The sequence below is a fragment of the Citrus sinensis genome, chromosome 5 (genome assembly GCF_022201045.2).
Source record: "Citrus sinensis cultivar Valencia sweet orange chromosome 5, DVS_A1.0, whole genome shotgun sequence".
Classification (NCBI taxonomy): Eukaryota; Viridiplantae; Streptophyta; class Magnoliopsida; order Sapindales; family Rutaceae; genus Citrus; species Citrus sinensis.
This window is the reverse complement of record NC_068560.1, coordinates 20,704,383-20,776,471: the sequence shown is the minus strand read 5'-3', so window position 1 is coordinate 20,776,471 and position 72,089 is coordinate 20,704,383. Positions and strand designations below refer to the sequence as shown.

The 72,089-nt window shown below is 35.7% G+C and overlaps 3 protein-coding genes, 2 non-coding genes and 1 pseudogene across 6 annotated transcripts; 3 read left to right on the top strand and 3 right to left on the bottom strand.

Moving 5' to 3' along the window:
- Window positions 1-37,085: 37,085 nt before the first annotated feature.
- Window positions 37,086-44,853, top strand: LOC102614752 (uncharacterized). 2 transcript variants are annotated; one of them, XM_052442414.1, is made up of 2 exons: window positions 37,086-37,827; window positions 39,223-44,853. In XM_052442414.1, the coding sequence occupies exon 2, from the start codon at window positions 39,257-39,259 to the stop codon at window positions 43,463-43,465; it is 4,209 nt and encodes a 1,402-aa protein (XP_052298374.1). In that variant the 5' UTR covers window positions 37,086-37,827; window positions 39,223-39,256; the 3' UTR covers window positions 43,466-44,853. The 2 variants fall into 2 exon arrangements, with proteins under 2 accessions (XP_052298374.1, XP_052298373.1); XM_052442413.1 differs by having other exon boundaries at window positions 39,217-44,853.
- LOC112499054 (small nucleolar RNA R71) lies at window positions 39,708-39,816 on the bottom strand. Its single transcript, XR_003066581.2, has one exon. It is a non-coding gene; the product is annotated as a small nucleolar RNA R71 (small nucleolar RNA).
- Window positions 43,648-44,853, top strand: LOC127902676 (uncharacterized). The gene is made up of 2 exons (XM_052442416.1): window positions 43,648-44,216; window positions 44,346-44,853. Exons 1-2 carry the CDS (start codon window positions 44,054-44,056, stop codon window positions 44,606-44,608), a joined length of 426 nt encoding a protein of 141 aa, XP_052298376.1. The 5' UTR covers window positions 43,648-44,053; the 3' UTR covers window positions 44,609-44,853.
- Window positions 44,312-47,955, top strand: LOC127902675 (probable cytokinin riboside 5'-monophosphate phosphoribohydrolase LOGL10). Its single transcript, XM_052442415.1, has one exon. The coding sequence runs from the start codon at window positions 44,976-44,978 to the stop codon at window positions 45,648-45,650; it is 675 nt and encodes a 224-aa protein (XP_052298375.1). The 5' UTR covers window positions 44,312-44,975; the 3' UTR covers window positions 45,651-47,955.
- A 3,883-nt stretch (window positions 47,956-51,838) lies between these two features.
- LOC127902674 (uncharacterized) lies at window positions 51,839-53,198 on the bottom strand (annotated as a pseudogene).
- Window positions 53,199-57,810: 4,612 nt separating this feature from the next.
- LOC112498481 (small nucleolar RNA R71) lies at window positions 57,811-57,917 on the bottom strand. The gene has a single exon (XR_003065792.2). It is a non-coding gene; the product is annotated as a small nucleolar RNA R71 (small nucleolar RNA).
- Between the last annotated feature and the right edge of the window lie 14,172 nt (window positions 57,918-72,089).

Sequence of the window (72,089 nt, the reverse complement as noted above, 5' to 3'; positions counted from 1 at the left end):
AATGTTGCTGTTGAGTGTTAGAAAATGCATATTTATAAAGGAGAAAACCGTCATTTTACATTTCAAATCTTACTAACAACCCTTACTTTTATGTATTTAACCTTCTTGTGATTTAATTACATGTGTTTTATTTTAATTAAGTATTTTATGTATTTTAGGGGCATCATAGTCATTTCACAATAAACGAGAAATCAGATGGCAAAACGGACATCACTTTTGAACTCAGGACAGTTGAAAACCTTAGGAGGAGCATAAAAGGAAAAATGACACTGTTCACATGTACGGTACTATTCACGTTTACGGTACTATATATGTTACTGTTCACGACACTGTTCACATAGACGGACCGATGACGTGGCATTGACTGATGAGGTGTCACGATCCTGTTGGACTAAAATTCTTATATACTCTTGATGGTGACGTGGCAGCATATCAGTGGACGAAAAATCTCGCATACGGTGCATGCATCACACAGGATTATTTTCAACCAAACCGCGTTACTGTTTATCCGGGTCAAACCGCATTACTGTTCAAAGTCGGGTCAAACCATATTACTGTTCATCCACGTGGTCAAACCGTGGACTGTTGACTGATGACGTGGCGCAATCCTGAGCGTCCAAACTGTTTTTAATCCGATGGCCATGATTTACTCCATGTATCTATAAAAAGGGGGCCTCTCCCCCCTAATTTGATATCTCTGAATTCATTTTTGGGATCCATTTTCTGTAATTCCCTCTCCATCTTGTATTTTCTTTGTATTTTAATAAATTCCCATTTTGCCCCTAGTTCAATTATGAGTGGCTAATTTTCTTTCAAGCTTGGGTTGAAGGTGAAGTCTCAACATGTGTCATGGGCTTTATTTGGTAAATTTATTTTCTCTTCCCCTCTAGTTTTTGTGGATGTTTTGACTTCTCGTCGACAAATAATACTAATCTTGTCTAGTACCGCCTTGGTTTCACCGGCCCTCTAGTATAAGGTTATTATTATTTGGCACGATAAGCCCTTAGCACCATATTGATTAAAGCGTGGTTCATGAGGTATGGATTCCCCCCTCATGATTTAATTGACATTAATACGGATTATTTAGCCCATGATGCATGTTGATACGGATCCAGATACCCAAGTACGTTAATTTAATAGAATTTCTCTTCAATTTATTATCGCCATTTCAATTCCAATTTTAGGATAATTTAAATCACTTCCACCACAATTCCAACCATCCATTTACAAAATTAATTCTATATATAATTAAAATCCACCTCCTCGTGGGATCGACACTCGTCACCATTAGTCTATAGTACAATAGATTCGTGCGCTTGCGAGTACATTAAAATTTGCACAACAAGTTTTTGGCGCCGTTGCCGGGGAGGTAAGTAATTTTAATTCATAGAATTAATTTTTGTGAATAATTCCATTTAAATTGTTTTCTTGTATTTTTTTTTATTAAAAAAAAAGTGAATCTACATATAAAGGTTAGTATTTCTTTCCTTTTTCTCTTCTTTAAAATTCTGTAATTTAATTTTCAATTTATTTTTCTTTGTAATTTTTTTGTTTATTTTATTAATTTAATTTTTAGTTAATTTATTTCACGTATTTATTTTTGTGTATTTTTATAAAAAGGTTGTAATAGCGCAATAAGGTTAGTATCATAATTTCTCTCTCTTATTTATTTTTACTTGTTTTGTTCCTATCTTTATTTTTATTTTATTTGTTTTACATGCATGGTCGTAGGTCATTATGTCTTAATCTTGAACTTATAGATCTTGAATTAGAAAAAACACTTCGCACACAAAAGCACATTAAAAATAAATTTGGAATGGATTTACAAGCACCACAGGAGAGGCCATTTAAGGACTATTTTAGTCCCTTAGCTAATTTGAGTACATCATGCATAAGATACCCAAATGTAGCTGCTAGGAGTTTTGAACTAAAACCTAGTGTGCTAAATTGTCTCCCCACATTCTATGGCTTAGAAAATGAGGACGCATATAATCATCTGAATGATTTTCATGCCATATGTCAAACTTTTAAATACGAAAATTTTTCAGACAATGATGTTAAACTTAGATTATTCCCATTTTCTTTAAAGGATAGAGCTCGTTCATGGTTAAATACTTTGCTTGCTAATAGCATCACATCATGGGAACAAATGTTAACTAAATTTTTGAATAAATATTTCCCAGTGCATAAAACTAATGCTATTCGCAGGGAAATCTCGGAGTTTACCCAGAGAGAGGACGAGCAATTTTTCAAAACATGGGAGCGATTCAATGGGCTACTCTTGAAGTGTCCACATCATGGGTACGAGAAATGGCACCAATGCCAATACTTTTTGGAGGGATTATTGCCGAATGTGCAAGAATGGCTAATGGCAACAAGTGGAGGAGAGCTAATGTCAAAAAGTGCATCAGAAATTTGGGAATTCTTCCAGCGACAAGCGGATAATTCCCAACAACGGAGTCGATCACTCAGGAATACTAGAAGAATTAAAGGAGTGAATGAGGTTCAAATTGGCGAATCAACTTCGGGAATCAAAGAAGTCAAGGAGATGGTTGAAGGTCTTGCTCGACAAATAGCATCGTTATCAACTGCTAAATCAACAGAACCACATGACCATGACTCATACTCAGATCAAGCCAATGCCATAGGTGTAATGAGAAAGCCATCAAATTACAACCCATACTCCAACACATATAACCCTGGATGGAGAGATCACCCCAATTTTTCATGGTCTTAAGGACTCCAACAGAATGGACCAGTAGCTCCAGCTCCACCAATGCAACCAATTCCTCAAATTTCTCAAGCCTCTCAGCCCCCATTTAGACCATACAATCAGAACCAGAACTACTCTCAACCCAGACCATGGGAGGATGCATTCCAAAATTTCAAGAATGTTACTCACTCCACGATTGAGCAACAGAATCGCACCATTGATGGACTACGAAATGAGTTGAGAGCAGGCTTTAATTCACAAGCTCAATCAGTTTCAAGCCTTGAGAAGATGGTGGGACAACTTGCTTCTTCAGTTCAGACCTTGGCAATGACCGTTGAGAAATGTAAATTTCCAAGTCAACTAGTGCCTAACCCTAAAAAAGTGCATGAAGCAAGTACCAGTTCACCACAGCAGCATGGAGAGGTCAAAGCCATCATGACCTTGCGAAAAGGAAAAGAAGTCGACAACAAAGTGGAGATGCCGGTGACAAAAGAAAATCAAATTGTACCTGTGAATGTTGAGGAATCATCACCGGAGGAGAAAGACGAAAACAACTCACGAGAATACGTTCCCAAAGCTCCATTTCCTCAGAGGTTAGCGAAAGGAAAGAAGGGAAAATCCACAGGTGAGATTCTCGAAATCTTCAAACAGGTAAGTGTTAATATCCCTTTGCTTGATGCTATTAAGCAAGTTCCATCTTATGCCAAGTTTCTTAAAGACCTTTGTACTAAAAAAGGAAATATGCATGTTCAAAAGAAGGCATTTTTAACAGAAAACGTTAGTTCTATACTCCAACATAAAATTCCTTTAAAATGCAAAGACCCAAGCTCCCCCACTATCTCATGTAGTATAGGGAACCACACAATTGAGAATGCTTTGTTGGATTTAGGAGCTAGTGTAAATCTTTTGCCTTACTCTGTATTCGTGAAACTTGGACTTGGAGAATTACACTCAACTCCAATGGTGTTACAACTCGCAAATCGGTCCACGAAAATACCTCGTGGTATTGTGGAGGACGTGCTTATCCAGGTAGACAAGTTTTATTTTCCTGTTGATTTCATTGTAATTGACACTCAACCAATACAGGATTCAAGGAAGCACATCCCCATTATTCTAGGCCGACCTTTCTTGGCAACTGCGGATGCTCACATTCAATGCAGGGCTGGAAATATGCAGTTGTCCTTCGGCAACATGACTATGGAGCTGAATATTTTCAACATTGCCAAACAACCTCATAATGCATATGATGAAATTGTTGATGTGGATTTAATTGAAGCATTAGTTGATGATACTTTTGTTTCAAACCTTAGTGCTGATCCTTTACAAACATGTTTAACTCACTTTGGTTTGAATTTTGATATTGATAGATCGGTCGATGAGGTCAACGCCCTGCTTGACTCAGCACCATCTATGGACACTAATAAATGGAAATCAAGAGTTGAACAACTAGCACCATCAGAGAAGAAACTCATCCCATCATCAGAATCACCACCGAAACTCGAGCTCAAACCATTGCCCAACACTTTGGAATATGCATTTTTGGGAGAAGAAAGTACTTTGCCGGTAATCATCTCATCATCCCTCAATGATGAACAAAACGGTAAATTGTTGGATGTTTTAAAAGAGCACAAAGGAGCATTAGGATGGACCATAGCAGACATAAAAGGTATAAACCCAGTAGACTACATGCATTACATTCACCTTGATGAAAATGCTAAATCTACTAGGGAAATGCAACGTCGGTTAAATCCTAACATGAAAGAAGTTGTTAGAACTGAAGTCCTTAAGCTATTAGATGCAGGTATCATTAACCCCATTTCTGATAGTTCATGGGTCAGTCCTGTGCAAGTTGTCCCCAAAAAGTCAGGAGTCACTGTAGTTACCAATGCCGATAATGAATTGATACCCACTAGAGTAACTACAGGATGGCGTGTTTGCATTGATTATAGAAAGTTGAATTCTGTCACACGTAAAGACCATTTTCCTTTACCATTTATTGATCAAATGCTTGATAGATTAGCAGGCCATGAATTTTATTGCTTCCTAGATGGCTACTCAGGATATAATCAGATTCCCATAGCACCAAAAGATCAAGAGAAAACTACTTTCACTTGCCCTTTTGGCACATTTGCATATAGGAGAATGCCATTTGGATTATGCAATGCACCTGCTACATTTCAACGATGCATGTTGAGCATTTTTTCTGATATGGTTGAACGATTCCTTGAAGTCTTTATGGATGATTTTTCTGTCTTTGGTGACTCATTTGATCAATGTTTACATCATCTAACACTAGTTCTGCAGAGATGTGTCAAGAAGAACTTGGTCTTAAATTGGGAGAAATGTCATTTTATGGTAAAACAAGGTATTGTTCTCGGTCACATCATTTCGAGCAAAGGTATTGAGGTTGACAAAGCCAAGGTGGATCTCATTTCTAATCTTCCTCCACCCAAAACAGTCAGAGAAGTAAGATCTTTCCTTGGCCATGCTGGTTTCTATAGACGTTTCATTAAAGATTTTAGCAAAGTTTCTAGACCCTTATGCAATTTACTTGCTAAGGATGTACCTTTTATCTTTAATGATTCATGTCTTATGGCATTTGAAAAATTAAAACAGTTGTTGACATCATCACCCATCATTTAGGCCCCAAACTGGAGCTTACCATTTGAGCTAATGTGTGATGCATCTGATTATGCAGTAGGAGCAGTATTAGGACAAAGAGTTGATCGAATTCCCCACGTTATTTACTATGCTAGTATGACATTGAATGATGCACAGTTGAACTATTCAACTACTGAAAAAGAAATGCTAGCAGTAGTGTTTGCATTAGAGAAATTTCGATCATATCTCATTGGTTGTAAAATAATTATATTCACGGATCATGCTGCTCTTAAATATCTTCTCACAAAGAAAGATGCAAAAGCCAGACTAATTCGTTGGGTGTTACTTTTGCAGGAGTTTGACTTGGAATTCAAAGATAAGAAAGGCACAGAGAATGTTGTGGCGGACCACCTCTCTCGTCTCCATTTTGACACAATTACAGAATCATTACCATTGAATGAGTCATTTCTAGATGAACAATTAATTAATGTGGAAGTATTACCTTGGTATGCTGATATAGTTAATTATCTTGTTACAGGTAAACTTCCAGAGCATTGGACCAAGCAAGACAAGGCTAAATTCTTTGCAGAGATAAAGAATTTCTTTTAGGATGACCCTTATTTGTTCAAGTATTGTGCAGACTAAATTGTTAGACGATGTGTCTCAGAAAATGAAATTCAGAATATTCTTTCATTCTGCCATGAACAAGCTTGTAGAGGCCATTTCAGTGCTAAGAAAACAGCGACTAAAGTTTTACAATGTGGTTTCTATTGGCCATCTATATTTCAAGATGCTTACCCTTTCTGTTCTTCATGTGATAGGTGTCAACGAATGAGGAGCATTACGCGAAGGAATATGATACCACTAAATCCAATTTTAGTGGTTGAGATTTTTTACGTATGGGGTATCGACTTCATGAGACCATTTCCCCCTTCTTTTGGCCATTAATACATATTGGTTGGTGTTGACTACGTATCGAAATGGGTAGAAGCAATTCCATGTAGAACCAATGATCACAAAGTGGTGATAGGATTTTTGTAAAGCAACATTGTTTCACGCTTTGGATTCCCTCGAGCGATAATCAGTGATGGTGGTGCCCACTTTTGTAACAAAGCATTCAAGGCTCTTTGACAAAGTATTCAATCACACACAAAGTGGCGACCCCGTATCATCCGCAAACTAGTGGCCAAGTTGAGATTTCCAATCGAGAAATAAAGCACATATTAGAAAAAACGGTGAGGCCAGACAGAAAAGATTGGTCATTAAGACTTGATGATGCATTATGGGCATATAGAACGGCTTTCAAGACCCCGATTGGGATGTCACCCTACAGGCTAGTGTATGGAAAAGCTTGCCACCTACCTGTGGAACTCGAGCATCGTGCATATTAGGCCATCAAGAAATTCAATTTTGACATGCAGCAAGCCAGCTCAGAAAGAAGATTACAGCTGGCAGAACTTGAAGAAATTCGCAATGATGCATACGAAAATGCCAAGATTTACAAGCAACGAATGAAAGTCTTCCATGATAAGCAAATTATGAGAAAATCATTCACTCCAGGTCAGAAAGTGCTTTTATTCAATTCTCGCTTGCACCTATTCCAAGGTAAGTTACGCTCTCGTTGGTCTGGCCCATTTATTGTTCATACTATTTTTCCACATGGGGCAATTGAAATTAAGGATCCAAAGAACGGTGTCACGTTTAAAGTTAATGGTCAAAGATTAAAGCCATATCTAGAGTACCAACCACATGACGAAGACACCGAAATAAATTTGAGTGACCCACCAGATTTGAATTGATTTTTTTTTCTTTTCGTTGATTTGATTCTTTTTTTCTTTCTTTATATTATTCTTCTGCTAATTGAAATTATTTTTGCATAAGTGTGTTTGTTTAACTATTAAGTTTTCTTTTATTGTTTTTAATCATGAGTACCTTACTTAGACCGTTCCTCCTGAACATTCTTAAACCACTTCAACGTGTCAAAACTCATCTCAAAAGGCAGATTCAATTTTGTAAAACACAACGCATTTGGGCTCTACAACCACCAGAGTTAGTAGCCTATGTTGAGGGTTTAGAATGCCAACTCCGAGACATTGAGAGAAGTGTTTACGACATCCAGTTGGAGCTTGAGGTAAATTCAATAAGAGGACGATTTTAATTTTCTTTGTGTGTTTTAATTTGTTTTTCTGTTTGTGTGCTTTAGTTTGTTACCCCGGTGAAGTGGCAGATAACGGTACTCCGTGACAATCAAGTCGGTACTTCAGTTTCCCATAATAACTGATATTCTAAGGCGAAAGTATGGACAGAAACGAGATTCTAGCAAAGCTTCACAAGCGATTCCCTTCACTTCCTCAGAATGCCCTCCTTACGATCTATAAAGCTCGGTCCGAACGCATGCGATTACTCATGAGGACTAACATACCTGCTGACATCCGTTGGTTAATCGAAGCTAAAGTACGATCGGCAGGTGAGTTACCTTCAAAATTTATTGCATACATGCCTGGTTGTGGTAAAGGAAATTATGCAAGAAAACGACGAGCTCGAAGAATTTCTGTTGCTTGTCATAAGTGTGCCAGAATGAGTTGCAATAAAACCCATGTTCTTTAGGAATAGTGTCTGATAACAGGGAAGATAAGATTCAATTTATTAGGGATGGCTTGAATAAGGAGTCATTGGATGATATCCTTTTGTCTCTTGAAACGCATCCCAGTGGATATGTGCAAGGAGCGATTCTCCAGTTATGGCCATTATTCCAGAAAGAGCATGCACGATATAGTCTCGAGAATCTGACTATAAACGACCCTGTTTGCCAGTTTATAAGAAAACTGGATAGGAAGCCTATCATCGACCCATAGAGGGCGTTCAAGCCGTTTCTGGACGTAAAACCAGAGGAAGATGTGAGCCACAGTCGCAACTACCTGTAAATATCCTTTTACTTTACTGTTATTTTTGTTTTATTGTGTGCATTATTGTCTTTAATAATTTTATTACTGTTTGCTTTTTTTTCTTATTACTGTTTACTTTTTCCTTTTTACTGTTTCCTTTCTGACTCGCGAGCCACGTGCTTTACGCGTTATTTGACACTAACATGTTACCTCATACACAACTGTGACCCACTGGCACCAAGACTCTTAAATGTGATTTTTTTTGTCAAGCACTCACAAATTATTTTTTGAGAAGTATCACAATGGCAACTACTCCAAATAGACAATTCAAGAACATTTGTGTGCTTTCTGGATTTACCTATGGCAAACATAAAGAGTTCGTTGAGGCAGCCATCGATCTTGGTCGAAGTATAGCAGCGAGAAAATTACACTTGGTGTATGGAGGAGGTAACCGAGGGTTATCAAAAATGGTCTCAGAAGCAGCTTTTATCAGAGGAAGTCAAGTGTTAGGCATCATCCCAAGAGTCCTAAAACCATTGGGCAGTTCGTCTGACTCATCAACTGGAGAAGAGTTAGTCGTCTCAGGTATGCAAGAAAGAATAACTGAAATGCTTAATCATGCTGATGCTTTTATTTTCCTTCCAGGAGATCTTGCAACACTAGAGGCACTTATCACACTAGCATCTTGGGCCCATCTGCACATCCACCAGAAACCCATCGGTTTGTTAAATGTCAATAACTTTTATGATGGCTTTATCGCATTTCTTAACCATGCAATAAAAAACTATTTCATTCCCGCTAATGTGAAAAAACTCTTTATTTGTGCTCACACTGCTAATGAGCTACTTGATCTGTTACAAGCTTATAAACCGGAGCCAGACCCCTGGACCTTTGTGTTGGAGCATCCACATAATGATGGTAACAGTAGCCGCAGTAAGAAGTACAAATTAGATTTAACTCTCCGCTTGTAAATATTGGTTTCTGTGTTGCACCACCCAGATGATGTCTTCTAAACTCTACTTCTTTCATTTCAAACATTGAGGACAATGTTTCGTTCTGGTTGGGGGGAGGGAATACTCGACAATTGTGGAATTTTGGTTAAGTTTTTACTAATTTTTTGTTGTAGAAACTAACTGTTGCTAACTTTTTGTGTTGAAGATGGCTGAATATAGAGTGTAGTGACTCTAGAAACGCATCTTCATCGTTTTAAAAAAAATTAAAAAAAAAACTTAAAAAAAAATTCAGATATTTTCTTTTTCTTTATTATGTGTATATGTTTATTTTTCTTCTTTTTTAATTTCTCCTCTATAAATATATATTTTCCAACTTTTGAGTCGAAGATGGCTGAATATGGAGTGTAGTTCCTCTAGAAACGCATTTTCTTAAAAAAAAAAATCATTTTTGTTTTCTATCATTTTACGTGTAACTTTTCTAATTAGTTTTTATGCATCATTTTCACATTTCTGCATGTATATTTTCCTTTCATGTTTAGAATAGGTTGGGGGGTAGAATGATGTTTAAAAAAAAAATTGTGTGATTTGTTTTAACATTGGATGACATGATTAATTTCAAATTTTAGTATTTGTATTATCTTTGGTCTTAAGTGATGTTACGCTATGTTTGCTACTTTACATGTTGATGTCGGAGACAAATGTGAGTTGCTTGAAGGAATGAACATGTCATAATAAGTACCAAGTGAGTTTTTGAGCCTATTATTTTTCTTGGAGAATAACCCTTTTGCCCACTCTTTATACAGCTTAGCAGTTTATTATTTTACACACGATCTCTAAATTGCTTTTGAGTTAACCCTTAAAAAAAATTGTAAAATAAAAAAAAAAGAAAAAAGAGTGTGTTGCTACATTTGGAGGCCCATGTAACTAGTAGATATGGAAGATTATTTAGAGCCCTAAAAGACGATGGAAAGGCCATCTTTGATCCGTTTGAGCCTTTCTAGCCATCCCTTTTATCAAATATCCATAGTTAACCCTTTTGAGCCTTTAAAAAAAAAAAACCTTTTTCTTTGTCAGCTTATCATCTTGACCCACTCCAATTTGGAGTATTACCCAATGTCTTATAAGTTCCATCACCTATTTATGTTTGAGAAAATGTAAATAATTATGTTGTTCAGTAAAGTTATGCCAAAAACAAAAAAACAAAACAAAAGTTGTTGTTTCAAAAAAAAATAAAAATAAAAATAATAGGTGAAATCCACCTTGCAACTTCCAAAAAAAAAAAAAAATTCTCTGCATTTTTCTCAAACATACACTTTGTTTTCTTTATTTTCCTTCTTTGTTAGCCATGTCCCTAGCCTACGTTACGTCCTAATAAAAGTCCTTCTTGATTTTAGGGAACTATAGTTTGAAGTAGAAGCTAGTTATATGGGTTAAAAAGATGTAGTGATGCATAATAATAATAAAAAAAAAGAAGATAAATAAAGTGGGTTGACTAACATTTTTGTTTGACTTGAGTTCGTATTATTTATAAGCTGATGGCATATTTATTTCATCTTGGTGAGAGCATGTGATATCACTTCTTTATTATTTTCTCTCTCAATTACCATTTATTGGAGTGACTATTTTTATTGGTTTTAATTTCTTTGTGAGAGTGTCACTACTTCCAGTGAGATTTTGGGGTTTGACATGTCATTCTTGAAAGTAGCTATGACAAAGTCTACTGGGCCTATTCATGTGGATGGTTGATGTAGGTGTGATGTTGCTTTAGACTGGAGATAATGCTTATACTTTTATTTGATTGCTATCATTAATCTGACGGAATAAATACGAGTGTTTCTATTAAAAAGAAAATTTTGAATTTGAATTTGTTTTCGCTTTATTTGCTAGGGACTAGCAATAAGCTGGTTGGGGGGTGTGTTGAGTGTTAGAAAATGCATATTTATAAAGGAGAAAACCGTCATTTTACATTTCAAATCTTACTAACAACCCTTACTTTTATGTATTTAACCTTCTTGTGATTTAATTACATGTGTTTTATTTTAATTAAGTATTTTATGTATTTTAGGGGCATCATAGTCATTTCACAATAAATGAGAAATCAGATGGCAAAACGAACATCACTTTTGAACTCAGGACGGTTGAAAACCTTAGGAGGAGCATAAAAGGAAAAATGACACTGTTCACATGTATGGTACTATTCACGTGTACGGTACTGTATATGTTACTGTTCACGACACTGTTCACATAGACGGACCGATGATGTGGCATTGACTGATGAGGTGTCACGATCCTGTTGGACTAAAATTCTTATATACTGTTGATGGTGACGTGGCAGCATATCAGTGGACGAAAAATCTCGCATACGGTGCATGCATCACACAGGATTATTTTCAACCAAACTGCATTACTGTTCATCCGGGTCAAACCGCATTACTGTTCAAAGTCGGGTCAAACCGTGTTACTGTTCATCCGCGTGGTCAAACCGTGGACTGTTGACTGATGACGTGGCGCAATCCTGAGCGTCCAAACTGTTTTTAATCCGATGGCCATGATTTACTCCATGTATCTATAAAAAGGGGGCCTCTCCCCCCTAATTTGATATCTCTGAATCCATTTTTAGGATCCATTTTCTGTAATTCCCTCTCAATCTTGTATTTTCTTTGTATTTTAATAAATTCCCATTTTGCCCCTAGTTCAATTATGAGTGGCTAATTTTCTTTCAAGCTTGGGTTGAAGGTGAAGTCTTAACATGTGTCATGGGCTTTATTTGGTAAATTTATTTTCTCTTCCCCTCTAGTTTTTATGGATGTTTTGACTTCTCGTCGATAAATAATACTAATCTTGTCTAGTACCGCCTTGGTTTCACCGGCCCTCTAGTACAAGGTTATTATTATTTGGCACGATAAGCCCTTAGCACCATATTGATTAGAGCGTGGTTCATGAGGTGTGGATTCCCCCCTCATGATTTAATTGACATTAATACGGATTATTTAGCCCATGATGCATGTTGATACGGATCCAGATACCCAAGTACGTTAATTTAATAGAATTTCTCTTCAATTTATTATCGCCATTTCAATTCCAATTTTAGGATAATTTAAATCACTTCCACCTCAATTCCAACCACCCATTTACAAAATTAATTCTATATATAATTAAAATCCACCTCCTCGTGGGATCGACACTCGTCACCATTAGTCTATAGTACAATAGATTCGTGCGCTTGCGAGTACATTAAAATTTGCACAACAGTTGCCCCCTAACATCAATATCCTTGTGCGTTGTCAAAAATGTTTCTAGCTGAACCTTACATTGCTCTTCCCAGATACGGGGATCACATTGAAGTTGACAGGCATTGATAAAAAGCTGTGTGCTGGCAAGGATATAGTAACTACGAGTGGGCATTGGTTCAGGTCTGTTCGATGTCGGGAGAAAACTAAAATTTTCGGTTTGGTTCGAGTAACAAAATAAAAGAACCGATAAGTATTGAAGCAAAGTAAAAATGTACCGGAATCGATGACTTTGGTTAGGTAACTATTCAGCAACGGTTCCTAGCTTATTTTATTTGGCCCACTCAAGCAGGTAAAGTAGGGATTCTATTGATGCTGGATTGACATATGAGCCCCCAGAAAAACCATGTGTTTTGTAACTGATGAAACAACTTCAATGGCTTCAAAATGGCCTGTGTATAGTGCGTTTTGGGTTCTTACTATTTCAGTAAAAATGACAATTGCTGCGGCGTTTTGATGCATACATTTAATACTCATTGAAACGACTTCATACATTGCCGTTTCTGGTTTAATGAAGCACATGAGATGCACGTGGAGAAGGAAGCTTGTATTCAGGTCGTTAGAAGCCGTTATCACACGTGCCTCACATGTGAGTTTATGGAAATTGCATCTACGTTGTTATAGGCTGCTGAATGCAGCTGGTTCTGGTGCAAATAACTGAAGTTACACTGAGGAGTATAAAAGGGAATAGAGACTCTGTGATTAAAGGGTTAATATTCAATTATATGTACTCTGGAAAACTCACTTTACTTTGATGATCAATCAATGAAAGGCCTGTCACTTTGTTCCTCCGTGGATGTAAGCTAATGAGAATTAGCTCAACCACATTATCTTCCCCTGTTCTTTGATTCTTAGTTTTTTCTTTATTCGTTTTGATTCTAATCCGTTCTCTGTTTCTTTTATATGTTATTCCCCTGTTCTTTAATCTTAGTTTTTTCTTTATTCGTTTTGATTCTGATATGTTCTCTGTTTCTTTTAATTCATCACCATCTTGGTTCTTAATCAAGATTTCAACAAATCATCTCTATAGCATCTGGCTGATCTGAATTAAAGGTCTTGGGCACCAGTTGAAGGTGTCAAGGCGCCAGAGCCCTTCAGCTACTACACCATGCTTTCCCATCATGGGAGGATGTCTTGTAACTTGTATGTAAGGAGTTGCATCTCAAGCTTTTCATCCATCATTCTTTTCCAACTTCAAAAAAGAAAAATCCACAAAAAAATGAAATTCAATTTAACACAGAAAGTCAAAAATAAAAAACAGAGATAAAAGAACAAACTGTCAGTGCTTAGCATGCCATGCTAATTGAAAAAAAAAAAAAGTAAAATCGACCCCGTAATATTTTTAGCATTTTAACAAATGGGTGGTCCTTAAGACTCGAATATAAAGCACTCCGTAAAAAGTTTGTGTAATTGTATAAAAACTATACCTCATCTGTTTTTTCTTCTTATGCTTTTATGCTACATTCTTCCTTGGCCGCCGGAGACGGCAATTCATCGTCAAAGATGACCAAAACCCTCTCTATCCAAATGGAAGGCGATTTTCTTTGCGAAGTGTTTGATGGTAAGAGAATATCGAGTGTGAGAGCTTTTTCCCCGTAGACCCGAAGCAAGTGGTAGTTATTGAGTTTGGGAGTCGCCTATGAAGAGCACCTGATACAATAGTACCAATCTCTTTGGAGTGGGCTGAACCACACCAGGAGGAAGATACAACTAGGCCCAACACAGAACCAGTTGCAGGCCCAACGTGATTGAGAAAACCACCCAGTTGGCTGAAGGATTATGTTGTTTGAGAGCAAGGAAGTTGTGGATCTCTTTCTAGAATCTTTTCGTTTGATATTTACTTTTGTCTTGACCATTGCTATTTTGTAACAACCTTCTGTTAGAGGGTGCTGGAGGAAAACAACATATAAGTATTGTAATGTTTAAAAGGCACGACAATGAAATATTTTTGTTCTCTTTCTTCTTTGGAATTTCCTTTCCTCTTAACCTTTGTTCTGCTTTTAATTCTTTTGTTTTTGGAGCTGGCACTCGCTCGAAGAGTGTTTTGTTGAGTTGATTTGCTTGTGTCGCAGGACAAGCGTATCATTGGTGCTTTCATCGACTTTTCCATGGCTGATTTAGAGGTGTTGGCAGTAGTGAAGGCACTCCAAACGCAATTTGAAGGCCAAACCATTGCGATTCATCAAACCTTGCAGCAGTACATGTCCACAGTGGATTCTTGTCTTAAGGATCTACGTTCTCAGATCCAAGGGTCTTCAAGTGTTTTGGCTGCATCATCAGGTTCTGCACATCGCTCTTCTCTAGTTGCGGAGGGGCATTCCGAACACACCGATCTCTTGCCGGTATTACGATCCATGAAAATAGAGGTTCCCAAGTTTGATGGCTCTGACCCGAATGGGTGGGTGTTTCGTATTGAAGAGTTTTTTTATTTCCATGAAACTCCAGAGCACTTGCGCCTTTGCATCGTCGCGTTTCACATGGAGGGGAGAGCGGCAGCCTGGTACCAATGGATGAAGGCGAACAAACTGATAACAACATGGAAAGATTTTCTAATTAGTTTGAAGCATCGGTTTGGCGCTTCCATGTATGACGATCCTCAAGGTACACTTTCCAAACTTACACAAACCACCACAGTCGCAGAGTTTCAGTCCGCCTTTGAAGATTTGATGAATAAGGTCACTGGGATTTCTGAACCTTTGTTGATCAGTTACTTTATCACTGGTTTAAGAACGGATATCCGCAGGGAGTTGATGTTTTTCCGCCCCACATCTCTTATTGAAGCCTTTGCCCTCGTAAAAGCTTATGAAGCTCGTTCAGAGGAGGCCAAAATGAGTAGCCGCCCTTGGACTAAATGGCCCCCACCATCGGCCACAACTATGACCATTCCATCCATCAACAAAATTCCTCCACCCTCACATGTGCCTGTTCCCAACAACATCACAAACAGTTTCCCTGTAGCCTCTGCCCCACAACAACATCCTAAACAAACAAACCTTCCAGCCCTCTTACGTAACCAAATCTACCAGTCCGCCACCTCACTCCAGCTGAATTACGAGACAAACGAGAAAAAGGATTGTGTTATAATTGTGATCAAAAGTACGGCGCAAACCATCGCTGCCGTAGTACGTTTTTTATTCTTATGGGGACTGATGATGATGAAAAAGAGGATACTACGGAGTTGGCTGTTGTGCAAATTTTAATGTACTCGCAAGCGCATGAATCTATTGTAGTATAGATCAATGGTGACGAGTGTCGATCCCACAAGGAGGTGGATTTTAATTGTGTAGAATTAATTTTGTGAATGGGTAATTGGATTTGTGGTGGAAATGATTTGGAATATGCTAAAACTTAAATTAAAATGGTGAGAATAAATTCTAAAATTGGTATTGAAATGGTGAGAATAAATTGAAGAGAATTCTATTGAAATGACGTACTTTGGTATCTGGATCCGTATCAACATGCATCATGGGCTAAATAATCCTTATTAATGCCAATTAAATCATGAGGGGGGAATCCACACCTCATGAACCACACTCTAATCAATATGGTGCTAAGGGCTTATCGTGCCAAATAATAATAACCTTGTACTAGAGGGCCGGTGAAACCAAGGCGGTACTAGACAAGATTAGTATTATTTGTCGACGAGAAGTCAAAATATCCACAAAAATTAGAGGGGAAGAGAAAATAAATTTACCAAATAAAGCCCATGACACATGTTGAGACTTCAACTTCAACCCAAGCTTGAAAAAAAATTAGCCACTCATAATTGAACTAGGGGCAAAATGGGAATTTATTAAAATATGAAGAAAATACAAGATGGAGAAGGAATTACAGAAAATGGATCCCAAAAATGGATTCAGAGCTATCAAATTAGGGGGGGAGGCCCCCTTTTTATAGATACATTGAGTAAATTGTGGCCATCGGATTAAAAACAGTTTGGACGCTCAGGATTTCGCCACGTCATCAGTCAACAGTATGCGTGAACAGTACGCGGTTTGACCACGCGGTTGAACAGTAACACGGTTTGACTCGGGTGAATAGTGACGCGGTTTGGTTGAAAATAATCCTGTGTGATGCATGTACCGTACGCGAGATTTTTGGTCCACTGATATGCTGCCAAGTCACCATCAACAGTACATAAGAATTTTAGTCCAACAGGATCGTGATACCTCATCAATCAATGCCACATCATCGGTCAATGCCACGTCATCGATCTGTCTATGTGAACAGTGCCGTGAACAGTAACGTATACCATACCGTACATGTGAATAATATCGTACATGTGAACAGTGCCATTTTTCCTTTTATGCTCCTCCTAAGGTTTTCGACCGTCCTGAGTTGAAAAGTGATGTCCGTTTTGCCATCTGATCTCTCGTTTATTGTGAAATGACTACGATGCCCCTAAAATACATAAAATACTTAATTAAAATAAAACACACAGAATTAAATCAAAAGAATGTTAAATTCATAAAAGTAAAGATGTTAGTAAAACTTGTAGTGTAAAATGACGATTTTCTCCTTTATAAATATATATTTTCTAGCACTCAACACACCCCCCAACCAGTTTATTGCTAGTCCCTAGCAAATAAAGCGAAAACAAAATTCAAAACCAAAATGATTTTTATTTTATTTTATTTAGAAACACTCGTGTTTATTCAATCAGATTAATGATAGCAATTAAATAAAAGTATATGCATTATCTCTAGTCTAAAGCAACATCACACCCACATCAACCATCCACATGAATCAGCCCAGTAGACTTTGTTATAGCTACTTTCAAGAATGACATGTCAAACCCCAAAATCTCATTGGAAGTAGTGACACTCTCACAAAGAAATTAAACCCAATAAAAATAGTCACTCCAATGAATGGTAATTGAGAGAAAATAATAAAGAAGTGATATCACATACTCTCACCAAGATGAAATAAATATGCCCTCAGCTTAGAAATAATACAATCTCAAGTCAAACAAAAATGCTAGTCAACCCAATTTATTTATCTTTTTTTTCTTTTATTTATTTATTTATTTTTTCTTATGCACCACTACATCTTTTTAGCCCATATAACTAGCTTCTACTTTAGAATATAGTTCCCTAAAATAAAGAAGGACTTTTATTAGGACGTAACGTAGGCTAGGGACATGGTTAACAAAGAAGGGAAATAAGGAAAATAAAGTGTATGTTTGAGAAAAATGCAGAGAAATTTTTTTTTTTGGAAGGTGTAAGGTGGATTTCACCTATTATTGTTTTTATTATTTTTTTCTTTTTTTTTTGAAATTTTTTTTTTTGCTTTTACTTGGCACATCGTCACTAAATAAAATAATTATTTACATTTTTCTCAAACATAAATAGGTGATGGAACTTATAAGACATTGGGTAATACTCCAAATCGGAGTGGGTCAAGATGATAAGTTGACAAAGAAAATGTTTTTTTTTTTTAAGGCTCAAAAGGGTTAACTATGGATATTTAATAAAAGGGATGGCTAGAAAGGCTCAAACGGATCAAAGATAGCCTTTCTATCATCTTTTAAGGCTCTAAATAATCATCCATATCTACTAGTTAGATGGGTCTCCCAATGTAGCAACACACATTTTTTTTTCTTTTTTTTTCTTTTTTCTTTTACATTTTTTTTAAGGGTTAACTCAAAAGAAATCTAGAGATCATGTATACAATAATAAATTGCTAAGCTGTATAAAGAATGGGCAAAAGGGTTACTCTCCAAGAAAAATGATAGGCTCAAAAACTCACTTGGTACTTATTATGACATGTTCATTCCTTCACGCAACTCATATTTGTCTCCGACATCAACATGTAGAGTAGCCAACATAATGTAAATCACTTAAAATCAAAGATAATACAAATACTAAAATTTGAAATTAATCATGTCATCCAATGTTAAAACAAATAACACAATATTTTTTTAAACAACATTCTACCCCCCAACCTATTCTAAACATGAAAAGAAAATATGCATGCAGAAATATGAAAATGATGTAGAAAAATTAATTAAAAAAAGAAATGTTTTTTTTTTAACTAAGAAGATGTGTTTCTAGAGGCACTACACTCCATATTCGGCCATCTTCGACTCAAATATTTGAATATATTTATAAAGGAGAAATTAAAAAGAAGAAGAAAAATGAATATCAAAACTTAATAAAGAAAAAAATGTCTAAATTTGTTTTTGAATATATATATATATATATATATATATATATATATATATATATATATATATATATATATTAACTAAGAAGATGCGTTTCTAGAGGCACTACACTCCATATTCAGCCATCTTCAATACAAAAAGTTAGTAACAGTTAGTTTCTACAACAAAAAAATCAGTAAAAACTTAACCAAGATTCCACAATTATCGACTATTCCCTCCCCCCAACCAGAATGAAACATTGTCCTCAATGTTTGAAAGGAAAGAAGTAGAGTTTAGAAGACATCACCTGGGTGGTGTAACACAAAAGAAAATATTTACAAGCGGAGAGTTAAATCTAATTTGTACTTCTTACTGTGGCTACTGTTATCGTCATTATTTGGACGCTCCAACACAAATGTCCAAGGGTCTGGCTCTGGTTTATAAGCTTGTAACAGATCAAGTAGCTCATTAGTAGTGTGAGCACAAATAAAGAGTTTTTTCACATTAGAGGGAATGAAATAATTTTTTATTGCATGGTTAAGAAATGTGATAAAGCCATCATAAAAGTTATTGACATTTAACAAACCGATGGGTTTCTGGTGGATGTGCAGATGGGCCCAAGATGCTAGTGTGATAAGTGCCTCAAGTGTTGCAAGATCTCCTGGAAGGAAAATAAAAGCATCAGCATGATTAAGCATTTCAGTTATTCTTTCTTGCATACCTGAGACGACTAACTCTTCTCCAGTTGATGAGTCAGACGAACTGCCCAATAGTTTTAAGACTCTGGGGATGATGCCTAATACTTGACTTCCTCTGATAAAAGCTGCTTCTGAGACCATTTTTGATAACCCTCGGTTACCTCCTCCATACACCAAGTGTAATTTTCTCTCTGCTATACTTCGACCAAGATCGATGGCTGCCTCAACGAACTCTTTATGTTTGCCATAGGTAAATCCAGAAAGCACACAAATGTTCTTGAATTGTCTATTTGGAGTAGCTGCCATTGTGATACTTCTCAAAAAACAACTTGTGAGTGCTTGACAAAAAAAATCACATTTAAGAGTCTTAGTGACAGTGGGTCACAATTGTGTATAAGGTAACATGTCAGTGTCAAATAACACGTAAAGCACGTGGCTCGCGAGTCAAAAAGGAAAAAGCAAACAGTAATAAGGAAAAAGTAAACAGTAATAAAATTATTAAAGACAATAATACACACAATAAAATAATAGTGAAATAAAATAACAGTAAAGTGAAAGGATATTTACAGGTAGTTGCGGCTGTGGCTCACATCTTCCTCTAGGTTTACGTCCAGAAACGGCTTGAACGCCCTCTATGGGTCGAGAATAGGCTTCCCATTCAGTTTTCTTATAAACTGGCAAACAAGGTCGTTTATAGTCAGATTCCCGAGACTATATCGTGCATGCTCTTTCTGGAATAATGGCCATAACTAGAGAATCGCTCCTTACACATATCCACTGAGATGCGTTTCAAGAGACAAAAGGATATCATCTAATGACTCCTTATTCAAGCCATCCCTAATGAATTGAATCTTATCTTCCTTGTTATTAGACACCATTCCTAAAGAACATGGGTTTTTATTACAACTCATTCTGGCACACTTATGACAAGCAACAGAAATTCTTCGAGCTCGTCGTTTTCTTGCATAATTTCCTTTACCACAACCAGGCATGTATGCAATAAATTTTGGAGGTAACTCACCTGCCAATCGTACTTTCGCCTCAATTAACCAACAGATATCAGCAGGTATGTTATTCCTCATGAGCAATCGCATGCGTTCGGACCGAGCTTTATAGATCGTAAGGAGGGCATTCTGAGGAACTGAAGGGAATCGCTTGTGAAGCTTCGCTAGAATCTCGTTTCTGTCCATACTTTCGCCTCAGAATATCAGTTATTATGGGAAACTGAAGTAACCGACTTGATTGTCACGGAGTACCGTTATCCGCCACTTCACCGGGGTAACAAACTAAAGCACACAAACAGAAAAACAAATTAAAACACACAAAGAAAATTAAAATCGTCCTCTTATTGAATTTACCTCAAGCTCCAACTGGATGTCGTAAACACTTCTCTCAATGTCTCTGAGTTAGCTTTCTAAACCCTCAACATAGGCTACTAACTCTGGTGGTTGTAGAGCCCAAATGCGATGTGTTTTACAAAATTGAATCTGCCTTTTGAGATGAGTTTTGACACGTTGAAGTGGTTTAAGAATGTTAAGGAGGAACGGTCTAAGTAAGGTACTCATGATTAAAAATGATAAGAGAAAACTTAATAGTTAAACAAACACACTTATGCAAAAATAATTTCAATTACCAAAAGAATAATATAAAGAAAGAAAGAAAAAAAATCAAATCACCGAAAAGAAAAAAAATCAATTCAAATTTGATGGGTCACTCAAATTTATTTCGATGTCTTCTTCATGTGGTTGGTATTCTAGATATGGCTTTAATCTTTGACCATTAACTTTAAACGTGACACCGTTCTTTGGGTCCTTAATTTCAATTGCCCCATGTGGAAAAACAGTATGAACAATAAATGGGCCAGACCAACGAGAATGTAACTTACCTGGGAATAGGTGCAAGCGAGAATTGAATAAAAGCACTTTCTGACCTGGAGTGAATGATTTTCTCATAATTTGCTTATCATGGAAGACTTTCATTCGTTGCTTGTCAATCTTGGCATTTTCGTATGCATCATTGCGAATTTCTTCATGTTCTGCCAGCTGTAATCTTCTTTGTGAGCTGGCTTGCTGCATGTCAAAATTGAATTTCTTGATGGCCCAATATGCACGATGCTCGAGTTCCACAGGTAGGTGGCAAGCTTTTCCATACACTAGCCTGTAGGGTGACATCCCAATCGGGGTCTTGAAAGCCGTTCTATATGCCCATAATGCATCATCAAGTCTTAATGACCAATCTTTCCTGTCTGGCCTCACCGTTTTTTCTAATATATGCTTTATTTCTCGATTGGATACCTCAACTTGGCCACTGGTTTGTAAATGATATGGGGTTGCCACTTTGTGTGTGATTGAATACTTTGTCAAAAAAGCTTTGAATGCTTTGTTACAAAAGTGGGCGCCACCATCACTGATTATCGCTCGAGGGAATCCAAAGCGTGAAACAATGTTGCTTTTCAAAAATGCTATCACCACCTTGTGATCATTGGTCCTATATGGAATTGCTTCTACCCATTTCGATACGTAGTCAACAGCAACCAATATGTATTGATGGCCAAAAGACGGGGGAAAGGGTCCCATGAAGTCGATACCCCATACATAAAAAATCTCAACCACTAAAATTGGATTTAGTGGCATCATACTCCTTCGCGTAATGCTCCCCATTCGTTGACGCCTATCACATGAAGAACAGAAAGTGTAAGCGTCTCGAAATATAGTTGGCCAATAGAAACCACATTGTAAAACTTTAGTTGCTGTTTTCTTAGCACTGAAATGGCCTCCACAAGCTTGTTCGTGGCAGAATGAAAAAATATTCTGAATTTCATTTTCTGGGACACATCGTCTAACAATTTGATCAGCACAATACTTGAATAAATACGGGTCATCCCAAAAGAAATTCTTTATCTCTGCAAGAACTTAGCCTTGTCTTGCTTCGTCCAATGCTCTGGAAGTTTACCTGTAACAAGATAATTAACTATATCAGAATACTAAGGCAATACTTCCGCACTCATTAATTGTTCATCTGGAAATAACTCATTCAATATTAATGGCTCTGTAATTGTGTCAAAATGGAGACGAGAGAGGTGGTCCGCCACAACATTTTCTGTCCCTTTCTTATCTTTGAATTCCAAATCAAATTCCTGCAAAAGTAACACCCAACGAATTAGTCCAGCTTTTGCATCTTTCTTTGTGAGAAGATATTTAAGAGCAGCATGATCTGTGAATATAATTATTTTACAACCAATGAGATAAGATCGAAATTTCTCTAATGTAAACACTACTGCTAGCATTTCTTTTTCAGTAGTTGAATAGTTCAACTGTGCATCATTCAATGTCATACTAGCATAGTAAATAACGTGGGGAATTCAATCAACTCTTTGTCCTAATACTGCTCCTACTGCATGATCAGATGCATCACACATGAGCTCAAATGGTAAGCTCCAGTTTGGGGGCTGAATGATGGGTGATGATGTCAACAACTGCTTTAGTTTTTTAAATGCCAGAAGACATGAATCATCAAAGATAAAAGGTACATCCTTAGCAAGTAAATTGCATAAGGGTCTAGAAACTTTGCTAAAATCTTTAATGAAACGTCTATAAAAACCAGTATGCCCAAGGAAAGATCTTACTTCTCTGACTGTTTTGGGTGGAGGAAGATTAGAAATGAGATCCACCTTGGCTTTGTCAACCTCAATACCTTTGCTCGAAATGATGTGACCGAGAACAATACCTTATTTTACCATAAAATGGCATTTCTCCCAATTTAAGACCAAGTTCTTCTCGATACATCTCTGTAGAACTAGTGTTAGATGATGTAAACATTGATCAAACGAATCACCAAAGACAGAAAAGTCATCCATAAAGACTTCAAGGAATCGTTCAACCATATCAGAAAAAATGCTTAACATGCATCGTTGAAATGTAGCAGGTGCATTACATAATCCAAATGGCATTCTCCTATATGCAAATGTGCCAAAAGGGCAAGTGAAAGTAGTTTTCTCCTGATCTTTTGGTGCTATGGGAATCTGATTATATCCTGAGTAGCCATCTAGAAAGCAATAAAATTCATGGCCTGCTAATCTATCAAGCATTTAATCAATAAATGGTAAAGGAAAATGGTCTTTACGTGTGACAGAATTCAACTTTCTATAATCAATGCATACACGCCATCCTGTAGTAACTCTAGTTGGTATCAATTCATTATCAGTATTCGTAACTACTGTGACTCCTGACTTTTTGAGGACAACTTGGACAAGACTGACCCATGAGCTATCAGAAATTGGGTAAATGATACCTTCATCTAATAGCTTAAGGACTTCAGTTCTAACAACTTCTTTCATGTTAGGATTTAACCGATGTTGTATCTCCCTAGTAGTTTTAGCATTTTCATCAAGGTGAATATAATGCATGCAGTCTACTGGGTTTATACCTTTAATGTCTGCTATGGTCCATCCTAATGCTTCTTTGTGCTCTTTTGAAACATCCAACAACTTACCTTTTTGTTCGTCATTTAGGGATGATGAGATGATTACCGGCAGAGTACTTTCTTCTCCCAAAAATGCATATTCTAGAGTGTTGGGTAAAGGTTTGAGCTCGAGTTTTGGTGGTGATTCTGATGATGGGATGAGTTTCTTTTCTGATGGTGCTAGTTGTTCAACTCTTGACTTCCATTTATTAGTGTCCATGGATGGTGCTAAGTCAAGCAGGGCGTTGACCTCATCAACCGATCTGTCAATATCAAAATCAAAACCAAAGTGAGTTAAACATGTTTGTAAAGGATCATCACTAAGGTTTGAAAGAAAAGTGTTATCAACTATTATTTCTATTAAATCCACATCAACAATTCCATCATCTGCATTGTGAGGTTGTTTGGCAATGTTGAAGATGTTCAGCTCCATAGTCATGTTGCCGAAGGACAACTGCATATTTCCAGTCCTGCATTGAATGTGAGCATCCACAGTTACCAAGAAAGGTCGGCCTAGAATAATGGGGATGTGCTTCCTTGAATCCTGTATTGGTTGAGTGTCAATTACAATGAAATCAATAGGAAAATAAAACTTGTCTACCTGGATAAGTACGTCCTCCACAATACCACGAGGTATTTTCGTGGACCGATCTGCAAGCTATAACACCACTGGAGTTGGGTGTAATTCTCCCAGTCCAAGTTTAACGAATACTGAATAAGGCAACAAATTTACACTAGCTCCTAAATCCAACAAAGCATTCTCAATTGTGTTGTTCCCTATACTACATGAGATAGTGCGGGAGCCTGGGTCTTTGCATTTTAAAGGAATTTTATGTTGGAGTATAAAACTAACGTTTTCTGTTAAAAATGCCTTCTTTTGAACATCCATGTTTCTCTTTTTAGTACACAGGTCTTTAAGAAACTTGGCATAAGATGGAACTTGCTTTATAGCATCAAGTAAAGGGATGTTAACACTTACCTGTTTGAAGATTTTAAGAATCTCACCTTTGGATTTTCCCTTTTTTCATTTCGCTAACCTCTGAGGAAATGGAGCTTTCGGAACTTATTCTCGTGGGTTGGTTTCTTCTTTCTCCTCCGGCGATGAGTCGTCAACATTTACAGGTACAATTTGATTTTCTTTTGTCATCGGCATCTCCACTTTGTTGTCGACTTCTTTTCCTTTTCGCAAGGTCATGACGGCTTTGACTTCTCTATGCTGCTGTGGTGAACTGGTACTTGCTTCATGCTTTCTTTTAGGGTTAGGCACTGGTTGACTTGGAAACTTGCCTTTCTCAACAATCATTGCCAAGGTCTGAATTGAAGAAGCAAGTTGTCCCACCATTTTCTCGAGGCTTGAAACTGATTGGGCTTGTGAATTGAGCCCGCTCTCAACTCATTTCGTAGTCCATCAATGGTGCGGTTCTGTTGCTCAATCGTGGAGTGAGTAAGATTCTTAAGATTCTGGAATGAATCCTCCCATGGTCTGGGCTGAGGGTAGTTCTGGTTCTGATTGTATGGTCTAAATGGGGGCTGAGAGGCTTGAGGAATTTGAGGAATTGGTTGCATTGGTAGAGCTGGAGCTGCTGGTCCATTCTGTTGGAGTCCTTGAGACCATGAAAAATTGGAGTGGTCTTTCCATCCAGGGTTATATGTGTTGGAGTATGGGTTGTAATTTGATGGCTTTCTCATTACACCTATGGCATTTGCTTGATCTGGATATGAGTCAGGGTCATGTGGCTCTGTTGATTTAGCAGTCGATAACGATGCTATTTGTCAAGCAAGACCTTCAACCATCTCCTGGACTTCTTTGATTCCCGAAGTTGACTCGCCAATGTGAACCTCATTCACTCCTTTAATTCTTCTAGTATTCCTGAGTGATCGACTCCGTTGTTGGGAATTATCCGCTTGTCGCTGGAAGAATTCCCAAATTTCTGATGCACTTTTTGACATTAGCTCTCCTCCACTTGTTGCCATTAGCCATTCTTGCACATTTGGCAATAATCCCTCCAAAAAGTATTGGCATTGGTGCCATTTCTCATACCTATGATGTGGACACTTCAAGAGTAGCCCATTGAATCACTCCCACGTTTCGAAAAACTGCTCGTCATCTCTCTGGGTAAACTCCAAGATTTCCCTGCGAATAGCGTTGGTTTTATGCACTGGGAAATATTTATTCAAAAATTTCGTTACCATTTGTTCCCGTGATGAAATGCTATTAGCAGGTAAAATATTTAACCATGAACGAGCTCTATCTTTTAAAGAAAATGGGAATAGTCTAAGTTTAACATCATCATCTGAAAAATTTTCATATTTAAAAGTTTGACAAATGGCATGAAAATCATTCAGATGATTATATGGATCCTCATTTTTTAGGCCATAAATTGTGGGAAGACAATTTAGCACACTAGGTTTTAATTCAAAACTCCTAGCAGCTACATTTGGGTATCTTATGCATGATGTGCTCAAATTTGCTTTAGGACTAAAATAATCCTTAAATGGCCTCTCCTGTAGTGCTTGTAAATCCATTTTATTTTTAACGTGCCTGTGTGTGCGAAGTGTTTTTTCTAATTCAAGGTCTATAGGTTCAAGATTAGGTAATAATGACCTACGACCATGCATGCAAAACAAATAAAATAAAAATAAAGATGGGAACAAAACAAATAAAAATAAAGAAGAGGGAGAAATTACGATACTAACCTTATTGCGCTATTACAACCTTTCTATAAAAATACACAAAAACAAATACGTGAAATAAATTAACTAAAAATAAATTAATAAGATAAAAAATACAAAGAAAAATAAATTGAAAATTAAATTACAGAATTTTAAAGAAGAGAGAAAATAAAAAAAATTCTTAGCTCAAAATGTAAATTCACTCTTTTTTGTTTTCTTTTTTTTAATAAAAAAAATTACAAGAAAACAATTAAAAGAAATTATTCACAAAAATTAATTCTATGAATTAAAATTACTTACCTCCCCGGCAACGGTGCCAAAAACTTGTTGTGCAAATTTTAATATACTCGTAAGCGCACGAATCTATTATAGTATAGATCAATGATGACGAGTGTCGATTCCACGAGGAGGTGGATTTTAATTGTGTAGAATTAATTTTGTGAATGGGTGATTGGATTTGTGGTGGAAATGATTTGGAATATGCTAAAACTTAAATTAAAATGGCGAGAATAAATTCTAAAATTGGTATTGAAATGGTGAGAATAAATTGAAGAGAATTCTATTGAAATGACGTACTTGGGTATCTGGATTCGTATCAACATGCATCATGGGCTAAATAATCTTTATTAATGCCAATTAAATCATGAGGGGGGAATCCACACCTCATGAACCACACTCTAATCAATATGGTGCTAAGAGCTTATCGTGCCAAATAATAGTAACCTTGTACTAGAGGGTCGGTGAAACCAAGGCGGTATTAGACAAGATTAGTATTATTTGCCGACGAGAAGTCAAAACATTCACAAAAATTAGAGGGGAAGAGAAAATAAATTTACCAAATAAAGCCCATGACACATGTTGAGACTTCACCTTCAACCCAAGCTTGAAAAAAAATTAGCCACTCATAATTGAATTAGGGGCAAAATGGGAATTTATTAAAATACGAAGAAAATACAAGATGGAGAAGGAATTACAGAAAATGGATCCCAAAAATGGATTCAGAGCTATCAAATTAAGGGGGGGGAGGCCCCCTTTTTATAGATACATTGAGTAGATTGTGGCCATAAAATTAAAAACAGTTTGGACGCTTAGAATTTCACCACGTCATCAGTCAACAGTACGCGTGAACAGTACGCGGTTTGACCACGTGGATGAACAGTAACACGGTTTGACCCGGGTGAACAGTGACGCGGTTTGGTTGAAAATAATCCTGTGTGATGCATGTACCGTACGCGAGATTTTTGGTCCACTGATATGCTGCCACGTCACCATCAACAGTACATAAGAATTTTAGTCCAACAGGATCGTGACACCTCATCAGTCAATGCCACATCATCGGTCAATGCCACATCATCGATCCGTCTATGTGAACAGTGCCGTGAACAGTAACGTATACAGTACCGTACATGTGAATAGTATCGTACATGTGAACAGTGCCATTTTTCCTTTTATGCTCCTCCTAAGGTTTTCGACCGTCCTGAGTTGAAAAGTGATGTCCGTTTTGCCATCTGATCTCTCGTTTATTGTGAAATGACTACGATGCCCCTAAAATACATAAAATACTTAATTAAAATAAAACATACAGAATTAAATCAAAAGAAGGTTAAATTCATAAAAGTAAAGGTGTTAGTAAAACTTGTAGTGTAAAATGACGATTTTCTCCTTTATAAATATACATTTTCTAGCACTCAACATTGGCCATGGTGGAGCCATTCGAGGAAATGGTAACGGCAGATATTTCCAGCTTGAACGCCTTTGCGGGGCAGGTGCATCCCCGTTCACTTCGGCTGATTGGCGAGGTTGGTAGCCACTGCTTTCAAGTGCTTATTGATAGTGGGAGTACCCACAATTTTATTAAACCGGTATTGGCTGAACGATTGGGACTTCCTATTCAACATACTACTCATTTTCGGGTTTATATTGGCAATGGTGACTTCTTGGTGTGCCAACTATATTGTCCGCAAGTGAATTTGACTATGCAGGGTTATGCATTTACTCTGGATTTATTTGTTTTACCAATTGAGGGGCCGGATGTGGTTTTGGGTATTCAGTGGCTTCAACGCTTAGGGAGGGTGTCCCATGACTATGCCGCCATGACGATGGACTTCTATTGGGATGGGACACCGGTCATCCTTCATGGGAACGTCACCAATTCACCAAGTTTAATTACTTTTAACCAATTTTAAGCCCTTATACATAGCACAGCTGTTCAGAACTTATTTGAGCTCCAACAATTACATTCGGACCAAGATGGAGGCTCCGGAGACTTAGAACATCCAGTTTCACTACCCAGTCCGATTTCTCACCTACTTCACAAATTTCACAACTTATTCCACCCCCAACAGGCCTTCCCCCACACCGTTTCATTAACCATAGAATTCACCTACTACCAAACACAAACCCAGTGAATGTTTGACCTTATCGCTATCCTCACTTCCAAAAAACAGAGATGGAAAAGTTAATTCACGAAATGTTGGAGCAAGGCGTAATAAAACCAAGCCACAACCCTTTTTCTTCCCCGGTGTTGCTAGTAAAAAAAAAAGGATGGCACTTATCGCTTTTGTGTGGACTATCGTGCCTTGAATGCGGTTACTATCAAGGATAAATTTCTTATTCCAACAATTGATGAACTACTGGATGAATTGGGTGGAGCAACCATTTTCAGCAAATTAGACTTGAGGGCTGGTTATCACCAGATTCGAGTGCACGACAGAGACACATACAAGACAGCTTTTCGAACTCATGAAGGGCACTACGAGTTTCTTGTGATGCCTTTCAGCTTCACAAATGCTCCATCTACATTTCAAGCTACCATGAATCAAATTTTTGCTGCTTTCTTATGCAAATTTGTCATTGTTTTTTTTAATGATATATTGGTGTATAGTTCATCCTTGGCTGATCATGTCTCTCACTTGGAGCAGGTTTTAAGTTGCTTACATAGTCATTGTTTCTTCATCAAACTTTCCAAATGTTTTTTTTGTCAAGAAACAGTTGAGTATTTGGGGCATTTGGTTTCTGCTGGAGCTATTCGCTCGGATCCACAGAAAATTGCAGCCATGGTCAACTGGCCACCACCGATGTCTTTGAAACAGTTGCGAGGGTTTCTTGGCCTCACGGGCTATTACAGGCGTTTTATTAAAGGATATGCTTCCATTGCAGCACCCCTCACTGACTTATTGTGCCGAGATGCTTTCAATTGGACTCCAACAGCTACCACCGCCTTTGAGGCACTCAAACAAGCTATGGTGGCAGCCCCGGTCTTGCGATTACCAAACTTCGAGTTGGATTTCATCATCGAGACCGATGCTTCAAATGTCAGTATTGGTGCAGTGCTTATGCAAGACAACCACCCAATCTCCTATTACAGTAAAAAGTTGGGACCAAAACTTCAGGTGGCATCAACTTATATCAAGGAGTTAAATGCCATTGCCGAGGCTATCCACAAGTGGCGACAATATCTTCTTGGTCGTTTTTTCATTATTCGCACCGATCACAAAAGTATCAAGGAACTTCTGCAACAAGTTATCCAAACACCTGACCAGCAGGTGTATATCCGAAAATTGCTTGGTTATCACTTTAAGATTGAATATAAGCCCAGTCGAGCAAACTAGGCAGCTGATGCTTTGTCTCGTGTGTATGAAGATGAGCCTGTGGCGGCACCCACGAGATACTCTGCCTATTTACCATTGGTTTCCGGTCCAACTTTTGACTTGTTAGAAACTCTACGCTTGGATAATACCACTTGTCCAGACTTGGTACTCTTTCATAAGCGCCTTGCCGCATGTGAGCTCTCCCATGATTTTTCTGTTCATGATGGATTACTTTTCTTCCGCCACCGCTATTATATTAGCTCCCAATCCTCCTTGAAGTCAATCTTGCTCCATGAATTTCATGCTGCTGGACATACGGGCATAAAACGGACCTTTGTTTGCTTAGCTTCGACATTTTATTAGTATAAGATGAGAACTGATGTTGAAAAATATATAGCTACTTGCCTAACCTGCCAACAAATCAAGGATTTAACTAAAGCTCCAGCAAGGTTATTACAGCCACTACCTATTCCATTATTAGTATGGGATGAGGTCATTATGGATTTCATTACGGGCTTGCCACCATCTCGAGGGCTCACTACTATCCTTGTCGTTGTGGAGCGTTTGACTAAATCAGCAAATTTTGGAGCTCTATCTTCTCAATTTTCAGCTGTGACAGCAGCGGACCTATTTGTTAACATGGTCGATAAACTCCATGGTTTTCCTACTTCTATTGTGTCGGATCGCGATCCAATTTTTATGAGCAAGTTTTGGAAGAAGCTTTTTGAACTGAGTGGCACTTCCCTAAGGCATAGCACAGCCTATCATCCGCAGACGGATGGGCAATCTGAAGTTGTGAACCGCGGGCTTGAACAATATTTACGAGCTTTCACTCAAGAAAACCCACAATCGTGGGTCTCTCTACTTTGTTGGGCAGAGTTCAGTTACAACTCCAGCTATCACAGTGGTCTCAAGATGACACCATTCCAAGCATTGTATGGGCGTATTCGCCCTACTATCCTAGCTTACTCTAAGGGCTCTACTTCAATCCAAGCTCTCGATGATGCGCTGACGGAGCGAGATGCTCTCTTGCGCTCCTTGAAGGAAAATTTACGCCAAGCTCAGCATCGAATGACACAAAAGGCTAATGCCCATCGGCGTGAACTCCAGCTCAATATAGGAGATCGCGTGCTTGTTCGCCTTCAACCATACCGACAGACATCTTTAGCTCAACGAGCATCCCAGAAGTTAGCAAAGAGGTATTACGGGCCATTTACAATATTGGAACGTGTGGGACCAGTGGCATACAAGCTGAACCTACCGTTAGATTGCAAAATTCATCCTGTCTTCCATATTTCAATGCTCAAACCCTTTAGTGGTTCCAGCCCCATCAATGGGTTACCCTTACCTCGCAACAGCATCAACAATCAACCACTCTCATATCCGACTGCTATTTGTGCCACACGGACAGTCTTGCGTCATGGAAAAGAAGTTCAACAGGTTCTGGTGCAGTGGTCCGATAGTGCTCCAAAAAATGCCACATGGGAAGATTTCTTTGAGTTTTCGCGCCTCTATCCTGATTTTCACCTTGAGGACAAGGTGATTTTTCAAGACCCGGGGAATGATACAACAGTACCAATCTCTTTGGAGTGGGCTGAACCACACCAGGAGGAAGATACAACTAGGCCCAACACAGAACCAGTTGCAGGCCCAACGCGATTGAGAAAACCACCCAGCTGGTTGAAGGATTATGTTGTTTGAGAGCAAGGAAGTTGTGGATCTCTTTCTAGAATCTTTTCGTTTGATATTTACTTTTGTCTTGACCATTGCTATTTTGTAACAACCTTCTGTTAGAGGGTGCTGGAGGAAAACAACATATAAGTATTGTAATGTTTAAAAGGCACGGCAATGAAATATTTTGGTTTTCTTTCTTCTTTGGAATTTCCTTTCCTCTTAACCTTTGTTCTGCTCTTAATTCTTTTGTTTTTGGAGCTGGCACTCGCTCGAAGAGTGTTTTATTGAGTTGATTTGCTTGTGTCGCAGGACAAGCATATCAGCACCGATTGGCGATGGCTTCTAGATCATGATTCAGATGCGAAGAGCAGCAATAGCTGCTAGATCGTAACTCAGTTGGCAGCAGCCAGCGGTAGCGATTCATGAAGCCAGATGTAAGCAAAGACAGAGAGCAGCGATCCAGTTGGCAATGGCAGCAATTTCAAGTTAGGGCCAGGGGTTCGATACATCGATTTTTTGGCTACGGATCAGCTGCCTTTGGCGAATCGTGACAACAATATGTGTGTATATATTATTACAATTAAAAAGCGCACAAAGACAAAATAGAGTTGTAAACTTGCGTACTAAATTATCAAAATTTACGGCTAAAACATCGTATTTCAACATGGAAAATAGGCAGCACTGATGTACCAAATGATAATATACACTGATTAGTTCATGCGCCATCGACAATATCTAGGCCTTTTCACTAGTTAATCCAAGAAACCCATCATGGCAAATGTTAGAGAATAATTATTGAAACATTTGTGATTGATGTGAAGAAAATTATGAACATGTCACTAACCATCCAAATAGTTAAGAGTAACATAATTCAGGTTGTGAAATATTAATTCTTTGTATTCATCATAGTTTGGATAACAATTCTATGTTCACAAGCCTTGTTTATATATTAAGTAATTTTTTAGGTACATGAAGATTACATTTTATTTGAAAAAGATCACCTACATCTTACAATTTCAAAAAATAGTCATGTAAATCTCTAAGTTTTTAAAAAGGAACACCAAGTATATTTTTTTATCATAAACATTTTAAATATAATAACTCAAAGAAACTGACTTCAATATTTTTTAATAAATACAAATACAATATAAATAATTCAATTTGTCTGGACTAATAGCAATAAAATATTTTTTAAACGTTACAGTAGTTTTAAAAATGTAAATTATTATATTTATTGATTTAGAAAAAGTAAATAATATATTTGTATCTAATATAAAGATTCTAAGTACATCTTTGGGTTAAATAAATTTTACAATTAGTAAAATATGTCTCTATTTTTTATAAATTTTACTTTAAATATAATAAAATATGTTTAATAAATTGTAAAATATTAAAATATTTTTTAAATATTGAACTTTTACATTATTATGTTTATTTTAATATTTAATAAAGTTTTAATATTTACTAAAGATTATACAAAAGATAACCAAGAAATTTCTCTTTTCTAATCTTAGTTGGAAGCCACGGCGCGCTGCTATTATCATCTCAACAAAATCCAATTGTTGAATTATATAATACGCAACAGAGCCAATTGGTTCGGCCAAAACATTGCAAGATATTAGCAATTTAATTAATTAAAGTAGCCACCCCACCATCAAAGTTTTCTTAAATAGTTACATAAATTCTCTTAAATTTTATTTTCTTGTCTAAAATTTGAACAGATCTTAATTAGTCTGAATTGAAAATAAAACTAAATTTCTGAATTTGAATAATATTCTTTTGTCCGAATCGCTAAAAATAAATATTAAGTTATTTACATTTTAACTTTAAAATATGAAAACTAATATTTTTATGTTTGCGTCCGTCCAAATTATAAATGTGAAACAAATAATAAGTATCTCAAAGAACATAAATAAGATAATATTTATAATAACATAAATTATGTTCAATTGAATACAATCCTTTAATATTCTAAATAGTGTACGTTAATCAAGATAAATAATGCTAATTTGATTAAAATAAAAAGATAAAAAATAATATTCTATCAATGCACCATATTTTCATGAGTTATAGGGATGGGTAATGATGCTAATTATCAAATTTTATTTAGGTAAGAATGAAAATTAATTAATTAAATAGATTTAATGACTTAATAAATGGAAATTATATTTTGAATATATTTTAATGATATCATTCAGACTTTTAAATTAAGAAAAAAGCTAAAAACAAAAATTGGTTTAGTAACTTAATGACTTAGCGACTAAAAATTTTGACTAAATGGAAAAAATAAACAGATTTAATGACTTAATAAATGGAAATTAAGTCAATTAAGTTATAAAGTCAAAAAAACAAATAGCCCCTCGTTTCATAAATGATCATGTAAATCTCTTTTTTATAAATATACCCTTCAATTATAATAATCCAAAATTTGACTTTAAATAAAATTCAATAATAAATATAATAACATTAAAACATATTATTAAAAAAAATTTAATATTAATCTATTGTTTAATATTATAAATAAAATATATAAAGTATATAAGTAAATTTTATTACTTATTTTCAATTTTAAATGCATTTATTTTAATACTAATAGAATTCATGAGTATTTGCGTTTGTTTCATAGATTAATATATATGTTATTTCATTATTATGTTTATTTTTGTAATTATTTATATTTATTTGCTATTTTATTTTTTTTTATATTAGTATTGTAATTGTATTCATTTTTTAATTTTGGCTACTATTAAAGGATATAATAGGAAAAAAAAGGTCTATACGATCATTTTGAAATCAAAAGGACTATGTAATCATTTAACAAAATTTTGAGGGTGTAGGGGATTTTTCCTTCAACTAAATAAAATTTTTTAATCCAAAAAAATAGTAAAATCTTTTAGTGATACTTGATAGATCAAGACTCAAGAGATCCTGATTGAGCCCGTCAGGTGAGTGGGAAAGGTTTGAATCTCATTAGGCAAAGCTTAGGATAAATAAATAAATGAATACAATAATGTGTCTCAAAACCAATCGAATTATATCTACATTCCCCTTAAAATCTGATCATCTAGAACTACCAATAGAAGAAGTTGCAAGGGGGATGAGTGAGAATAATTAGTGTGCCCCTTTATGTCCTTGCAAAACGGTATTGTATTCCCAGCATCCTTTTTTATTTTTTAAAATCAAATATTACCATATATTTCTTTTAAGGACTGGGCTATATGTACTCTAAAAATTAATCTTAATACTTATATTTCTATAAAAAAAATTTACTACAAAAATATCCATGACATAAATTATTTTTAAGGACACTTTATTATACACATATATAATATTTTTACTCTGAGCACTCATTTAGGGCATTGAAACCAATGTTTTATTTTCTTATCATTTAAAATCTTAAAATTTTCATTTTGAGTACCTTAAAAAGATATTTACAGAGGGAACGAAATATGTCAATATTTTAACTTTAATGAGGTATATGCGATCCTTTCGATTTTCTAGTTTACATCATAAAGAATCTTTAATAATTAACCATCTTCCTTCCCTATTCTACCCCCCAATCTTCAAAATTTTTAAACAAATGAAATTCAGTTTTGAAGTGTTGTAGTCAATTTTGAAGTACTTCAACTGGTGCAAATTTCTCCACAGTCAACCCTAATCCTTCACCGATGTCCAACGGTTTATTAGATGGCATTGCAAAATCAAAGCCTTGAAGTAAAGGAGCAAGTGTAAATTGCATAATTTGGAGGGCAAAATGACACTCCAGAACACATTCCTCCACCACCACGAGATAATAATTCAAAATGTTGTCCCCTAACATCAATATCCTTGTGCCTTGTCAAAAATGTTTCTGGTTGAACCTTACATTGCTCTTCCTAGATACGTGGATCACGTTGAAGTTGACAGGCATGGATAAAAAGCTGTGTGCTAGCAAGGATACGGTAACTATAGGTGGGCATTGGTTCGGGTAGGTTAAATGTCGAGAGAAAAATAAAATTTTCTTTCCATTACATCACACAGTACATCCTTATCTCTAAGGAATCTACTTGATAACTCACTAAATCTGACACCACACACTTATGATTCGGACCAAGAGAAACACAGATGGCATTCACCTATTTGTTCTTGTTACTGTTCTTGCTGAGATTGTTGTGGCTGTCTAGGATCTGAAGATGAATATTCTCTTGAGGAGTCATAAGCGAAGAAATATTTTTCTCTAAACCAGAACTTGTTTGGAATATCTGCACAGCCCTGTAGAAGTTCTTTATGCTTGATTTCAAATTTCTGGACTGGAGATTTTTGGATTTTTTAAAGTTTTATAAAACTCGAACTAGAGGTGGTTTGTCTCGTCCCCAATGCTTCTCTCTGTAGACCACACGCGGTGACATGGCTTGACATTATCTGAATCCAAAATGAAGATTGAACTTGACGAGATTCATTTTTTGGGACTTTCACATCAAAGATGGACACATCATCCCACAGTTGTAGTAAGAATACTTGGGTGCTAAAGTTTATTCAAAGTTCGATTTGAAGTCAGGATTTTGGCAGATTGGGATCAAAGATGAGGATAGGCATAAGACAACATTTGTAGTGCCATATGGACACTATGAATGGAACGTGATGCCATATGGTGGGAGCTGTTTCTTAAATCATCCGTGGAAATTGTCTACCCAAAAGATACCATGTACCGACACAAGTTAGCTTTGCAGCAGCAAGTGGTGATCAATTCTATAGTCATAAGTACACTAAGCCTATTGAAATTTTACCATTTGCTAAAATAAATAGTTTCTTCACTTATGACTCTTCAGGAGAAGATCTACTACTTGGAACAAATTTCTTGAGTCTCATTGCCCTATTCACTTTCCATCCAGAAGGATTTGGTTATACAATTACCAATCCTGTTGATCGTTTCTCTAGAACTAGAAGAGATAGATTGTACAACAACTTCAGAAGACTTACATATAGACTTGAGTTTCAGCTAACGAAAAGGAACAACAGATTTTATGGAGGAAATTAGGGCATTTATATCAGTTGTAGTAAGATTACTTAGGTGAAACCTTGTATTCTCTCTTTTAGAATAGCCATGGGATACATGTTGAGGAGTAGCCAGAAGGAATAATATGCTCGTGGCATATCATCACAAATCACATAATGTCCCCAAATTGTGTCTTCACCAATGACATGATGAAATAATAAATTGGGTTGGAAGACAAACTCATGGATTTGTTCTGGAGGAATTGTTTTTCTGCCAACTGTGTTTCTCTTGGTCCGGATCTAAAGAAATCTATTTTAAGAGTTTCCAAAACAGCAGCACAAGGGTCTGTTCAGGATAACATATATTCTCGTTGGATTGGTGTCACCTCGCATTGTCTACAGAGAGAAACAGCACTAGTTGAGTGATTAGTATTAAAAATTGTTTAATTATCAAGCGATAATATGTTATTTTATGCTTATGTTATAATTTATATTTGTGTTTATGTAATATATTATGAATTATTAATTATGTTTTAAATATATTTAATTTTGTGTATTTTTATGTGTTTATTAGGAAAATTATTAATTTCACGTACTTCGAGGCTCCAAACAGATAAACGGAGGTCAAATTTGGATTCCGGAGGTCCGAAAACCTTAAGATCAGTCAAGATCGGCTTAAAATTGGGCTTGTGTAAAAAAAAGTTGACTTTTCCTGTTGACCGAGCACTGATTGGATGATGAAATGAGCTTACAATAGATATGAGTGCATGGGATAATTGGCAATCTTGACTAAATCTCAACCGTTCATGATTCAATGGCCATGATTGTGCCACGTGGCAATGGTTGGTGAAGCAAGTTGGAGGATCCGAATCTTTGTATTTGGGTCGACCCGATCCACCCATTAACCCGCCAAATCTCAACCGTTCTTTGGGTAAATCGGACGAGTCAAATGATGCCATGTGTGATGTTGACTTTTGAAGTTTGACCAGCCATTGGATCTTGATCTAAGGGTTGTGAGGAGCACATGCATGAAGCCTATGATGGACCGCAAAGCACTGGATTATGAATTTATTTTTCTATAAATAGAGCCTCATTTTTATGTTTTAATCATCTCTCTACAACTCTCTTCTTCTCAAATTCTCTCCATCTCCTTGTAATCTTGATTTCCAGGTGTGTTTTTAATATTTTGTATAATTATTTTCATTAATAAAATTAGTTTTATTTCCAATTTTAGTTGTTTTTATTTCTTTTAATTATAAGTAATTCAATTTTACTACTTCTTTTTATTTTAATTATGCTTAACTAAATAATATTAGTTAGGGGAAGGTGAAACTCTTAAGAAATAAATATGATTTAATCAAATTCTATGTTTAATTTTATAAATTAAATTATTTTCTATTTAATTTTATACATGTTTTATATTTTGAAAATTTGATTTATTGTAGACAAACAAATGAATTTGGCACAATAAATTCTTAAGATCTTAATATAAGGCATGGTGAAATGGTATTTTGACTTATTGTAGACAAATTAAATTTTGGCACAATAAATACTTAATCCATCATAAAATTAAAGGGAAAATAATAATAATTTGTATAATTAATCTTTTGAGTAATAAATCTAAAACAAATTGGCAAAAAGAATTTATTAAGTTTTATTTATTTCTAAGAGTGGATCCATAACCCTAACTAGTTCAATTCCATAGTTTCATTTAAATTAAGTTGTTTATATTCAAGTTTTAATTTCAATTTTTAGATAAAATAAAATAAACTAATTAAATCTTTTCTCTGTGGATCGACCTCGGACTCACCGAGTTATAATACAACAAGACACTCTTATACTTGGGAGTTAAAATTTACTTTTAAGTTGTGTCAAGTTTTTGGCGCCGTTGCCGGGGAAAAGTTTTTTATTTGGTTTGTTTTTCCGTTTTTATTTTTCTCTTATATGTAAAATTTCGTTTGCCCCCTTTTCCTTTTCTTAAATTCTCTTTTGTCCCCATATCTTTCATAATTCTCGTTTCACCCCAACAGTTTCCGTTTCTAGCCCAATCTTCTGGTAATTACGTTCGGACCCCGATATCTTTCAATTGTTTCACTTTCATCCCAAATTGCTAATTCTAAACTTCTAAAAATTACAGTTTGACCATAAAATTAAAAATAATTTGCAATAGAATCCCTAGACGAAATTCCTCAACATAATCAAGACTTGGACATATTTGGACATACTTTGGACATATTTGGACATACTTTGGACATATTTGGACTTATTTTGGACCAAACTAACTTTAACTACTAACTCTAATTACTAACTCTTAACTTACTAACTGCTAACTCCTAACTTTTATTTAATTTCAGTTATTTAATTTTCTGCATTTATTTAATTTTGCATTTTTTATTTTTTTAATTGGTGGGTTCAACCACCATTTTTGTTATTTAATTTTCTTTTGTATACTTATATTATTTGCTTATTTATTTATTTTATTTTATTTTGTTATCAATTTATGTAAATATTATCTTTATAACATAACCCTTGCATGAGACATTGGTCTCGATCTTCAAGTGGCAGGTTAATTCGTAGATCTCAATCTCCACCACCAATCATGGATGAGAATCAAGGCGAAAACGTTTTGGGCGAACCTAATCCTCAAATTGATCAGGGAGACAACCAATCTCAACATGGGCATGATCAGAATCAACCAAGGACTCTGAGAGACTACATGAATCCAACCAGAACCGGAGCACCGTCGTGTATAGTATTTCCTCCAGAAGCATCTCGATTCAATTTTAAACCAGGTATTATCCAACTTTTACCAACATTTCATGGTTTAGAATCTGAGAATCCGTACTTGCATCTAAGAGATTTTGAGGAAGTTTGTAATACATACACGGACCAAAATTGTAGCATGAACATAATTAGATTAAAGCTTTTTCCTTTTTCATTAAAAGATAAAGCTAAAACTTGGCTACAAAACCTTAGATCTGGATCAGTAAGAACTTGGAATAACATGCAAGAACAGTTTTTGAAAAAATTCTTTCCACCTCATAGAACAAATTCTTTTAAAAGGCAAATCACTTCTTTCACTCAAAAAAATGGAGAAACATTATACCAATGTTGGGATAGGTTTAAAGAGTTGCTTAACATATGCCCACATCATGGTTTTGAAACTTGGCGATTGGTCACTTATTTCTACGAAGGCTTAATACCCCAAAGTAGACAGGTTGTTGAAATGATGTGTAATGGTGAATTTAGGGATAAAAATCCTGAAGATGCACTAGATTACCTTGACCAATTAGCTGAAAATGCACAACATTGGGATACTGTTGGAACTTTTGAATTGACAAATAAGCAACAATCATCTCCATCTAGTGGAGGAATCCATAACCTTAGGGAAGATCATGATTTACAAGCAAAATTTGCATCCCTAGTTAGGAAAGTTGAAGCTTTGGAGCATAAAAAGAGTGATCAAGTAAAATCTGTTCAAGAAATTGCATGTAACATATGTAATTCGAATGATCATTTCACTCAAGAGTGTCCCACTTTGCCTGCACTTAAAGAATGTCTAAATGATCAAGCTAATGTTATTAACACTTTCAATAAACCAAACCCATATTCACAGACTTATAATCCTGGTTGGAAAAATCATCCGAATTTCAGTTGGAGGAATAATAATAATGCACAATCTTCACAAGCACCACCTCCACAAAATTTTCAAAATCCTCAGCCTTATGCACCATATGTTCCACCACCTTGGAAAAATCTGGAGGACACAATGCATTCATTCATCAGAAAGCAAGATGTTATTAACAATCAAAATGCACAAACTTTTTCTGATTTGAAAGATACACTTGCTAAAATTGCTTCTGCACTCACCATTCAAGAAAAAGGAAAATTTCCAGCCCAACCACAACCAAATCCTAAAATTCAACAAAATCCACCCACAGACCAAGTCAAGTCAGTTATAACTCTTCGTAGTGGTAAGGTTGTTGATAGACCTATGCCTGAACCTTATGAAAATGATGAAAATTCAAAGGGTAAGGAAGGACTAAATGAACTTACACCTAGTGAGGAAATAACTAGTGTTCCACCTGAACCACCATTTCCGCATGCATTGAATAAACCAAAGAAATCAAACCACTCTTCTGAAATTTATGAAATCTTTAAGCAAGTGAAAGTTAACATTCCTCTATTAGATGCAATCAAGCAGGTTCCTTCATATGCCAAATTTTTAAAGGACTTGTGCACTGTTAAGAGGAAATTGAAGGTAAGAAAGAGTGCTTTCATGGCCGAACAGGTAAGTACAATTCTGTCTACTAATAATAAGTTGAAATATAAAGATCCTGGTTGTCCTACCATTTCTTGTATTATTGGTAACCACAGAATTGAGCATGCTTTACTAGATCTTGGTGCTAGTGTTAATTTACTTCCATATTCAGTTTATCTTCAACTTAATCTTGGTGAGTTAAAATCAACTTCAACTACACTTTTGCTTGCCGATAGATCAGTTAAAGTACCAAAAGGAATAGTGGAAGATGTTTTAGTACAAGTTGATAAATTTATTTATCCTGTGGATTTTATTGTCTTGGAAACTGAACCTGTTGTGAATAATTACAAACCAATTCCTGTAATTTTAGGTCGACCATTTTTAGCAACTGCTAATGCTTTGATTAATTGTAGGAATGGTTTAATGAATTTATCCTTTGGGAATATGACTTTGGAATTGAATGTTTTCAACATGTGCAGGCAACCTAATGAAGAAAATGAGAATGAAGATGATACTGATGAACAAAAGGAATTGTTTGAATCTTGTATCGAGGAAAATATTCAAAAAGGGGATTTTTCTGAACTTTCTAATGTTTGTTTAGTTAATTCAATTGAGTCAAATAAGCAACTTAAACTTGATATTTCTAATATAAATTCGTTGCTTGATTCTATGCAGACTTCGCAAAATTATGATGACGAGCCAAAATTTGAGGAGCTTGGAAGTATTGAAAAGACAGAACAACAAGAAGCACCTAAAATGGAATTGAAACCTTTGCCTGAAGGATTGAAATATGCTTTTCTTGGAGAAGAACAAACTTATCCTGTTGTGATTTCTTCTACTTTAACAAGCGACCAAGAAGGACAAAGAAGGGATGGTAAGCCTTTTGTGATTTATTATGCGAGCAAGACTTTGGATAGTGCTCAAATGAATTATTCTACAACTGAAAAAGAATTACTTGCTGTGGTATTTGCATTAAACAAATTCCGTTCATATTTGCTTGGCTCTAAATCTGTTGTGTTTACTGACCATGCTGCTGTGAGATATTTGATGAGTAAACAGGATGCCAAACCGAGACTAATTCGTTGGATTTTGTTACTACAAGAATTTGACCTTACCATCAAAGATAAAAAGGGTGCTGAAAATGTTGTTGCTGATCATCTATCAAGACTCACATCCGAATTCTGCAATGATATAACACCCATAAATGATTCTTTCCCTGATGAATTTTTATTTTCTGTTACTTCAATGCCATGGTATGCTAATATTGTTAATTTTCTTGTTACAGGTAAAATGCCTTTGCAATGGAATGCTCAAGAGAAGAAGAAATTTTTTGTTGAAGTAAAGAAATTTTATTGGGATGATCCTTATTTGTTCAAATATTGCCCAGATCAAATTTTTCGGCGATGTATTCCTGATAATGAGGTAAGTAGTGTCATTAATTTTTGTCATTCTGAAGCATGTGGTGGTCACTTTTCTTCAAGAAAAACTACTGCTAAAATTTTGCAGTGTGGATTTTATTGGCCTACCATGTTTAAAGACACATATGAATTTTGCAAAAGTTGTGAAAAATGTCAAAAATTGGGATCAATTACAAAAAGAAACATGATGCCCTTAAATCCCATACTTGAAATTGAAATATTTGACTGTTGGGGAATTGATTTCATGGGTCCATTTCCATCATCTTTTGGATTTGTGTATATATTAGTTGCAGTTGATTATGTCTCAAAATGGATTGAAGCAATTTCTTGTCGAAATAATGACAGTAAAACTGTGATTAAATTTTTAAGAGAAAACATTTTAAGTCGATTTGGAATCCCTCGAGCCATTATCAGTGATGGAGGTAAGCATTTTTGTAATAAGTCATTTGAGTCTTTAATGAAGAAATATGGAATTACACATAAAATTGCTACCCCTTATCATCCTCAAACAAATGGTCAAGTTGAATTAGCAAATAGGGAGATAAAACAAATTTTGGAAAAAACGGTTAACCCAAACCGAAAAGATTGGTCTCTTAGACTTAATGATGCACTTTGGGCTTACCGCACTGCATTTAAAACATCATTAGGAATGTCACCCTATCGGTTAATTTATGGTAAACCTTGTCATTTACCTGTTGAACTTGAACATAAATCACTTTGGGCTATTAAAGCTTTTAATTCAAATTTGGTTGATGCTGGTAATGTGCGAAAATTGCAATTGAATGAACTTGAGGAATTAAGGAATGATGCATATGAAAATTCAAGAATTATTAAGGCAAGAACAAAAGCATTTCATGATAAAAGAATTTTTCGAAAAACATTTGAGATTGGTCAAAAAGTGTTGCTTTATAATTCTCGTCTTCATTTATTTCCAGGAAAGTTAAAGTCAAAATGGAGTGGCCCATTTGTTGTAAAAAATGTATATTCATATGGGGCCATAGAAATTGAGAATCCAAATAATGGTGTCACATTTAAAGTTAATGGTCAAAGATTAAAACCATATCTGGAACATCACCCACGTGACGAGGACACCGAAATTAATTTGGATGACCCACCAATTCTTGATTAAGTTTTTAATGATTTTTTTTTGTTTTACTATTATTTTACCGTTTCATTGTTTGACTTTTTTTTTTTCCTTAGATTGATGCACTGTACATAGTTTTTTTTTTACATTGTTTTTCTTGTGTAAGCGTGTTTGTTTGACAGTTGTACATTCTCTCATTAATTTTCATTTTACATCATGACCACCTCAATGAGAAAATACCTGTTCGCACATCTTAAAAGATTTCGGCGTATAAAATTTCACTTAAGAGGCCTGATACAAAGCTGTAAATCACATCCACTTTGGGATCTGCAACCACCAGAATTCGTGTCCTATGTTGAGGATCTAGAGGGACAACTCAGAACAGTAGAGAGTGGCATATATGAATTTCAAATGGAGCTTGAGGTTAACTCAATGAGAGGACGAATGTAAGTTCATTTTCCTTTTATATTGTGTGCTTCTTTTTGCTCGCTTTCACGCTTGATTTGATTTTGCAGATTTGTTTTTGGTGTGTTTTGATTTATTTTCCCGTATAAATGGCGGATAACGGTACTCCGTGACTTCTTAAGTCGGTATCTTCAGTTTCCCACAATAACTGAAACCCCAAAATCATACATGGAAGAAATACAACATAAACTCCATAAGCATTTTCCCTCTCTCCCTCAGAATGCCCTCAGGAAAATTTACAAAGCTCGTTGTGAACGACTGCGTTTGTTAATGATCAATGGCATTCCTTCTGACATTCGTTGGTTAATTGAAGCAAAGGTCCGATTAGCAGGTGAGTTTTCTGGTCAATTTGTTTCTTACATGCCTGGTTTTGGTAAAAGTACGTTTGCCAAGAAAAGGAGAGCTAAACGACTTGGCTCAAAATGTCATAACTGTGTGAGACTTGGTTGCAAACGACCAGATTGTAAATCTTTAGGAATGGTTTCTGATACTCGTGAAGATAAAATTAAATTCGTTAAAGATGGCATGAGTAAAGAATCGTTGGATGATATCTTACGATCTCTTGAGACGCATCGAAGCGGAATTGTGCAACGTGAGATTTACAATTTGTGGATACTATTCCAAAAACAAAGTGCACAGTTAAGTCTTGGGAATCTGACTCAAAAAGACCCTGTTTGCCAGTTTATAAGAAAACTGGATGGGAAGCCGATCCTCGACCCATAGAGGGCGTTCAAGCCGTTACTGGACGTAAAACCAGAGGAAGATGTGAGCCACAATCACAACTACCAGTAAATATCCTTTCACTTCACTGTTATTTTACTTTACTGTTATTTTATCATTTGCATTATTGCATTTAGCGATGTGATTTTGTATTTAATAAATATTTGGTTTTCTTTTACTGTTTGCTTTTTCTAATCATTACTTTCTTTTTACTGTTTGTTTTTGAATTATTGAGCCACGAGCTTTACTCGTCATTTGACAAATATTGCCAACCCATTTACAGCTGTTTCTCATTATTTATGTTACCAAGATCTTTAAATATGAGCTCATTTTTCAAACACTCACAACTTGTTTTTGAAAAATTAGTCCAATGGCATCATCTTCGAGTAAACAATTCAAAAATATTTGTGTGCTTTCTGGGTTTCACTATGGAAAGTACAAAGAGTTCGTTCAGGCAGCTGTAGATCTTGGTCGTGTCATAGCAGAGAGGAAACTGCATCTTGTATATGGAGGAGGTGAACGAGGGTTATCAAGACTTGTCTCAGAAGCTGTTTTTACCAGAGGAAGCCAAGTACTCGGCATTATCCCAAAACCCATGAAACCGCTAGTGTGCATGTCTGGCCCACCAATTGGAGAAGAATTAGTGGTATCAAGTATGCAAGAGAGAATATCTGAAATGATGAATCATGCTGATGCTTTTATTTTCTTGCCAGGAGATCTTGCAACTTTTGAGGCACTAATTACATTTGCATCTTGGGCCCACTTGAACATTCATCAAAAACCCATCGGTTTGTTAAATGTTAATAATTTTTATGACGGCTTGCTAACTTTTATTAACCATGCAATAAAGAATCATTTTGTTCCACATTCTGTAAAAAAACTCTTTATCTCTGCTTCTACTGCTAATGAGTTACTTGATCTTTTGCAAGCTTATACACCAGAGCCAGATCCACAGACTGTTGCACTGAATTGGTCGACTAATGACGGTAACGGTAACAGTAGCAGTAATAAGAAGTGCGATTTAGATTTAACTCTCCGTTTGTAAATATTTTCTGTTGTAGTGTTCATGTGATGTCTTCTACACTCTTTCTCTTTCCTTTTAAAACATTGAGGACAATGTCTTTTTCAGGTTGGGGGGAGGGAATAGTTGATAATTGTGGAATGTCTTAGTCCTGGTTATGTGTTTACAAAAAAAAAAAAAAAAAACAAAAAACAAAAAAAAAAAATTTTTTTTTTCTGTAAAGACTAACTTAGGACAAATTTGAGTCGAAGATGGCAGGATATAGAGAATGTAGTCTCTCTAGAAACGCATCTTCTTAATCTTAAGGGTGTTGTTAAAAAAAAAATTGACTCTTTCTTCATCTTTGTTATTTGCTTTTAAGCTTCTGCATCAAGTTCAGGTGAGATCTCTTCTTCTTCTTCTTTTATTATTCTCTTTTATTTTTATTTTTTTGCATATCTGTAAAATTATAAAATGTTAAGATAATGTTTAGATTAGGTTGTGGGGTGGGGATAATTGACGTATATTTTAAATATGTGTGTTGTTTTTCTCTTTTCTCTTTTCTTTTCTTTGTTAAAAAAAAAACCAAAAAAAAAAAAATTTGTTTTTTGTCTAGGATGGCCGTGTAAAGAGTCACGACTTTTGAGACGCATCCTAATAGTCTTGTTGTATTATATTTTGATTTTGAGATTCATAGTAAGTTGTTTTTGTTCCCTTTTCTTTGAATTACTCAAATTTGTGAACTCTCCACTTGGTTATTAAGTTATTTAATTGTTTACTCATTTAACAGGTATTATTGAATCATTCTTCACACACACACTATGACACATACTAGTGGGTTGTAAGTTAAAGTTTTACAGCATTTAGTTCTTTTGATTTATTAGGAATAGTATCTAAGGTAGTAGAAAGTGTATATTTCCAAAAACAAAAAAACAAAAAAACCAAAAAAAAAAAAAAAAAATCAAAAAAAAAAAAAAGAAGAAGAAAAAATGTTTTTAATTTTGTTATATCTAGAAACCCGAGTAATTAAGTCCGTAGGGGTGTTTCAACACCTAGTGCCCTAAGGTCAACTGGTCTGGGAGTCACTGGCATAAAGCTCGCTACATGGGTAATAGATATATTGTTTGTTTATTAGAAACCCGAGTAATTAAGTCCGTAGGGGTGCTTCAACACCTAGTGCCCTAAGGCCAACTGGTCTGGGAGTCATTGACCTAAAGCTCGCTACACGGGTTAGAAATGTAATATAAAAAAAAAAATGTGTGAATAATCTATTGCCTAAAGATATAATTTCTAATGAATTTTAGAACGAAAATGTTGTTTTTCTTTTAATGAAGCCCCATAAGTATTGTGTTAATTACTTGAGCACAAAAGAAGGTTTGATGATATTCTGGATAATGAGTGAACATCAATGTGGTAAAGGAATTTGGGAGAGTTCATTTATTTGGTAATTTAGAGGATAGATGAACAACTATTAACTTGCATGTGAATTTTATAAATCTTAATATAACGCTTTAATTGCTAGAGGGCTAGCAATAAGCTGGTTGGGGGGTGTGATTAGTATTAAAAATTGTTTAATTATCAAGCGATAATATGTTATTTTATGCTTATGTTATAATTTATATTTGTGTTTATGTAATATATTATGAATTATTAATTATGTTTTAAATATATTTAATTTTGTGTATTTTTATGTGTTTATTAGGAAAATTATTAATTTCACGTACTTCGAGGCTCCAAACAGATAAACGGAGGTCAAATTTGGATTCCGGAGGTCCGAAAACCTTAAGATCAGTCAAGATCGGCTTAAAATTGGGCTTGTGTAAAAAAAAGTTGACTTTTCCTGTTGACCGAGCACTGATTGGATGATGAAATGAGCTTACAATAGATATGAGTGCATGGGATAATTGGCAATCTTGACTAAATCTCAACCGTTCATGATTCAATGGCCATGATTGTGCCACGTGGCAATGGTTGGTGAAGCAAGTTGGAGGATCCGAATCTTTGTATTTGGGTCGACCCGATCCACCCATTAACCCGCCAAATCTCAACCGTTCTTTGGGTAAATCGGACGAGTCAAATGATGCCATGTGTGATGTTGACTTTTGAAGTTTGACCAGCCATTGGATCTTGATCTAAGGGTTGTGAGGAGCACATGCATGAAGCCTATGATGGACCGCAAAGCACTGGATTATGAATTTATTTTTCTATAAATAGAGCCTCATTTTTATGTTTTAATCATCTCTCTACAACTCTCTTCTTCTCAAATTCTCTCCATCTCCTTGTAATCTTGATTTCCAGGTGTGTTTTTAATATTTTGTATAATTATTTTCATTAATAAAATTAGTTTTATTTCCAATTTTAGTTGTTTTTATTTCTTTTAATTATAAGTAATTCAATTTTACTACTTCTTTTTATTTTAATTATGCTTAACTAAATAATATTAGTTAGGGGAAGGTGAAACTCTTAAGAAATAAATATGATTTAATCAAATTCTATGTTTAATTTTATAAATTAAATTATTTTCTATTTAATTTTATACATGTTTTATATTTTGAAAATTTGATTTATTGTAGACAAACAAATGAATTTGGCACAATAAATTCTTAAGATCTTAATATAAGGCATGGTGAAATGGTATTTTGACTTATTGTAGACAAATTAAATTTTGGCACAATAAATACTTAATCCATCATAAAATTAAAGGGAAAATAATAATAATTTGTATAATTAATCTTTTGAGTAATAAATCTAAAACAAATTGGCAAAAAGAATTTATTAAGTTTTATTTATTTCTAAGAGTGGATCCATAACCCTAACTAGTTCAATTCCATAGTTTCATTTAAATTAAGTTGTTTATATTCAAGTTTTAATTTCAATTTTTAGATAAAATAAAATAAACTAATTAAATCTTTTCTCTGTGGATCGACCTCGGACTCACCGAGTTATAATACAACAAGACACTCTTATACTTGGGAGTTAAAATTTACTTTTAAGTTGTGTCATTGAGTAGAAGCAAAGTTATTGGATACCTAATGTCTTCTAGGCAATCATTCAGTTTCCTATAGTCAATCACTAATATTTTCTTTCCACGAACTTGCTCTGAATGCTTGTTCTGGTCTGGCCTAATGAGATTTAGAGGGCCTGATGAGGTTAAAGTCCAAAAGTGTTTGGATCTCCTATTTAAATATGTTGTTCCTTTTCGTTAGTCGAAACTCAAGTCTGTATATAAGTCTTCTGAAGTTGTTGTATAATCTATCTCCTCTAGTTCCACAGAAACCTATCTTTATATTCTCTCTCCTCAAGACATCAAGAGATATAGGATTGAAGGATATAGAGGATTGCATCTTGGTGCAATCAGACTAGGAATCCAACCTTTATTTCTTGTAGGCAAAAATGTCACTTGCTTTCTCGCTATTCTTGATCCAAGATGACAAACTTTTGGAAAAGATTTAATCGCAGCAGTTGAGGTGGGACTCAACCAAGGGCATGTAGTTGAGCAGGTGGAACCAGATTTTACCCTTGACCTACACAACCCAACCCTTCCTGAAACCATAAAAGTTTTAGTCCAGATTAATGGATTAACCATGAAACCAGCTACAGAAACTGCAGAAGCAAGTTAAGAAAACCCGAAAAAGCCAAAGATTTACAAGCAGACAGCTGTCATAATGGCATGAAAAACCCAGAAAAATAACAATATTTGCTCGGACATGAGCCGATAGTGAAGAAGAAATGAGGAGAACTGTGCAATGCTACTAAGACTACTATAAAAGAAAACTTCCTGGAAAAATGACAAGCCTTCCAAACCAGCTTATATATGGGAAGAAAGCTCCACTGGCAACAACACCAAAGCATTCTGGAGAAGCTATGAGATGCCACTAGCACAACCATGGCCGGTTATGGCTACAGGTTAGGAAGATTTAGAAAGTTCATTTGAATCCAATCAAACTGTAGATTTCTTCCGCTCTTTTAGAAGACCAATCATGATGGAAAAAAGACCTCAATATCATGCCAATCCAAGATATATTGATACAAGGAAAAGGTTCACAGTACTATTTACCTTCGAGACAGGCCAACACTCAGGAGTAGCATCTTCAGATCCTCCAGAAAGACAGCCACAACAATCTCGGCAAGAACATCAACAAGAACAAATAGGTGAAGAAGAAGAAGAACAACAAGGCCAAGAATGGGAAACACGAGTCCAGATCTCACATTCTCCTCAAGGAAAAGTCTTTTGCAATATTGATAATATCAAACTATAAGACAGAAACAAATGATAGCATGGTATGGAGGAGAATGCCAAAGAGCACTACAGCTAACCATAAGAGCAACTATGCAAAGATTAGTAGCAAGCTTTACTGGATCGCTTAGGCAATGGTGGAGCAACATCTTGACACCAATCCAACGAGAATATATGTTATCCCGACCAGACCCTTGTGCTGCTATTTTAGAAACTCTTACAACAGATTTCTTTAGATTCGGACTAAGAAAAACATAGTTGGCAAGAAAACAATTCCTCCAGAACAAATGCTATGATGTTCAAAAGCTTGAAGAATACTGTATGGAGTAGCAGCGGCTTTACTATATCTTCCAAAAGCCCACAGATAAAGAAATCAAGAACTAAGGAAGCACATGAAGCAGATAGAGAAATCCTCTTTGTCCAAATACTGCAATGACAATACTATGTTGTGGATCCAAAATCTTTGCAGGAATCAGGAACTAAGGAAGTACATGAAGCAGATAGAGAAATCATTTTTGTCCAAATACTACAATAACAAACCCAATAAATTTGGTTGCCATGAAATAGGCAACTCATGTTATTGTTCGAAGAAGTTTTACAGCAAGAAAACAAAACCCTGAAGACTATACAAAAGCAAGAAGCACCTCTTTATCAAAAGAAGAAAGTTTTAGAAAAGGTCAGGCAGATGTTTCATTTGTGGCAAGAAATGACATTATTGCAAAACAATGCAAATCCAAGAAGAGGAGTCTGACCAAGCTACTTCAACTCATTGAAGATCCAGAGTTTGATGATGAGTACTATGAATGGTTTGACAATCCTAAACAGCCACTACTCGCAATTGACTCACAATCTCAAGAGTTTAATACATCCAACAAGTTAAACGAGCTTGAAGAATATTCAGATGATGAACAAGTTCTAAATATTTCTGAAGAACAGCTTATTGATCTAACAATGCAGTCAACATTAGCATTCAGACCCTATGTCAAAGTCATCCTCTAGTTATAAGATAATAAAAAGATTGCTCTCACTGCCTTAATTGATACTGGAGTTGTTTCTTCAATCATCCATGGAAATTGTCTACCCAAAAGGTACCATGTACCGATACAAGTTAGCTTTCCAGGAGCAAGTGGAGATTAGTTTCTTCACTTATGACACTTCAGGAGAAGATCTACTACTTGGAACAAATTTCTTGAGTCTTATTGCCTCATTCACTTTCCATCCAGAAGGTTTTGGTTATACAATTACTAGTCCTGTTGATCAAAAGTCCATTTCCTCATGATTCCATGGGTTGAGCAACAATCCATTTTTTAGAGGGGTGATCAGAGGAAAATCCAAAAATCTCAATTCTAGAAATTTAAAATCCAGCACAAAGAACTTCTACAGTGCTGTGCAGATATTCCAAATAAGTTCTGGTCTAGAGAAAAATACTTTGTTTCACTCCTATATAAAGAAGGATGGATCGTGCCTCATCAAAGGTTTTATTACTACAACTCTATATTACAAGACTCCAGGACTCGATGATCCAACATACTCCTAGGAAGTCCATTTTATAGGCACTAAGGCCATCTCCAATGCATAACACCATTTTGGTGTAACACCAACACAAAAAATATACCTTTTTCACACCAAATTACTATTTCATCTCCAACCCATTTACACCAAATTTTACACTAAAAAGAATATTCTTCTTTTTGTTCCTTTAATTCTCAAGAATTAATTCAATTAACACAATAAATATTACTATTAATATAGATAATTAAGTAATAAGTAATTTTATATCGATTAACAAAAAAAATATAGAAAATTATTAAATTTGCATTTAATTAACTAAATTAATTAGTACATTATGAAAATTAAACATTACATTAATATAGAAAAATACAATAACAATAATAAGTGCATTATGAAAATTAAACATTACATTAATATAGAAAAATGCAATAACAATAAATAACAACAATAATATAGAAAAATACAATACAATAACAATAATACTCTAGTTATTCGAATTACTAAATTCATCCCATAAATGATCAATTAGTGCATTTCAGAGTGCAATGTGAGCCTCTTTATCCTTGATTTGTTTGTGTCGAGCAAGAAATTCTTGAAATCTAGTATTCTCATCTACGCTCATATCAACGGTTGGTATTGGGGGCTTGCATCCAATCATTAATTGTTGCATTAACATCACGTTCATCTTCGATTATCATATTGTGCATAATAATGCAAGCAGTCATTATATCATGTAACACATGTTTGTTCCAAAAACGTGATGGTCCAGCAACAATTGCAAAACGTGATTGAAAGACTCCAAATGCACGTTCTACATCTTTTCGACATGCTTCTTGTTTCACGGCAAATAATTTCTTTTTAGGACCACATGGATCATGGATAGTTTGTACAAGAGTAGACCATTTTGGATAGATACCATCAGCTAAATAATAACCCATATTATATTCGTTCCCTTTAATGACATAATGAGCAGGAGGAGCAATACCTGAAGCGAGATTGGCAAAAAGATGGGATGCCTCCAACACATTAATGTCATTTTTTGAATCGGGCAAACCAAAATGTGCATGCCATATCCGAAGATCATAATCAGCTACAACCTCCAGAATAATAGCTGGGGTTCCACTACGACCATCATATTGTCCGGCCCAAGCTGTTGGACAATTTTTCCACTTCCAGTGCATGCAATCTAGGCTGCCTAACATTCCTGAAAAACTACGATCTTTACCAACATAGAGTAGCCTAGCGACGTCATTAGCGTAGGGTGATCTAAGATATTGCTCTGCAAAAACTTTCATAATTGCACGACAGAATCTCTTTAAACTTTCAATTGTTGTAGACTCTCCAATTTTAATATACTCATCAGTAGCACCTGGCATGCCATATGCCAACATCCGAAATACGACAATGATTTTTTAAAGACCAGATAACCCAAGTATGTCGAGGCCATCCCTTCGCTGCATAAAGTAGTTGTCATGACCTTGGACGACATTAGTAATATGACTGAATAAACTTCGAGACATTCTAAATCGACGACGAAACATTGAATTATTGAAACGTGGGTTCTCTAAGAAGTAGTCATTGAACAGATTACGATAAGCCATTTCACGATTGCAGTTGATTGTTATATGACCAGTAATTGAGCCACCATGGATCACTTTGTTATTTAGTTGATTGAGATGGTGAACCATGCAAGTATTGTTATTCACAGTCATGCTAATTATTGCTTCTTCATGTGCATTGATCACCTCAATATCATTTATAAGGTTTACATCATCATCATTTTCACCATCAGAATTTGAAGAATATGATAAGTGCTGAGATGAACTTCCAATATTGAAATTCATTTTCAAAGATATGTAAATTGAATGAGTTTTAGTACACATAAGTATATCCTTTTTATAATAGACTTACTTTTACCCAATCTTATCATATCAACACATAATTCAAGATTTAAAGATAAAGATTCTCTCGTATTCAATACCAACCGTTGGATGGATTTCACTTATTTTCATCCATTAGATTTACCTACCCAATCTTATCATATCTACACATAATTCAAGATTTAAAGATAACGATTCTCTCATATTCAATACCAACCGTTGGATGGATTTCACTTATTTTCATCCATTAGATTTACCTACCCAATCTTATCATATCTACACATAATTCAAGATTTAAAGATAAGGATTCTCTCGTATTCAATACCAACCGTTGGATGGATTTCACTTCTTTTCATCCATTAGATTTACCTACCCAATCTGATCATAGTTACACATAATTCAAGATTTAAAGATAAGGATTCTCTCGTATTCAATATCAACCGTTGGATGGATTTCACTTATTTTCATCCATTAGATTTATCTACCCAATCTTATTATATCTACACATAATTCAAGATTTAAAGATAAGGATTCTCTCGTATTCAATACCAACCGTTGGATGGATTTCACTTATTTTCATCCATTAGATAAGTTTCTTTTTCATCTATAAATACCATTGTAAACTTTACTTCACTCAAACATATCTCTTCAATCATTTATTCTATAAAATGGCTCCAACTCCAAGAAGTACTTCATACACCCATAAAGAAGATATACACTTATTTCATATATATCTTGATATTTCCCAAAACCCTATTGTTGGTATAAATCAATCTCGAGATGCATTTTGGTCTCGAGTTGAAATTGAATACAATAATTCTAAACCGGATTTCACCACTCAAGATCGTCCAAGAAGATATTTGCAAAAACGAATGCAAAGTATCTTAGCCGCAATTGGCAAACTGAGGGGATGCGTTCGACAAATTGAAAATCTAAATCTAAACGGTGCTTCCAAACAAGATATTGTAAGTTTATATTACATATTTATTGTTTTTATCTTACACTTATTTTATATATAACATTATTACATTATTTTGTGGCTAAATCGAGCCAAAGTGTTACTGGCACACGATAAGAATTACAATAAAGGGTTTAAATTTGATCATGTATGGCCTATCCTAAAAGATACAGAAAAAAATTGGAGATGATCATAGCATTGCAACGCCATACTTTTGAGGACAAAATAGTGAATTTGTGTCATCACAATTAGATTCTCCCGCTTCGGAGTCTCCAACATCAGCATCTCCTAGTCTATCATCATTTTCACTAAATATAAATAATGAACATGTTGACGATTGTTCTACACAACGACCTATTGGAGTAAAGAAGGCAAAAGGAAAAAGGAAAGTTGAAGATCAAAATTCACTAGTTATTGATACTATTAAAGAAGACAATCAACGACTTTATGAAATTCTCAAAAAAGGCAGTGAAGATAGGCAACAAAATTATCAAATTCAAATGATACGAGCCCAAAATGAGAAAAAAAAATTGGAGATGGTCACATATTGTGAAGAAAATAAAATTGTACTTAAAGATTTAAATTCGATAAGTGATCCAAGCTTACATCAACATTTTCAAAATGAACAAATTAAGATTTTGCAGAGAAGATCTCAACAAGGCCAAGCATCACAAAATACTTCCAATAATATTGGCTAATACTTTAATGATATTGGAGGATCTAATAATGATCTCCCACATTACTAAATAATTGTTCTAATTTATGCTAGTAGTAGTAGTTTTTTTAATTTGTGTTAATTTAATTTTATATTTTTAATTTTGTAATATGTAATCTAGTAATTAATGTTATTGGCATTTTATTTTTATTATTAATTTTTGTGTTGGATATTTTTTATTTAAAATATTAGTATAATATTCAAAAATTAAAAAATGAAATTAAAAAAATAACAATAATAATAATAATAACTTAAAATATTATATAAAATATGACACATATGTAAATAAGATAAAGTAATAAGGATATTTGAGACTTTTTTTCCTAACACCAAATATGGTGTAATAAATAGTGTTGCATCACGTTTGGTGCAATACTATTCATTGCATCATTTTGGTGTTGATTTTGGTGCTACATTGGAGAAGCATTTTACACCATTTTTAGTGTAAAAGGTGATTTGGTGATGGGTTTGGTGCTACATTGGAGATACCTCAAGGGAATCGCCTTTTATTATTTACATCATTACATCTTATATCTAAGGAATCTACTTTATGACTCATCACTTCTTTACATTACATCATACAGTACATCTTTATCTCTAAGGAATCTACTTTACAACTCACTACATGTGACACCACACTTTTGTCACTTCTTTACATTACATCACACAATATATCATTATCTCTAAGGAATCTACTTTACAACTCACTTCTAAAATTTCTAAATAGGGGTTATTTTCTATCCAAGTATCAGAATCTTTTTCTAAAACAACAAGAGGATTTTTATAATAATTATCGAGAGTTTGGTCAAAATTAGCAATCGTGGAAAAATATCATATAACAAATGAAGTCTGTCGTGTAACTACATGTGACACAACACACTTGTCACTTATTAAAAACATGGTGCCACACATTTCAAAGAAATATTTTCTATGTATCTCTTGATCAAATAACCTAGTTTTGGGAACACAGGCTTTCTAGTCTTCTATATTGTTTTTGTTGTGGAAGATCCTTTTCGACGACGACCACAGAGCATACTTTATTATAGAAGGGCTTAGGAAACTCCTTTTGGGAGTATGATAACTCTAGGAAATAAGTGTTATTACATCAATTCTAGACTTGAATCAAGATCACTTAGAGAACAAATAAGGTGTTTTTATTACATTTTGGTTACATTTTGCATAAACATTCATTTTAGTTGAGTCTTAATAAGTTTTGCTTGAATCAAAGTAATTTGTGCTAAAAAACAAATGCATAATTGTAGGCTCTCAGAAAGTCTTTATTCATGAGGGGATGTTGAGACATTTAGATGAGCAAGAGGAGGAAAGAAGTTGGCCACAAAAGAAGAAAAGTACAATCGGGAATAATGCAGTACTGTTGCGGATGTTAGAGCAACCGGTGCTGTAGCAAGCTGGGAGCAATGCGGGAGAAAACTTAGGCGCGGGACAACGCATGTTTCCTAATTTAACGCATGCACACTCATGGGCTTTTGTTTACCCTAATTTGCAATATAAAAGGGAGGCGTGCACCACATAAAAATGCAGCAAGGGAATTATCATTATAATAATTACAAGGAAAGAAGAAGAAGATCATAATTGAAGAGTGTTGTTTCGGCAACATTGGAGAATCGTGCATAATTATTTGGATTTGTCTTTCACCGTGCTCAACTTATATTTATCTTCTTCTTTTAATTGTTTTGATGTATTTCGAGATTAATATATTTATGTTTATTTTTCTCATTCAGAATATGAACTAAATTTACATGTAGTTGAGTGACAAATAATCCAATGGGTTCTTGACTGTTCTTTTATGTTGTTATGGTATTGCTGTAGTATTTTACTCTAGTAGTTTTTATGAATATGACTGTTATTTTGGTTGACCACCCATTTAATAGCTTCAGTTAAGATAGAGCAGCAAAAGGGCATGTCTTAGCGGATATTATTAGAGTACTACTTGATCTTAAGTCGAGTTTCCTGGATTAAGTTATCTTGAATCCCATAAGGGCAATACTTGAAGTTAAGATTTGTGTCGCACTAGATATAGGTGTTCACCTTGTAGGGTGGAAAGATTAAAGGTTATAATGCCGTACCATAAATATATTAGCAATTGGTCATTGTTAATAGATTTAAATGTATACTTGCACATTGGCATTGGTAGTAATTGCTTATAAAAATTAACCAACAAGTTTTTGACGCCGTTGCCGGAGATTGATTGTTTATTTTTGAAGTGTGAAGTAAATCTTGATAGCACCAAATTTGATTTGATTCATTCTATTTATTTACAGATCGGTACATGCATGCGCAAAGACAGATCTGTTGTATTCCAATTCGATCTTGAGATTGAAAGGACTGTCAGGAGACTGCGAAGAGAACAAAGGAATTCAAAAACTGTTTCAAGCATGAATAATTTGCAGGATGCGGGGAATTTGAATCCTCACGGGCCCTTACAACCAGTCAATATTCAAGAAGAGCATAATGAACATGCTAATGGGGGACAGCCAGGCAATAACAATATTATTTACAAGGCTGATGATAGAGACAGAGCTATAAGAGACTATGCTGTGTTAACTCCTCAAGTTGTACACCCTGGCATCATCAGACCTGGAGTAAAAGCTGCAAATTTTGAGTTGAAGCCAGTGATGTTTCAAATGTTACAAACAGTTGGTCAATTCAATGGATTACCAAATGAAGATCCTCATCTCCATCTTAAATTGTTCTTGGAAGTAAGTGATGCTTTCAAGATTGCTGGAGCAACACAAGATGCCTTAAGGCTGAGGCTATTTCCTTGTTCCTTAAGAGATCGAGCAAGAGCATGGTTAAATTCGTTACCATCTGATTCCATCACTACATGGAATGAATTGGCTGATAAATTCCTAATGAAATATTTTCCATCGACAAAAAATACAAAGTTGCGGAATGAGATTACTTCCTTCCATCAACTTGAAGATGAGAGTTTGTATGAAGCTTGGGAAAGATTCAAAGAATTGCTTAGAAGGTGTCCTCATCATGGTATACCTTGTTGCATTCAATTGGAAACTTTTTACAATGGGTTGAATCCGAGTACAAGGTTAATGGTGGATGCTTCAGCAAACAGAGCCCTGTTATCCAAATCTTACACTGAAGCTTATGAAATTCTGGAGAGAATTGCCAATAATAATTATTAGTGGCCTTCAGCCAGGCAACCAGCAACAAGAGGGTCAGCAGAGGTACATAACATAGATGCAATTATAGCTTTATCAGCACAAGTAACCTCATTGACTAACATGGTAAAAGCCATGACATCTGCTCCAGCAACAGTAAAGTAAGTTGCTAAACTTTCTTGTGTATATTGTGGTAAAGAACATGACTTCGATAATTGTCCTGGAAATCCAGCTTCAGTAAACTATGTGGGTAATTTTAATTGACAACGTCATAACAAACCATATTCAAATACTTACAACCCTGGCTGGAAGCAACACCCAAATTTCTCATGGAGCAGTCAGAATCGAAATGCTCCAGCATTAAATGGACAAAATAGAAATATACAACCACCTGGTTTTCATCAGCAAAGTCAAGGGTAAAAACATATCAGTCAGGATCTAATCATTTCATTGGAAGCACTGATTAAGGAGTATATTACAAATGATGAAGCAATTGTGCAGAGTCAAGCTGTATCCTTGAGAAACCTAAACCAAATGGGACAACTAGCCACAACAATGAGCAGCAGAACTCAAGGAAGCCTACCTAACAACACAGAAGACCCTAGAAGAGAGAGTAAAGAACACTGCAAGGTAATTAATTTGAGATCTGGAAAGAATGTTGATACCCCAGTTCATGTGACAAAAAATGAGATGAAATTCAATTTAGCACAAAAACCACCTTAAAATGGAAGCATGTTACAACAAGCCTCCCATCAAGACACTAGTTACATGAGCCAAGCTACAGCAACTGCAGAGAAAATTCAACCAGAACATGCTGAAAAAGAAGTTGCAATACCAATAGCCACAACATGCACCAAACCAAACAAACAATGTTTGATATCTCCTGAAGCTACTCAGCAGTTTAGACATCCACCACCTTTCCCATAAAGGTTCCAGAAGTAAAAACAAGACAAGCAGTTCAGCAAATTCTTGGAAGTGTTGAAGCAATTACATATAAATATACCTTTTGTGGAAGCTTTGGAACAAATATCAAATTATGTGAAATTTCTAAAAGATATCTTGGCACGAAAAAGAAGGTTGAGAGAGTTTAAAACTCTATTTTTAACACAGGAAAGCAGTCATATTTTCTAAAGTAAGATTCCTACAAAAGTGAAAGATCCATGGAGTTTTATAATACCCTACTATATAGGAACTAGGTATGCTGACATAGCACTTTGTGACTTGCGAGCTAGTATTAATTTGATGCCATTATCTGTATTTAAGCAGCTAGGAGTAGGGGAGTGCAGACCAACAACAGTCACTCTGCAATTAGCTGACAAATCTCATGCTTACCCTGAAGGAAAAATAGAGAATGTACTGGTAAAGGTTGACAAATTCATCTTTCTAGTGGATTTCATTGTACTAGACTTTGAAGCTAATGAAGAGGTACCCATTATACTTGGAAGACCTTTTCTAGCAACTGAAAAAACTCTGATAGATGTACAGAAAATAGAGCTCACCATGAGAGTGAATGATCAGCAAGTTACATTAATGTACTAGAGGCTATGAGGAACCCTGATGAAGTAAAAGATTACAATTTCCTAAGTGTAGTGGATTTTATTGTAGCAGACAGAATGGACAGATGCTGCAGTAATGCACTTGACAAAGTCACCACCTTTGAGGATGTCGAAGAGGAAGATGTTGCAGTAATTTAGACAGATTAGATGGACAACAAGCAATCTGATAGGCACAACAGGTTTATTGAACACCTGAATATTTTAGATAGGAAAGTAAAAACAACTTTACCATCTATTGAATCACCTCATAATCTTGAATTAAAACTGTTACCTTCACATTTGAAGTATGCGTATCTTGGTCAAAACAACACACTCCCTATAATCATCTCTTCTACTTTGGATGCAGATCAAGAACAGAGTCTAGTAGATTTGCTTGGAAAATACAGAAGAGCAATTGGATGGACGATGGTAGATATAAAGGGGATAAGCCCATCAATATGCATGTATAAAATCCTGTTGAAGATTGCTCCAGCAATTCGGTGGAGCACCAGAGAAGGTTAAACCCTATTATGAAAGAGGTGGTGAAGAAGGAAATCATCAAATGGTTGGATGCTGGAATCATATACCAAATATCAGACAGTTCATGGGTGAGCCCAGTTCAATGTGTTCCAAAGATATGGGGGATAACAGTAATAACTAATGAGAAGAATGAATTTATTCCTACAAGGACAGTGACTGGATGGAGAGTATGTATGGATTACAGGAAGCTCAATAAAGCCACAAGGAAAGACTATTTCCCACTTCCATTCATAGATCAGATGTTGGACAGACTTGCTGGAAAACAATACTATTATTTCTTAGATGGGTATTCAGGCTACAACCAGATTGTTATAACTTCAGAGGATCAGGAGAAGACTACATTTACTTGTCCTTATGAAACATTTGCCTTCAGAAGAATGCCATTTGGGTTATGTAATGCTCCAGCAACTTTTCAGAGATGCATGATGTCTATATTCTCTGATATGGTAGAGCAGACTTTAGAAGTTTTCATTGATGACTTCTCAGTTTTTGGAGAAACATACAATGATTGTTTACACAACTTTGAAGAAGTTCTTAAAAGATGTGAGATGACCAACTTAGTACTCAATTGGGAAAAGTGTCATTTCATGGTACAATAAGGAATAATGTTAGGTCACAAGGTATCCAAGAATGACATTGAGGTAGACAAAGCCAAGATAGAGATAATAGATAAACTGCCACCTCCAACTTCAGTAAAGGGTATTAGGAGTTTTTTGGGTCATGCTGGATTCTACAGAAGATTCATTAAGGATTTTTCCAAAGTAGCTAAACCACTATGCTCATTGCTGGAACATGACAAACCTTTTCACTTTGATAAAGATTGCCTTCAAGCATTTAGAGCATTAAAGAAAGCTCTGATCACTGCTGTTGAATGTTAGAAAATACATATTTATAAAGGAGAAAACAGTCATTTTACATTTCAAGTCTTACTAACAACCTTTACTTTTATGTATTTAACCTTCTTGTGATTTAATTACATGTGTTTTATTTTAATTAAGTATTGTATGTATTTTAGGGGCATTATAGTCATTTCACAATAAAGGAGAGATCAGACGGCAAAACGGACATCACTTTTGAACTCAGGACGGTCGAAAACCTTAGGAGGAGCATAAAAAGAAAAATGACACTATTCACATGTATGGTACTATTCACGTGTACGGTACTGTATACGTTACTGTTCACGACACTGTTCACATAGACGGATCGATGACGTGGCATTGACCGATGATGTGGCACTGACTGATGAGGTGTCACGATCCTGTTGGACTAAAATTCTTATGTACTGTTGATGGTGACGTGACAGCATATCAGTGGACGAAAAATCTCGTGTACGGTACATGCATCACACAGGATTATTTTCAACCAAACCGCGTTACTGTTCAACCCGGGTCAAACCATGTTACTGTTCATCCGCGTGGTCAAACCACGTACTGTTGACTGATGACGTGGCGCAATCTTGAGCGTCCAAACTGTTTTTAATCCGATGGCCATGATTTACTCTATATATCTATAAAAAGGGGGCTTCCCCCCCTAATTTGATAGCTCTGAATCCATTTTTGGGATCCATTTTCTGTAATTCCTTCTCCATTTTGTATTTTCTACATATTTTAATAAATTCTCATTTTGCCCCTAGTTCAATTATGAGTAGCTAATTTTCTTTCAAGCTTGGGTTGAAGGTGAAGTCTCAACATGTGTCATGGGCTTTATTTGGTAAATTTACTTTCTCTTCCCCTCTAATTTTTGTGGATGTTTTGACTTCTCGTCGACAAATAATACTAATCTTGTCTAGTACCGCCTTGGTTTCACCAGCCCCCTAGTACAAGGTTATTATTATTTGGCACGATAAGCCCTTAGCACCATATTTGTTAGAGCGTGGTTCATGAGGTGTGGATTCCACCCTCATGATTTAATTGGCATTAATAATGATTATTTAGCCCATGATGCATGTTGATACGGATCCAAATACCCAAGTACGTCATTACAATAGAATTCTCTTCAAATTATTCTCGTCATTTCAATTCCAATTTTAGGATAATCCAAATCATTTTCACCACAAATCCAACCACCCATTTACAAAATTAATTCTACACACAATTAAAATCCACCTCCTCGTGGGATCGACACTCGTCACCATAGATCTATTCTACAATAGATTCGTGCACTTGCGAGTTCAATAAAATTTGCACAATAAGTTTTTGGCGCCGTTGCCGGGGAGGTACGTAATTTTAATTCATAGAATTAATTTTTGTGAATAATTTCTTGTAATTTTTTTTATTAAAAAAAAGTGAATCTACATTTTAAGATTAGTATTTCTTTTCTTTTTCTCCTCTTTAAAATTCTGTAATTTAATTTTCAATTTATTTTTCTTTGTAATTTTTTTTGTTTATCTTATTAATTTATTTTTAGTTACTTTATTTCACGTATTTGTTTTTTTGTATTTTTATAGAAAGGTTTTAATAGCGCAATAAGGTTAGTATCGTAATTTCTCCCTCTTATTTATTTTTATTTGTTTTGTTCCCGTCTTTATTTTCATTTTATTTGTTTTGCATGTATAGTCGTAGGTCATTATTACCTAATCTTGAACCTATAGACCTTGAACTAGAAAAAATACTTCGCACACACAAACAAATTAAAAATAAAATGGATTTGCAACCATAGGAGAGGTCATTTAAGGACTACTTCAGTCCTTTAGCTAATTTGACCACATCATGCATAAGATACCCAAATGTAGCTGATAGGAGCTTTGAACTAAAACCTAGTGTGCTAAATTGTCTCCTCACATTCTATGGCTTAGAAAATGAGGACTCATATAATCATCTGAATGATTTTCATGCTATTTGTCAAACTTTTAAATACGAGAATTTTTCAGACGATGATGTTAAACTCAGATTATTCCCATTTTCTTTAAAAGATAGAGCTCGTTCATAGCTTAATACATTGCCTGCTAATAGCATTGCATCATGGGAACAAATGGTAACAAAATTTTTGAATAAATATTTCCCAGTGCATAAAACTAATGCTATTCGCAGGAAAATCTCAGAGTTTACCCAGAGAGAAGACGAGCAGTTTTTCGAAACATGGGAGTGATTCAATAGGCTACTCTTCAAGTGTCCACATCATGGGTACGAGAAATGGCACCAATGCCAATACTTTTTGGAGGGATTATTGTCGAATGTGCAAGAATGGCTAATGGCAACAAGTGAAGGAGAGCTAATGTCAAAAAGTGCATCAGAAATTTGGGAATTCTTCCAGCGACAAGCGGATAATTCCCACCAACGGAGTCGATCACTCAAGAATACTAGAAGAATTAAAGGAGTGAATGAGGTTCACATTGGAGAGTCAACTTCAGGAATCAAAGAAGTCACGGAGATGGTTGAAGGTCTTGCTCGACAAATAGCATCGTTATCGACTGCTAAATCAACAGAACCACATGACCATGACTCATACTCAGATCAAGCCAATGCCATTGGTGTAATGAGAAAACCATTGAATTACAACCCATACTCCAACACATATAACCCTGGATGGAGAGACCACCCCAATTTTTCATGGTCTCAAGGATTCCAACAGAATGGACCAGCAGCTCCAACTCCACCAATTCCTCAAATTCCTCAAGCCTCTCAGCCACCATTCAGACCATACAATCAGAACCAGAACCACTCTCAACCTAGACCATGGGAGGATGCATTCCAGAATTTCAAGAATGTTACTCACTCCACGATTGAGCAACAGAACCTCACCATTGATAGACTATGAAATGGGTTGAGAGCAGGTTTCAACTCACAAGCTCAAACAGTTTCAAGCCTTGAGAAGATAGTGGGACAACTTGTTTCTTCAGTTCAGAACTTGGCAATGACTATTGAGAAAGGCAAGTTTCCAAGTCAACCAGTGCCTAATCCTAAAGGAGTACATGAAGCAAGTACCAGTTCACCACAGCAGCATGGAGAGGTCAAAGCAGTCATAACCTTGCGAAAAGAAAAAGAAGTCGACAATAAAGTGGAGATGCCAGTGACAAAGGAAAATCAAATTGTACCTGTGAATGTTGAGGACTCATCACCGGATGAGAAAGAAGAAACCAACCCACGAGAATACGTTCCCAAAGCTCCATTTCCTCAGAGGTTAGCTAAAGGAAAAAAGGGAAAATCCACAGGTGAGATTCTTGAAATCTTTAAACAGGTAAGTGTTAACATCCCTTTACTTGATGCTATAAAGCAAGTTCCATTTTATGCCAAGTTTCTTAAAGACTTGTGTACTAAAAAAAGAAACATTCATTTTCAAAAGAAGGCATTTTTAACAGAAAATGTTAGTTCTATACTCCAACACAAAATTCCTCTGAAATGTAAAGACCCAGGCTCCCCCACTATCTCATGTAGTATAGGGAACCACACAATTGAGAATGCGTTGTTGGATTTAGGAGCTAGTGTAAATTTGTTGCCTTACTCTGTATTCGTGAAACTTGGACAGGGAGAATTACACCCAACTCCAGTGGTGTTATAGCTTGCAGATCGGTCCACGAAAATACCTCGTGGTATTGTGGAGGACATGCTTATCTAGGTAGACAAGTTTTATTTTCCTGTTGATTTCATTGTAATTGACACTCAACCAATACAGGATTCAAGAAAGCACATCCCCATTATTCTAGGCCGACCTTTCTTGGCAACTGCGGATGCTCACATTCAATGCAGAACTGGAAATATGCAGTTGTCCTTTGGCAACATGACTATGGAGCTGAACATCTTCAACATTGCCAAACAACCTCACAATACAGATGATGAAATTGTTGATGTGGATTTAATTGAAGCATTAGTTGATGACACTTTTCTTTCAAACTTTAGTGATGATCCTTTACAAACATGCTTAACTCACTTTGGTTTGGATTTTGATATTGACAGATCAGTCGATGAGGTCAACGCCCTGCTTGACTCAGCACCATCCATGGACACTAATAAATGGAAGTCAAGAGTTGAACAACTAGCACCATCAGAGAAAAAACTCATCCCATCATCAGAATCACCACCAAAACTCGAGCTCAAACCATTGCCCAACACTTTGGAATATGCATTTTTGGGAGAAGAAAGTACTCTACTGGTAATCATCTCATCATCCCTAAATGACGAACAAAAAGGTAAGTTGTTGGATGTCTTAAAAGAGCACAAAGGAGCATTAGGATGGACCATAGCAGACATAAAAGGTATAAATCCAGTAGACTGTATGCATTACATTCACCTTGATGAAAATGCTAAATCTACTAGGGAAATGCAACCTCGGTTAAATCCTAATATGAAAGAACTTGTTAGAACAGAAGTCCTTAAGCTATTAGACGCAGGTATCATTTACCCAATTTTTGATAGTTCATGGGCAGTCCTGTACAAGTTGTCCCTGTTGAGTGTTAGAAAATGCATATTTATAAAGGAGAAAACCGTCATTTTACATTTCAAGTCTTACTAACAACCCTTACTTTTATGTATTTAACCTTCTTGTGATTTAATTACATGTGTTTTATTTTAATTAAGTATTTTATGTATTTTAGGGGCATTATAGTCATTTCACAATAAATGAGAGATCAGACGGCAAAACGGACATCACTTTTGAACTCAGGACGGTCGAAAACCTTAGGAGGAGCATAAAAGGAAAAATGGCACTATTCATATGTACGGTACTATTCACGTGTACGGTACTAACTACGTTACTGTTCACAACACTGTTCACATAGACGGATCGATGACGTGGCATTGACCGATGATGTGGCATTGACTGATGAGGTGTCACGATCCTGTTGGGCTAAAATTCTTATGTACTGTTGATGGTGACGTGGTAGCATATCAGTGGACGAAAAATCTCGCGTACGGTACATGCATCACACAGGATTATTTTCAACCAAACCGCGTTACTGTTCATCCGAGTCAAACCGCGTTACTGTTCATCCGAGTCAAACTGCGTTACTGTTCATCCGCGTGGTCAAACCGTGGACTGTTGACTGATGAGGTGGTGCAATCCTGAGCGTCCAAACTGTTTTTAATCCGATGGCTATGATTTACTCCATGTATCTATAAAAAGGGGGCCTCCCCCCCCCTAATTTGATATCTCTGAATCCATTTTTAGGATTCATTTTCTGTAATTCCTTCTCCATCTTGTATTTTCTTCGTATTTTAATAAATTTTCATTTTGCCCTTAGTTCAATTATGAGTGGCTAATTTTCTTTCAAGCTTGGGTTGAAGGTGAAGTCTCAACATGTGTCATGGGCTTAATTTGGTAAATTTATTTTCTCTTCCCCTCTAGTTTTTGTGGATGTTTTGACTTCTCGTCGACAAATAATAATAATCTTGTCTAGATACCGCCTTGGTTACACCGGCTCTCTAGTATAAGGTTATTATTATTTGGCACGATAAGCCCTTAGCACCATATTGATTAGAGCGTGGTTCATGAGGTGTGGATTCCCCCCTCATGATTTAATTGGCATTAATAAGGATTATTTAGCCCATGATGCATGTTGATACGGATCCAAATACCCAAGTACGTCATTTTAATAGAATTCTCTTCAATTTATTCTCATCATTTCAATTCTAATTTTAGAATTTATTCTCGCCATTTTAATTTAAGTTTTAGCATATTCCAAATCATTTCCACCACAAATCCAACTACTCATTTTCAAAATTAATTCTACACACAATTCAAATCCACCTCCTCGTGGGATCGACACTCGTCACCATTAGTCTATACTACAATAGAATCGTGCGCTTGCGAGTACATTAAAATTTGCACAACAAGTTTTTGGCGCCGTTGCCGGGGAGGTAAGTAATTTTAATTCATAGAATTATTTTTTGTGAATAATTTCTTTTATTTGTTTTCTTGTATTTTTTTATTATTAAAAAGAAGAAAAAGAAAAAAAAGTGAATCTACATTTAAAGGTTAGTATTTCTTTTCTTTTTCTCCTCTTTAAAATTCTGAAATTTAATTTTCAATTTATTTTTCTTTGTAATTTTTTTTGTTTATCTTATTAATTTATTTTTAGTTAATTTATTTCACGTATTTGTTTTTGTGTATTTTTATAGAAAGGTTTTAATAGCGCAATAAGGTTAGTATCGTAATTTCTCCCTCTTATTTATTTTTATTTGTTTTGTTCCCATCTTTATTTTCATTTTATTTGTTTTGCATGCATGGTCGTAGGTCATTATTACCTAATCTTGAACCTATAGACCTTGAACTAGAAAAAACACTTCGCACACACAAACAAATTAAAAATAAAATGGATTTGCAATCACAGGAGAGGCCATTTAAGGACTACTTCAGTCCTTTAGCTAATTTGAGCACATCATGCATAAGATACCCAAATGTAGCTGCTAGGAGCTTTGAACTAAAACCTAGTGTGCTAAATTGTCTCCCCACATTTTATGGCCTAGAAAATGAGGACCCATATAATCATCTGAATGATTTTCATGCTATTTGTCAAACTTTTAAATACGAGAATTTTTCAGACGATGATGTTAAACTTAGATTATTCCCATTTTCTTTAAAAGATAGAGCTTGTTCTTGGTTAAATACTTTACCTGCTAATAGCATCACATCATGGGAACAAATGGTAACTAAATTTTTGAATAAATATTTCCCAGTGCATAAAACCAATGCTATTCGCAGGGAAATCTTGGAGTTTACCCAGAGAGAGGACGAGCAATTTTTCGAAACATGGGAGTGATTCAATGGGCTACTCTTGAAGTGTCCACATCATGGGTACGCGAAATGACACCAATATCAATACTTTTTGGAGGGATTACTACCGAATGTGCAAGAATTGCTAATGGCAACAAGTGGAGGAGAGCTAATGTCAAAAAGTGCATCAGAGATTTGGGAATTCTTCCAACGACAAGCAGATAATTCCCAACAACGGAGTCGATCACTTAGGACTACTAGAAGAATTAAGGGAGTAAATGAGGTTCACATTGGCGAGTCAAGTTCAGAAATTAAAGAAGTCAAAGCGATAATTGAAGGTCTCTCTCGATAAATAGCATCGTTATCGACTGCTAAATCAACAGAGCCACATGACCATGACTCATACTTAGATCAAGCCAATGCCATAGGTGTAATGAGAAAGCCATCAAATTACAACCCATACTCCAACACATATAACCCTGGATAGAGAGACCACCACAATTTTTCATGGTCTCAAGGACTCCAACAGAATGGACCAGCAGCTCCAACTCCACCAATGCAACCAATTTCTCAAATTCCTCAAGCCTCTCAGCCCCCATTTAGACCATACAATCAGAACCAGAACTACTCTCAACCTAGACCATGGGAGGATTCATTCCAGAATCTCAAGAATCTTACTCACTCTACGATTGAGCAACAGAACCGCACCATTGATGAACTACGAAATGAATTAAGAGCGAGCTTCAACTCACAAGCCCAATCAGTTTCAAGCCTCGAGAAGATGGTGGGACAACTTGCTTCTTCAGTTCAGACCTTGGCAATGATCGTTGAGAAAGGTAAGTTTCCAAGTCAACCAGTGCCTAACCCTAAAGGAGTGCATGAAGCAAGTACCAGTTCACCACAACAGCATGGAGAAGTCAAAGCAGTAATGACCTTGCGAAAAGGAAAAAAAGTCGACAACAAAGTGGAGATGCCGGTGACAAAAGAAAATCAAATTGTACCTGTGAATGTTGAGGAATCATCACCGGAGGAGAAAGAAGAAACCAACCCACGAGAATACGTTCCGAAAGCTCCATTTCCTCAGAGGTTAGCTAAAGGCAAAAAGGGAAAATCCACAGGTGAGATTCTTGAAATCTTCAAACAGGTAAGTGTTAATATCCCTTTGCTTGATGTTATTAAGCAAGTTCCATTTTATGCCAAGTTTCTTAAAGACCTTTGTACTAAAAAGAGAAATATGCATGTTCAAAAGAAGGCATTTTTAACAGAAAACATTAGTTCTATACTCCAACACAAAATTCCTTTAAAATGCAAAGACTCAGGCTCCCCCACTATCTCATGTAGCATAGGGAACCACACAATTGAGAATGCTTTGTTGGATTTAGGAGCTAGTGTAAATCTGTTACCTTATTCAGTGTTTGTGAAACTTGGACTTGGAGAATTACACCCAACTCCAGTGGTGTTACAACTTGCACATCGGTCCACAAAAATACCTCATGGTATTGTAGAGCACGTGCTTATCCATGTAGACAAGTTTTATTTTCCTGTTGATTTCATTGTAATTGACACTCAACCAATACAGGACTCGATGAAGCACATCCCCATTATTCTAAGCCGACCTTTCTTGGCAACTTCGGATGCTCACATTCAATGCAGGACCGGAAATATGTAGTTGTCCTTCGGCAACATGACTATGGAGCTGAACATCTTCAACATTGCCAAACAACCTCACAATGCAGATGATGGAATTGTTGATGTGGATTTAGTAGAAGCATTAGTTGATGATACTTTTATTTCAAACCTTAGTGATGATCCTTTACAAACATGTTTAACTCACTTTGGTTTGGATTTTGATATTGACAGATCGGTCGATGAGGTCAACGCCCTACTTTACTCAGCACCATCCATGGACACTAATAAATGGAAGTCAAGAGTTGAACAACTAGCACCATCAGAGAAGAAACTCATCCCATCATCAGAATCACCACCGAAACTCGAGCTCAAACTATTGCCCAACACTTTGGAATATGCATTTTTGGGAGAATAAAGTACTCTGCCGGTAATCATCTCATCATCCCTCAATGATGAACAAAAAGGTAAGTTGTTGGATGTTTTAAAAGAGGACAAACGAGCATTAGGATGGACCATAGCAGACATAAAAGGTATAAACCCAGTAGACTGCATGCATTACATTCACCTTGATGAAAATGCTAAATCTACTAGGGAAATGCAACGTCGGTTAAACCCTAACATGAAAGAAGTTGTTAGAACTGAAGTCCTTAAGCTATTAGATGCAGGTATCATTTACCCCATTTCTGATAGTTCATGGGTCAGTCCTGTGCAAGTTGTCCCCAAAAAGTCAGGAGTCACTATAGTTACCAATGCCGATAATGAATTGATACCCACTAGAGTGACTACAGGATGGCGTGTATGCATTGATTATAGAAAGTTCAATTTTGTCACACGTAAAGACCATTTTCCTTTACCATTTATCGATCAAATGCTTGATAGATTAGCAGGCCATGAATTTTATTGCTTTCTAGATAGCTACTCAGGATATAATCAGATTCCCATAGCACCAAAAGATCAAGAGAAAACTACTTTCACTTGCCCTTTTGGCACATTTGCATATAGGAGAATGCCATTTGGATTATGTAATGCACCTGCTACATTTCAACGATGCATGTTGAGCATTTTTTCTGATATGGTTGAACGATTCCTTGAAGTCTTTATGGATGACTTTTCTGTCTTTGGTGACTCGTTTGATCAATGTTTATATCATCTAACACTAGTTCTGCAGAGATGTATCGAGAAGAACTTGATCTTAAATTGGGAGAAATGCCATTTTATGGTAAAACAAGGTATTGTTCTCGGTCACATAATTTCGAGCAAAGGTATTGAGGTTGACAAAGCCAAGGTGGATCTCATTTCTAATCTTCCTTCACCCAAAACGGTCAGAGAAGTAAGATCTTTCCTTGGGCATGCTGGTTTCTATAGATGTTTCATTAAAGATTTTAACAAAGCTTCTAGACCCTTATGTAATTTACTTGCTAAGGATGTACCTTTTATCTTTAATGATTCATGTCTTATGGCGTTTGAAAAATTAAAACAGTTGTTGACATCGTCACCCATCATTCAGCCCCCAAACTGGAGCTTACCATTTGAGCTAATGTGTGATGCATCTGATTATGCAGTAGGAGCAGTATTAGGACAAAGAGTTGATCGAATTCCCCACGTTATTTACTATGCTAGTATGACATTGAATAATGCACAGTTGAACTATTCAACTACTGAAAAAGAAATGCTAGCAGTAGTGTTCGCATTAGAGAAATTTCGATGTTATCTCATTGGTTGTAAAATAATTATATTCACAGATCATGCTGCTCTTAAATATCTTCTCACAAAGAAAGATGCAAAAGCTAGACTAATTCGTTGGGTGTTACTTTTGCAGGAATTTGACTTGGAATTCAAAGATAAGAAAGGGACAGAAAATGTTGTGGCGGACCACCTCTCTCGTCTCTATTTTGACACAATTACAGAATCATTACCATTGAATGAGTCATTTCCAGATGAACAATTAATGAATGTGGAAGTATTACCTTGGTATGCTGATATAGTTAATTATCTTGTTACAAGTAAACTTCCAGAGCATTGAACCAAGCAAGACAAGGCTAAATTCTTTGCAGAGATAAAGAATTTCTTTTGGGATGACCCGTATTTGTTCAAGTATTGTGCTGACCAAATTGTTAGACAATGTGTCCCAGAAAATAAAATTCAGAATATTCTTTCATTCTGCCATGAACAAGCTTGTGGAGGCCATTTCAGTGCTAAGAAAACAGCAACTAAAGTTTTACAATGTGGTTTCTATTGGCCAACTATATTTCGAGACGCTTACACTTTCTGTTCTTCATGTGATAGGTGTCAACGAATGGGGAGCATTACACGAAGGAACATGATGCCACTAAATCCAATTTTAGTGGTTGAGATTTTTGACGTATGAGGTATCGACTTCATGGGACCATTTCCCCCTTCTTTTGGCCATCAATACATATTGGTTGCTGTTGACTACGTATCGAAATGGGTAGAAGCAATTCCATGTAGAACCAATGATCACAAGGTGGTGATAGGATTTTTGAAAAGCAACATTGTTTCACGCTTTGGATTCCCTCGAGCAATAATCAGTGATGGTGGTGCCCACTTTTGTAACAAAGCATTCAAAGCTCTTTTGACAAAGTATTCAACCACACACAAAGTGGCGACTCCGTATCATCCGCAAACCAGTGGCCAAGTTGAGATCTCCAATCGAGAAATAAAGCACATATTAGA

Bases quoted from the DNA above. Each gene is read 5' to 3' on its own strand.
- LOC102614752 (XM_052442414.1), top strand. From the start codon at position 39,257: ATGGATGAGAATCAAGGCGAAAACGTTTTGGGCGAACCTAATCCTCAA.
- LOC127902675 (XM_052442415.1), top strand. From the start codon at position 44,976: ATGGCATCATCTTCGAGTAAACAATTCAAAAATATTTGTGTGCTTTCT.
- LOC127902676 (XM_052442416.1), top strand. From the start codon at position 44,054: ATGGAAGAAATACAACATAAACTCCATAAGCATTTTCCCTCTCTCCCT. The intron at 44,217-44,345 runs GTGAGTTTTCTG...GCAAACGACCAG, and splicing joins AGCAAAGGTCCGATTAGCAG to ATTGTAAATCTTTAGGAATG.